This window comes from Bicyclus anynana, chromosome 9 (assembly GCF_947172395.1).
Source record: "Bicyclus anynana chromosome 9, ilBicAnyn1.1, whole genome shotgun sequence".
Lineage (NCBI taxonomy): Eukaryota > Metazoa > Arthropoda > Insecta > Lepidoptera > Nymphalidae > Bicyclus > Bicyclus anynana.
The window spans coordinates 16,546,996-16,619,084 of record NC_069091.1 but is presented as its reverse complement, the minus strand read 5'-3'; the positions used below and the strand labels follow the sequence as shown (position 1 = coordinate 16,619,084).

Below are 72,089 nucleotides of genomic sequence, written 5' to 3'. Positions count from 1 at the left end.
TGATTATACTTCCCAAGCCAATTACGCTTTTATGAATGCGAAACTCGCCGATTGATAACAGCCCGGTGCGTTGAGTACGCGCGCACTCGCTATGAGCGGGACAGCAACATATCGCTTAGAACTCGCCGTTCATGCAGATACACACGAGGACATCCAATTCCGGATGAAATCCTATCCTTAGGTTGTTTGGTAACAAAGGTCTTTGTCATTCATTCATATCGTTGCTATTATGCGCAACATTAACTTTTTCAGAATGAATAAATTTTCATTTTTATTTATTTTTTCAACTGTAAAATCATACAGTCAACACCTTGTGAGGATGTTAAATTATTTACAAACTAGCCGTTAATAATACTGGCCGGGATCCACTGCATATCGTTCTTGCTCTCCAAGTCATTAGGTGTAACACCACTAACTTCCCAAATCCCCGGCTACTTTTACTAAAATCCAACAAGAAAGAATGCTCAGTTTTCATAACCCGATCTAGGACTCGAACCCAGGACATAGTAATCTAAAATCTAAAGCCATATAGGCTTAGTCAGAGATATTATAGTTAGAGAATACCAAATTTTCCTGTTTTAATATACGTAAATGATAAGTCGGTTCGTAGATTGGAATGTAAATCAGGTGAGTGTGTAGAAGCTACACGTTGCCATCGATTTCGGTCATTGTTGCCATCTCGCTTTCGTACTCTCTTTTCTCTCTCCAACGTAGCGCGCAGTGCAGACATGGGGTAAACCCGGTACTCGTAGGGTTGACATGAGCGAATAAGAAAACTTAGGACAATTTTTGAGGTCAAATTCTGATCCTAATTTTAAGGAATACGTATCGGATTATAATATTTAAATACCTTTAAGTATTCAGAGTGATTTTCCTGATATATGAATAATATTTATAGGTTTTCGAGAAATCAATTTTTGAAATAACTTTTTTCTTAAACGAAACAAAAACCTACCTTTACCTGTGGAACAATGCTGAAAATCATTCCGCTAGTTTATTCATTTAGATACTAAATTGATCCATTTTCGATTGCAAACAATCTATACTACAGTGCTTCTCGATGTATACGTACTGTTTACCAACAAACTAAAAAAAAATAGGGTATAAATAACTAGTCATTTTACACCTAATAATAATTATATTTAAGAACGTTGTTCATAGATGAATGAATAATAAATTCGATTAATAAACTTAAAACAGTTAAGTATAATAGTTAATATATTTTGAATAACATTTTATGAACAATCAATACATAGTTTAAAATAAATAAATTATGTAATGACATGCGTTTTCTAACTTCATTTCTAATTTATTTGCTGGTAAAAAGTACACATCGGGTAGGGATGTAATATAGTGAAAATCCTACTACATTACTTAGTAAGAATTGGCAAAGCATTTGAAATTGTTCCACAGTTCATTTAGGTATGGACAGTACCTATGAAATTCGGATGCATGGGTACCCTGTTTACGAACCAAGAACTGTCCTATTTTAAGAAAACTTTAGTGCATTTTAATACGAAGCACATGCTATTCTGACATTTCCTACAAACAGGCTTCATCGAATGGAGATACTAATCTATAATTATTTAGATTATGAAATAAATATTCCACGCTGGTAGGCGGTAGTGAAAACTAGGCAGCTATTATCTAAATAATAAATGTACCTCGGTTACCTAGGTAAGCTAGCTGACCCGGCAAATGTTTTACCTTATAAAAAATTTGGGGTGAATCACCCTTATCATTTAGGGTAAGAACAAAAAATAGATGTTGGCAGATTCTTAGATCTACCCTATGTTCAGCCTCATGACAGGCAACCATACCTCAGACCAGAACACAGCAATGGCGCAGCAGAAATTAGGCTGGTGGGAGGCTTCGGCCGTGGCTAGTTACCACCTACCGGCAAAGACGTACCCCCAAGCAATTTAGCGTTCCGATGTGATGTCGTGTAGATACCGAAAGAGGTGTGAATTTTCATCTTCCTCCTAACAAGTTAGCCCGCTTCTATCTTAGACTGCATCATCACTTACCATCAGGTGAGATTGTAGTCAAGGACTAATTAACAGCGTAATATATTTTTTAGTACAAACAAATAAAAAAAAATGTTTGCGACCTCGATGTTGGATTAAGATAAAATTTAAATGCAAAAGTTTTTGTAAAGAAAACAAAATACCTAAGCATGACGGTAGTACATACTTCCTGGAATGAGCTCTGCCACAAGCTCTACTACTGTGATATGGTTTTCGTGATAAAGAGTATAATACGTTTACTATATATATTTACTATTTATTTTAGGACCCGGCACCCGCACGGTGAATTCATGGAATGCTAAGATATTCGTCGCATAATTCACTGCCCAAATATTTAGCCTACTTAGCCTCGTTTAACGTGTACTGCCTGGTCGACCTAGTAGGTATTTAGGTTGGCCTATGTTGGCTTTGGATTAGATAGTCCAGGGTTCGAGTCCTGTTTAGGACTATGAAATACTAAACCTTTTTCTTCTACGAAATTTTCAGTATATACTGTTACATCCCTAAGCCCAGGAGAGGAGGATATTAGTTGTCAGAATGCTGACCAAATATGGATTGGCAAACTTTACACACGTTTAAAAAAATTCTCTGGTATGGTTTCCTCACGATGTTTTTCCTTCACCGTTTGAGACACATGATATATAATTTCTTAAAAAGCACACAACTGAAAAGTTGGAGGTGCGTGCCTCGGACCGGATTCGAACCGACGCCCTCCGAATCGAAGACAGAAGTCATATCCACTGGGCTATCAAGTATTACGCTATTAGCTATAGCGTAAAATAGACTGATTGTGATGAATATAATATAAGCAATATAGGAAATCTGAAAGCAATCGTAACTGCAGGAAATAGGAAGCATTGAGGGGTCAATGACCCGAGCCTCTGAAAACCCTGCAGCGTGGCGTGCCTGCTTTATTTGCTTGCATCGGTTCGCTCCATTCACGCCACTTTCAGTAACCACCAGCATGTCTATTCATTATTAAGACGTTAAATAACATAATTACATAGTAATAATTATGTTGTTTAATGTCTTTATAAATAACTGAATTATTCATGCACTTTATAACTAGCTGACGTCGCGCGGTTTCACCCGCGTGGTTCCCGTTCCCGTAGGAATACGGAAACAGTATATAGCCTATAGCCTTCCTCAATAAATGGGCTATCTAACACTGAAAGAATTTTTCAATTCGGACCAGTAGTTCCTAAGATTTAGTTCATTTATAATATGTATAGTTGACGCCGCGGGGTTTTACCCGCGTGGTTACCATTTCCGTAGGAATACGGGGATAGTAGCCTGTAGCCTTCCTCAATAAATGGGCTATCTAACACTGAAAGAATTTTTCAAATCGAATCAGTATTTACTGGGATTAGCGCGTTCAAGCAAACATATAAACTCTTCACCTTTATAATATTAGTAGGTACTACGTACTATTTAGATATATATTACTTAATCAGTAAGTAAATATAACACGTCCTATCCAAAAATCAAATCTATTTTGAGTAAGTTTATAAAATAATAATTGGTTTTGCGTTGTAGCGGATCAAAACCAATTATTATTATAAGAACTTACACAATAGATTTGATTTTTGTCCTATCTACTACTATCTTAGGCATCTTTTTATTCAAGCATTTTAGATACGTAAATAAAGCCTCTCAGTAAGTAGACTTTACTTTACCTGTTCCGAAGGTAGTTTCTCCCGAGAAGCAATTTGTTACAATTTAAAAATAATTATCTTGTTTGCTGTGCAGTATTCACACGTACATAGGACATTCTTACTTGTACCTAAGTAATTTTTTTACGATTATTGTTAATTCAGAAAACTATGACCTAATTTTAACAGAGGTACGAGGTACTGATACCGATTTAAATCTGACAGCCGACAAGTGCGACATGCCAAAGCCTTGGCGGTCGATGGTGGGAACTTAATGTGCTCAGAGTCACTATCAGAGTCAGTACTTAATGAGCAGACCCGTAGAAGAACCAAAGTTGCCGGCATAACTTAACGAATCGCAAAGCTTATGTCGCAAACCCAATGCTCTCCATAGCACGGGGAGGTAGCAATACCAACTCAACTCCAGGCTGAGAATTTATACCGAAAATTTCTTAGAAGAAAAAAAACTCATTTGCTATCCCATCCCAGGACTTCGATGCTATAAAGAAACCACTGCATACACCGGTAGTTAAAAAGATTAACGTGGCATTATTGGTGGTAATAAAAACTAATCTTTACCTATCATCTAATCCATTACCAGTTGTGACCTTGACTATAGAACGGTTCAAAGTCTTGTTTGTGAGTTGAATTAATGTAATGTATTGACTCATCGAAGAGTTGACACTGTATTCATAGGTACCTATATATTTTGTAATTACAGCTAATTGCTTCGCTAAACTAGAAACCAAGCATCCCTGTTTATAGATTGTCTATGAAATTTCATCGAAAACCTTGAAACAGCGATGTTTGATCTTCATCATCATCTTTAACAGCCGATGGACGTCCATTGCTGGACTTCCAAACAAAACAGCCTTTGAGCTCCTAGCATCTAGCGGCTAACTACAACGCGCTTACTGTCCTTTTAGTGGGGTGTCGACCAATACGGCGCTTTCCTGTACGGGGTCGCCTTTCCAGCACCTTTGGACCCCAACGTCCACCGGCACTTCGAACTATATGTCCTGCCTATTGCCACTAGCTTCAGGACTCGCTGAGCTATGTCGGTGACTTGATTCTTCTATGGATCTCCTCTCTAGATGCTTGATCATGTGGCTCAAATTTCATCGATAACCTTAAAACAGGGATGCTTGCTTGCTAGCGGCATCTATCAAGCCACACAGAAAAATAAAATACGCTGTGCTCTTAGCTGTGTAAAGGCGGAATAGTGATAGATTTTCACTTAACATCAGATGGGCATTCCGTCAATGATTATTGATAACTAAAAAACCTTCAAAATGCCCACCGTCATTTTTAGTGACATGACAGTTTTAGTTTTTTAGATTTCTCCAGAATCCAGTTTATGAGGAAATTACCATTTCAAACAAAATTTGTCATGGTGCCTTTTCGCCGAATTCGGAAACTCCTCTTAGCTCTTTTTTCATCTTTATTAAAGAAGACGATGACGTGCACCCTTCTTATAAATTTAAAAACAGTATACACAAACATTACTCGTAAGTATTCGAGACTTAGGTAGTGATGGAATTTTGTATCTCAAGTAATCTAAATCTACGTCTTGTTCAAGTTACTTCATTAATCTCATATTTTATGAAAATTTAATATTTTAAAGCAAGAGCTTGAACATAACAAACAATCTCGCTCTCACATAATCGCGCAATAAAGGCATCACCTTGATTAAAATAAATTGGTCTCGCTTCCACACTGAGCTAAGTTAATGACTTAAGTTTCAAGGTTATGTCTTTGTCGCTTGGGACCAATCCGGCACGTGGTGAGTTTTAGGAGTAAAAGGATCCATAAACATAATAAGAACATGGCAAATAAAATTACACAGCAACACTTCATAAAAACTTGCCAGGAAAATTTTTACAGTGTAGGTATTTTTAAGGAAAATACGCATAATTAGGATGTGACTGTAATTACACCGGGAACGACACAATATATGTAGTCTAGAACACAGCAATGCAGCGTGGCGGCAGAAATAAGCATGGATGTAGTACTTCCCTGGACAAGCTCTATCAGAAAGAAACTACTACTTTACCTAAGCAGACCCACTCTAAAAAATGAATTTACTAACTTTTTCTCCAACTAGACGAAAGGTGTACATAGACGATGACGTATAATCATTAAACAGGGATCCAGATGGGAAATATGGGGCTATCTTTATAGCAAAGCATAGTGAGAGCCTAGTGGACCTCTGCCTCCGATTCCGGAGGGTGTGGGTTCGAATCCGAATTCAGTTGTGTGCATTTTAAGAAATTAAATATCACGTGTCTCAAACGGTGAAGGAAAAACATCGTAATCAAACCGGCATACCAGAGAATTTTCTTAATTCTCTGCGTATGTAAAGTCTGCCAATTCGCATTGGGCCAGCGTGGTGGACTAACCCCTGTCATTCTGAGAGGAGACTCGAGCTCAGTAGTGAGTCGAATATGGGTTGATAATGATAATGATGATGATGATGATGATGATGATGACAGATATAGTTGGTAAAAGGTAGGTATTGTCTGAGGCAAATAGTGCTCTCTGCTTTTATACAATAACCTCGCTGAGATATATTTTGTTCACAGCGAGCCGTATGCCTTGTGGTAGAGCGGACTAGAAGTTTGGCGAGATTTATTATAATTAGGTACTCGTACCTAAGGTAAGGTTTATCCTGAAAATATGAATTTCAAACTCGGTCATTTACACTTCGTTACGTAAGTAGGTTTTAGACATGCGGGAATACGTATACCACTTTGAAAAGTAAAAAGTGTTTTAAATGTTGATGACTCCTGAATAAAATTTCATATAGATACAAGCGATATGGAACCGTATTCCAAAATTAATAAATGATATTTCTGTGTAGCAGGTAGCCATGTATCCTTGTACAAATTACCCCAGCCGCATAAGCAAACATTCTCTGAAAGCGGTAAAAAATATTTAGATTATGAACTAAATATATCAGAGAAAAATAAACTTTAGACGTGCGGGTTTAAATGAAAATCTAAACAATCGTATATGAGAAGCACCCTATTCTTCTTTGCCAAAGTTAAGTTTGTCTGTCCATCATGTGAATCGCGAGAGCTGTGCCATGCACTTTATTAGTTTTTAGTCAAGTTATTTAAATATTTTCTTTGTAAGGAACCCTTGACTTGATTTTCAAAAGGCGTTTGATCGCTTGTTTTGTAACTACTTCTTAAAATCACAATATATGTTAGTTACTTAATCTTTGATCTCTAGGATTTTGCTTTTTTTTGGAAGTTGTGTTTTCATCAAGTAGGCACAATTACGTGAGGATGTATATTAACTAGGGATGTGATAGCCCAGTGGATATGACCTCTGCCTCTGATTCCGGAGGGTGTGGGTTCGAATCCGGTCGGCGCATGCACCTCCAACTTTTCAGTTGTGTGCATTTTAAGAAATTAAATATCACGTGTCTCAATCGGTGAAGGAAAACATCGTGAGGAAACCTGCATACCAGAGAATTATCTTAATTCTCTGCGTGTGTGAAGTCTGCCAATCCGCATTGGGCCAGCGTGGTGGACTATTGGCCTAACCCCTCTCATTCTGAGAGGAGACTCGAGCTCAGCAGTGAGCCGAATATGGGTTGATGACGTATATTAGCTATTTTTAATAAGGTAGGTTAAGTTAGGTAGGTAAGGTAGTTAAGAAAAAAAATTCAACGAAATATTTCAGACATCAGCAATTTTGATTTTGTCGAAGGTCTTTTCGTTTCAGCACTATTGAGTCCACCAATTTTTCTAAAGATTTTTAACACAATAATTGTTAATCCGTTTTCTTATTTTTTGTTGTTTTTTACTTGAAGGCAGTGGCTTGCACTTTATAGATGCAAAAAAGCACTGCCTGCCCTAACAGTAGTACAGTGTAGTCACAGTGCACAACTATGTTTGACCCAGAATACATAGGACAAGGAATTTTCCAATTTTTACTTATGGTGCATACCCTAGTCATAAACCTTATGCACGCCACTGCTTCAACGGTCCCTTTTCCTCATGCTCATGACAAAGAATTCCAACTCTCAATTCGGTTCACGAGTTCAGATTGTTAATTGAAAGGCCCACGACAGACTCATTAGTATGCGGCGCACAAATTGCGTTTCAATTGGCGTTCGTTAACATGTTTAACATCAGTTAGCGAGCAATGAGTCCAATTGATACGCAGCTGGGCGAGGAATGCTCCCACTTGTTCGCTACCCCACTTACTGAGTACGTATAGGTATTGGCACTTGCGTTCAAGTCATAGATGCAGAGATGCACTGCCTACCCGAAGGACTCTTTACGAAACTGGACTGAGGAAGGAATTTGCTATTGTTTGAATAGTGCATAGTGCATACCCTAGTAAAAATCCTTGTGCACGCCACTGGGTATTGGTAGGCGGCTAACTGTTCTGAAGAGATACATCTTATAATTGGATAAGTGTGAAAAAGGAGAGTACAATAATTCAAAATTCTTTTATTGAGCTTGAAAAAAAATCTATACAAATATAGGATGAAATGGCAATTGCGTTAAAATCTTTAAAAGATTGCGTGTTACAACTGCCAGATCTGTTAAGACTGCCAATTGAATGGAGACCGACCATTTTTCAAACATTGATTGACCTAGATTTTGATGAATAAACCGTTACAATGTCAAAATTGGTGTAATCTATTAAATAAACACCTACCTTGTTCTGGCGGTGAAACGAGCTATACTCGGAGTATCTCTGCGTGATCGAATCAGAAATGAGGAGATCCGCAGAAAAACCAAAGTCAACATAGCTCAACGAGTCGCGAAGCTGAAGTGGCAATGGGCGGAACACATGGCTTGAAGACTCGATGGACATTGTCCCAAGGTGCTGGAATAGCGACCCCGCACTAGAAAGCGCAGTGTTGGTCGACCCAATCAAGTCAATCAAGTATTGACGACATCAAGCGAGTCGCAGGGATCCGCTGGATGCATGATTTTAGAAGTATATATATAAAAAGCCTATGTCCTGCACTGGACGTCCATTGGCTGATATGATGATGATGTCTATTAGTTTTGGAATGCTTTGATATCAGTTTGATAGACAGTTGCATAATCAAGCATTATGAAACGCACAAGTTGAACAAAAAGACAAAACACACATTTCAAGAAATATTAAAACTGTGAACTCAATCAATCAATCTCCTAGACTTTTATAGTCTAGGAGAGTGATTGACGTAAAAGAGTATAAATATGAAAATATTACATAAAATACTCTGTAGGTGGCTCAGTAGCCCTACAACCGCTTGTATAGATCGAGTTTCCATTGGCTCTACGAAATCTAAAATAATATTATAAACTCAGCGACCAAGACCTAGAGCTACGAGCATTTCGATGATGAAAAATGTAGAAATATTTTGCCTATAAAGCTACATTATTAGCGAGTAATTGTATCCCCGTAACTACACGGCTGAAACCGCGGGAAGATTTTGAACCGACTTTTTTTTTACAAGTTAGCCCTTGACTACAATCTCACCTGATGATGCAGTCTTATGGAAGCAGGCTAACTTGTTAGAAGGAGGATGAAGATCCACATTCGTTTCGGTTTCTACACGACATCGTACTGGAACGCTAAATCGCTAGGCGACTAACTTAGGGATACTACACTAATCTATATGAAGGAGATGCCAAGCCAATTATGTAAAAACACACACACGGGAATCATCTCGGACCGGCATATATAGTGGAAAAGTGCCCTAATACATACTTTAATAATATGTTTAAAATAGGTTGACGACCACTTCGGTGCAGTTGCACTGAGATTGCACTTAAGCAGCACTTAACTCTTTCGTAATATTGTACTGTGCTATCGAATTGATAGCTATCTAGTCTAGTATCTATTGATACTTTCAAGATTGTAATAAATCTAAGTAAGCTACTTATTATGGCCTATACAAGGCCTATGTCCAGCAGTGGATATCGATCGGCTGGTAATCCCCTAGAGGGTTACCCAACCCCTATGTTGGGTTACCCAACCCCTATGTTGGCATCTATAGCTTGGCAACTTAATTCGTACCACTCCCGATGATACGCGCGGGCCGGGAGGCGTGTAGCGATTAATGAAAACCCCACGACTGATGCACCTCACTTCCCCGCACGCACGATTTCCCGCGCAATCTTTTCCCCCGTCGCCCGCATATCATGGGAGTGTCATCAACAAACTTGCAAGACTTTAGCTCTGAACTTCGTAATCCTCAGCCAAACAAAATTATCCACAAACCAGCTAGTACCAACGAGGAACTAATAACAGGATATTCCTTACCGAAGCAAAAAGTACTGGTAGGTACGTGCCTATTGATGTACGTACATAAAACTCTCAGAGATTACTAGATGCAGATTACAAGTAACAAGGCTTGTTGCCTTGTAAAATCTGAACCGAAATAAAATACTGACCTAATTGTAATAACAGGAAAAAGATAAAGCGAATAATTAATTATTTTAGTACTGGTACTTGTATTTATCTATTAAAACGCAATGTTAGCTACTGACGATCAAGTAATCTCACATGCCTGCACAAAAAAATGTCGGTACAATATTTGTTCTAGGTGTAGTACCTACCCCTCCCGCACCCCCAAGAGTTCGTCTGTACGTAAACAGGTTTTCATGCAAAAGTTTCCCACATAAGTTCACAGTTTAGTGAATTCACGGTGCGAGTGTAGAGCGCGCTTTAGAACGTAATATCAGCCCTTTGAGTATTTAGACTATGGACCTGTTTCGCACCGAAATTCACCAATAAAGGTCTGTCGTTCTTTGAGAGGGACGAGGTAAACTCGGACATCGAAAATATATAACACCATTAAATATATTCTGTGTCCATACACTACACACAACTAGAAGTTTGACTCGCAATACACTCACTAACAAACACATCGCTTAGACTATCCACACCAAAATATATAGAATATTCGATTTTTTGCTGTTCAGTCAAAAGAATCGATTATTTTTAGAAATTGTTTTTATTACAAATTTGACAAAATTAAGATAGAAATACTTGATAAATGAAATGTTAGTCCATCTTTTACTAACCACAAGTTTTTGGCCCTTTTTTATGCCATTCAACTACACAAACCGGCATTTTTAGAGAATTCTTTACACGGCGAAAACGATTACAACAATGAAACATCGATTCTATAGCTACAGTTTTTATAAACGCGTTAGATCATTGATTCTTGATCTTTGCCAGACGGGTAATGTCTAGCGAGCCAGGTCCCTAATCTAAATAGTCAAATATATAAGTTTGTAGATGGACGTTGGGATTTTAAGTTACGGAAATGGCGATTGGCTACCCCGCACCATTAATTTATGACGTTGATTATATTGATGGCAATAAACATTGTTTTATTGATGATAAAGTGTATTTTGCAGTGATAATTATGTTGTCGTAGTGATGACGTCAAAATTGCGTAGAAGTTTTCTTTACGTCATTTTTCATTAGTTGTTTACTATTGAGTATACAACTAAACTGAGAGTATGTTGGCAATGTACAATAATATTTTGAACACGCCTACGCAATTATTGATAAGTTTTAGACAAATTGACGCAAGATCACAAGCACAAATACCCCCTTAACCAGGGGCGTAGCTATCGCCGGATCAATTATATGGGGCCCGGACTACAGAGGCCCCTTACGAATGAAAGCAAAAATTAGCAAAATGTACAATCTCACTTAATCTGGTGCTTTTCGAAAAAAAAAACGTATAAAATACTACTTAAAGAGTTTCACTTCAGAAATTACAAACGTCAATCTTTTGTTTTTCCTAAAAATTTTATTGAATTAATAAAAAAATAAGCATTTTCTTTGTGTATTTCAATGTTCCAATACTCGAACAACAAAAATTGGTCTTCAAATGTTTGTTGTAAACATCATGTGTACAACAAACATTTGAGGACCAATTTTACTTTGTGGAGAAAGAGGGGTAACTCAAAAACTAAGAGATTTTTCGGGATTTGCCGCTCGTCTATTGGCCCCCCCAACTAATTTGATACAGGGCAAGCTACGCCACAGCTCTTATTATTAGATCATCATTATCAGCTTACCTACTAATGAACCAGGTCTCCATCCTAATAGGGGATAAATGGAGCAGCTTAGACCACGCTACTCTACCTATAGCGGATTGGCGTGCTTAGATTTATAATGTTTTCGAATATTTAACGATTACTATCAGATGTTAATGATATTGGCTGTGACCGACGTCATTACGTGCTCTCGAAAGCATGGGGATGTAACAACAACTTCTCAATTCCGAGCTAAAAGTTGTACTGAAAATTTCTAGAAAGAAAATCTCGGTGTTTCATAGAATAGTTTGAAGCCACAACTATTAGACCAACGAGAAAGTTAAACATTAACTTTTTGATACTATAAATATAATGGGGGAAGTTGGTTATGTCTACCTAAATCCTCTCAGTGAACAAATAAAACCTCGTAAATATTAGCAACAAACAGTGTATAAAAATGTGTGTTATTTAAATAAAAACCCGTTATCAACGTTGTGACACATAATTATCGCGTGTCCTATATACCTACATACTGGCCAGTGACCAGCCTTCGACAATGAACTTTAACCACTCAACACTAGCGGACGCCCGCGATTACTTCCACGTAAAATTTGTTTATATTCCCATACAAATAATTCTGATTTTGATGAATCAAAACGAATGCGCAGTCGACATGGCACTACCTGCCTGTTAGTCATCACAAGTCCTGTAAGTCACAGGAAGTCGCTGATTCGATGACCTAGGACTTTAACCCAGGTCCTCGTGATCTGAAGTCACAAAGACTAGTTAGGTTCCGTGGGTAGTAAACCCACCACCTCCCATGCCCCCCGACCTCACAGTAATTCAGGGCGAATCATGGGGAGGGGGCGAGCCCGGTATTCGCTCTTTGCATTTTTCCAGGGCCGTCCATTACTCCCTACAAGTTATTCACTGGCCATCCTTGTCCGAAGTCCCGCAAGTTCTCGCTAGGATCGTAGTACAAGACCAAAGGCGAGCGCCCATTTCACCCACTGCCTAGCTACGCTACTGAGCCCAAAGTTATAGGTGGTTATAGTGTTGATCAGTATTACACCATGAATTTGGTATTAAGTATTAAGTAAACCAGCATGCTTTAGAGAACACGTTAAGCCGTCATTTACCTTTTTATGTGTTTCTTAAAATATTATTAATATGAAATGATCGTTCCAGAGTCAAATATAATAATTAGATAATATTTTTTGTTTAGACCATACATACCTAGTATTCTTTAAACGTAACTAAGTTTTCTCGATCCAAGCTTCATTCCACACAAACTAAAATTGATATCTAGGAACATCCGTCTAGGCTCTACAGTCACACGTATCTAATAACATCCCTCTTTATTATATAAAAAATATTTTCAAAGAACAAAGGAGTTTAAAAAACACAGTTTATTCATGTCGAGCCAGGCGTTGTTTGTACATGAAACAATGTGACTCACACAACAAAGGATCGGAACATTGAGTGAGTTGCAACCGCAAGCGAATTTCAAGAGTGCCCTCATTACAAAGCCTTATCATAATTATCTGCCTACGGTCGTGGGCCCTTCCTTCCATCTTCTGTAGCATTGATTCCCAAAGTGGTCTAGTCCACGGGATACTCGATTGGGATCTACACAAATAGAGGTCTACGAAATTGTATTTGCTTTCTTAATAGTTTTATAGCAAACTAGCTGACGCCGCGCGGTTTCACCCGCGTGGTTCCCGTTCCCGTAGGAATACGGGGATTATTTATAGCCTATAGCCTTTCTCGATAAATGGGCTATCTAACACTGAAAGAATTCAAATCGAACCAGTAGTCCTGAGATTACCGTGTTCAATCAAACAAACAAACTCTTTAGCTTTATAATATAAATATTATAAAGCTAATAGCATATGTATAGATTATGATATGTATATATTATAAGCTAGAGAGCATATGTATAGATAGGGACTTTTCTATATGAAATGAGTGTGATTTGTTTCCTTGTTCTGTACGTAGATATCAAAAAATATAATTAAATAGTATATAAAAACCCGACCACTTTATGATTGGCCAGCTTTACTTTTTTGAAATCCACTCATAGCACAGTTAATTAACTTATTCAATTTTCACTCTTTTTTATTCAAAAACTGTTAATTCGTGGTGGCTGTTGGTTTAGCCGCAACGCAAATAGTTAGATCTAATCTTCACATTTTTTTGTCGGTTTTTGGGTAAAAATTTAGTAGTCCACCGGTCTATGATGAAAAAAGTTTGGGAACCTCTGACCTAAAGCAATGGTTCCTAACCTTTTTAATTTTGACACTCTTACGAGTTAAGTAGCTATACAAGCCTCAATAGATCAATACTCCACGGCTCAATGGGCCGCACTCAAATCCGAGCGATCGGCTATCATCCCATGCGTTAGAACTTGCCGATTCTTAGAACAAGCTTGTCGCTTAGAAAGGAGTATAATACCTTCTTTTTTAAACAAAAAAAAACGATATTTGCAATATTTTTTAAATAAGAATTCCCACTTCCCTCTCGAAACGAGGATATAGCACTACCGTTTCTTAAAATTCTTAACCCAAAACCGGGATAAGAATTTTACTGAGAATTTTTTTAGAATGAAAGATTCAAAATCCGACCCAAGACTCGAATCCAAGATCTCGTGATCCGAAGCCATATAGAACTAATTACTGGGGCGAAGAGACAGTTTGCGTCTTAATTTAAATAAATTATGAACCTACGCACTTTCCTAACCGTAGTAGTATTAGAAACTACTATGACGGAAATGCAAAATATTTACTGAGTGTCATAGATAGCGGATGTGATCGCACTCAGTACGTCACAATAGAGCTGACTCACTGGCTCTGGTTCTCTTTTGGTCTAAGTTACGAACTCTTAGCGTGTCAAGTAAGATATCCGCAAAAATATATATTTTGTTAGTTTGTAGTTATGCTTAATTACATTGTTATTGGCTGATAGAAGGCTTCAGCCGCGGTTAGTTACCACCCTACCGACAAAGACGTACCGCCAAGCGATTTAGCGTTCCGCTACGATGTCGTGTAGAAACCAAAAGAGATGTGGATTGTCATCCTTCTCCTAACAAATTAGTCCGCTTCCATCTTAGACTGCATCATCACTTACCATCGGGTGAGATTGTAGCCAAGGGCTAATTTGTAAATGATAAAAAAAAGAAATAATAATAATGGTAGGTATTGATGAAAAATACTTGGCTGAGTTTGTAGTGCGCTGAATTTCAGACTGGCTACGTGTATTACTTCGAATCTCTTGAGTTTTTATTTTAAGCTCAATATTAAATCTTTATTACTCTCATCATTATCAGCCCATATTCGGCTCATTGCTGCACTCGAGTCTCCTTTTACAATGAGAGGGGTTAGGCCAATAGTCCACCGCGCTGGTCCAATGCGCATGGGCATTGACTTCACACACGCAGAGAATTAAGAAAATTCTCTGGTATGTAGGTTTCCTCACGATGTTTTCCTTCACCGTTTGAGACACGTGATATTTAATTTCTTAAAATGCACAAAACTAAAAAGTTGGAAGTGCATGCCCCGATCGGATTCGAACCCATGAACTCCGGAATCGGAGGCAGAGATCATAAATTCATTGGGCTATCACAGCTCTATCACGGCTTTATTAGTTATTGCTCTACAGTAATGTAATCATCACAGAATAAAATCTTTTTGACGTTGTATTATTAATGGGTATCTCGTTGATATGTAAATTGTAGATAAATGCATAGAAAATACACACGTAGATTGTCGATAACAAATGATAAATCATGTAGATTAAATCTATACTTACTTATATTACAAATGGGAGTGAGAGTTTGTTTGTTGTATTTTCTCCAAAGCCACTGGACCGATTTTTTTAACCAATGGAAACTACATTAACAGTGAGAAACATAGGCTACATTTTATCCCCGTATTTCAACGGGAACAAAAACTATGCGAGTGAAACCGCGTAGCCTCTGCTACTTAAACTGATATTTTAAAGAGATAAGATTTTATTGATTATTATTATTTGTTGGCTGAGTTTGTTGGTTATGAATATGTTATGAATCTACTGGACTGATTTTAAAATTTTTTCTACCAATGGAAAACAACATTATCAGCGAGTATTATGGGTTGTAACTTATATCACTCTATTTCCGGTCCGGGAATGGGAAATATGGGTGTAAGACACTAAGTACGGTGGTGTAGAAGAAAAATGAGTCACAATCTATAAATAAATAAATGAATTGGTGTTCGTTAGTCTCGCTAAAACTCGAGAACGGCTGAATGGATTTATTTTATCTTGATCTTGATATGTTCGTGGAGGTATAGTGAAGGTTTAAAAGATGAGAGAAATTAGAAAAATTGCCGGGAAAAGCAAAAAGTGTAGGGGTAGGTTAGGGGTAGAGTAGTGTAGAGTAGGGATAGGGAAGAAGTACACATAAGTCAAAGCGAAGCTTGACCGGGCCCGTTAGTCGCTTATATTTTACACCACGCTCAGTTCGTACGGTACAAGCGGGGTCGTTGTCGGTGCGTTCTCGGTGCACGCGCACCGGGCCGGAGTACGGCCGAGTGCGGCTTGCGACAGACGCGGTACATTGTGCTTGAAACAATTGATTGACTAACATCTAACAGGATAAGCAATGGCGATCTGTTTTGACGACATCACTAGCGCAGTTTTTTTAACGTCCTACTACTTTGTCGTAATAAATCAAATATTATAAAATTGAATTGAGCCGTAATAGCCCAGTTTAAGACACTTTATCCACTGGGATAAAGTGTCTTAAACGGTGAAGTAAAAACATCGTGAGGAAACCTGCATACCAGAGAATTTTCTTAATTATCTGCGTGTGTGGGCCAGCGTGGTGGACAATTGGCCTGATCCCTTTCATTCTGAGAGGAGACTCGAACTCAGCAGTGAGCCGAGTATGGGTTGATAATGATGATGATGATGATGATAAAATTGAAGTGTCTGTCTATGACTTGAACTATGATTTCTCAATACTTAGCCTGTAATAGTTATTTACTCAAAACTAACCATCAAAATCGAACTGTTTCTTTTATTTTCTCTGTCTGTCTGTTTCCTCGGGCTAATCTAAAACTGCTGAACCTATTTTAGTGGGACTTTCACTGTAGAAAGAGGACGTTACTGAGCAACATATAGACTATTTACTATTTAGGGTTTGTGAAAAACTGAATTTCAGGCAGACAAAGTTGCAGACATACGCTAGTACTTAGTAAGGAAGATATTGATTATAGCTTACCAACTTCGTTCGTAACACTCCCGATGTTTTGCGTGGGCCGAGGGGGCGTGTAGCGATGAATGAAAAACCAGCAGTCTTTACCCCTGTCGCCCGCATATCATAGGAGTGTTTCTCAACGAACTTGCTAGACTATACAACCCGTTTTTCAAAAATCATGACTATTTTACGAGAGTGTCTGTGTGTTTGTATACATATATGTAGCTCTGGAATAACTTTAAAACTGCTAAACCGATTTGGATGAAAAAGGCAGCATTTAAAAAGACTTCACCAAACTTAATTTTCATAATTATTTCAAAAAACACTTGATCCAATTCGAACCAGTAGATTTTCAGAAATGTTTAGTGCGAGGCCGAAGACAACGGCTCGCTTCGCTCACGCCTGGCTACGCTGGTAATGTAATTTCGTTGAAACCATGTTATGTGATCACAAAGACATCTGATAGTTGTTCTTAATGAGTTTAACATTGTCACCCTACGCCCGCCAACCCGCATTGGTCAGTGTGGTGAGCCTCAGCTACATACCCCTGTCTTTTAAGGAGGGAGGCCTGGCCTTGTTAGTAGTGGGTTATGAAAATAGGCTGTTAATGATACTACATAATCGATAGTTGATCACCCCAAAAAATTACAACTCACTGGCTCATTGAATCTGGAAATAGTTCAAAATTTCATATATCTGGGTTCCAATATAACAAAAACAATCATGTGAGATGGAAATTCGCAGGAGGATTAGGATGACTGAAAGTGTCATGTCTCTACTGCATAAGATTTGGAAAGACAGGAACATCTATTTAAACACCAAAATGCGCCTTGTCCGGACTCTAATCTTTCCAATATTCACATATGCAGCTGAGACATGGACTATCAAATCAGCTGATCGGCATCGCATAGACGCCTTCGAGATCTGGTGCTGGCGAAGAATTAAAATGTATTTCGTGGACAGCGCATAGAATCAATGCAGTCAGGAGATGTTGAAACAACTCAACATCTCGAAAAGACTTTCCACCACCTGTCTTCAGAGGATCCTCGAGTACTTCGGTCACATTGTCAGGAGAGAAGGACATAACTCAGAGAAACTTGTTATCACTGACAAAGTGGAACGGAAGAGACTTCGAGGACGTAGCCCGATGCGTTGGTCAGATCAGATCCGCACCACTCTCGATATAAAAGTACAAAGTCGCGAAAAGCCGAGTCGCAAGGCGTGACATCGTGCGGAAAAAAGTCGTGAATATGTGGTAGGGGTCACGACCCTCAGCAATAAGGAACACGACGCGGAGAGAGATACCTACTACATACAAAATCATTAAGGAAGTTACCATGTCAGTCAGATCAGTCAGAGGTAGGTACCTGAGAGGGGTGGCACAGAGAGAGTATGGCCCCTTGGACTCGGGCAGCCTGATTGCACGTATGCTGTCCAGCGAAGGCAAATGGCAGCTATACGGAATGCTCCGGAATATATTGATGAGAAGCGAAGAAATAGAAAAGAAAGAGAAATAATTTAGAGGCAGTTAGCACGATTTAATGCCAGTTCCGTCTTAATTCTAAGAAGAACCTACCTAAGAAGAGCCGTGATAGCCCAGTGGATATGACCTCTGCCTCCGATTCCGGAGGCTGTGGGTTCGAATCCGGTCCAGGGCATGCACCTCCAACTTTTCAGTTGTGTGAAATTAAATATCACGTGTCTCAGTCGGTGAAGGAAAAACATCGTGAGGAAACCTGCATACCAGAGAATTTTCTATATTGGGTTTATCTTGTTTCTAGGTTAATGTTAATTAGTTGATTCAGTTGTAACTTTACAAAGTGTGTCTAGATGGCGAATTTAAAAAATATGAGCTTGTTTATTGAAACTCCCACTTACTGATCAAAATAAATAGCAATAGCACAAATTAATAATCTTACTTTTACAAAATAAGCAGATAACGAACATAACGATAGTGAATAAAGTCTAAATATATATAATTAATAATACATAGAATTATAATATTTCCTTTTATTTATTAATCAAATAGTAGTTTTCGTTACTTCGATTTTCGATTTTTAAATTATTGAAATAACCCGCCTATTTTATTTCCTCATGCAATAAATACGTTCAGTTTAAGCAAAAAATATACCTCTATAATTTTTTTTTTTTTAATTATTAAGACAAAAAATAATAAAATCAAGTATGTAGATGTTTATAAAATAAGAAAAAGTATTTTAAATTAAAACAAGCGTCGAATAACTTTATTTTATTTATACTCCAGGTTAATATCAGTCTTTGTAAATACTCCATGTAATCTTTATTGTGTTGGCAATATGACGATTGGTACAACTGTTAAAGTGTTGCTACCTGTAGTATATTTCCCAATATAAAGGGACCCAAGCTTTCCCATAAATGACACCACGTAAAGTTTCATCTACTTATCTGTGTAATTAAATATTGTAACCTATTTTTTTAAAACGTTTAGTTTAATAAAGATCGAAAGCCAATCAATACCTGTTTTACTTATTGAGTATAAAGTTTTTCGCTAGAACAAATTCCTAAACGCTGGAAAAATAACTGTTATTAGTTTAAATTTTTTAGTTCGATTACTTATAATAATAGTTTTGAAGGAATAAAAAAAATGGTTCTTTGAGTAAATGTTGTTTTAAAATATATGAATGAGGAGTAGCTAAATAAATTTCATCTTCCCATCGGGAGTTTCAAAACATGTGTACTTGTGGCAACATTTTAAAAAAGAAAGTGAAGTGAAAGAAATGAATTTACGAGAATAGGTCGCAAGTCGCATAGATTTTTGGTTGATTTCCTTTTCACTTTACTTTAATATTTTCTATTATATCTAATAAACTAACGTTTATTTGTGTTCCTGCTTACGTTTTGATTCATCGGACTTGGCACCGTGCAACGTAAAACGGGATAAGTACGAGAGTGAACAGCATCTTATTGATTTTCTTTCCTTGCATATGCTTTCAACCAACGCGAGCTGAAGTTCATATTACGTGTGACGGGTCTATGATCTTATTAGAGATTTAACTGTTTTGATACTTCAAAATTAACCTCAGTGATATTTTCCCGTAATCGGTAAAAACATTTTAGCGAAAATGATGGCCAATTCACTCGATGCCGTAAACGCAAATCAGCCTACTCAAAATGGTAGTAAGGTTCAACCGTGCAATAATGAATCGAAGACTAATTTAATAGTAAATTATTTGCCCCAAACGATGACCCAGGAGGAGATTCGGTCTCTATTCTCGAGCGTGGGCGAAGTCGAAAGCTGCAAGTTAATACGAGACAAAGTGACCGTGTTCCCCGACCACATCCTCAACGGCCAGAGCTTGGGGTACGCGTTCGTAAACTACCACAAGACAGAAGACGCCGAGAAAGCGGTCAACACACTCAATGGGCTCAGATTACAAAATAAAATCATCAAAGTATCTTACGCCCGCCCCAGCTCGGACGCCATCAAAGGTGCCAACCTCTACGTGTCCGGTCTCCCGAAGCACATGACACAGCAGGATTTGGAGAAGCTCTTCAGCCCGTACGGCTCGATAATCAGTTCGCGCATCTTACACGAGAACATGAATGTCGGGCACCTGCTGCAAGGCGGCATGGAGGAGCAGGGTCTGCAGGGCCCTTCGAGAGGCGTCGCGTTCATTCGGTACGACCAGCGGATCGAGGCGGAGACGGCCATACGTGAGTTGAACGGCACTATACCGCCCGGCGGCACCGGACCCATGACTGTCAAGTGTGCTAACAACCCGAGCAACCAGAACAAAGCACTTCCTTCACTTGCGACCTATTTAGCTGCTCCACCCACAGTGCGTCGTTTTCTAGGGCCAGCTGGTAAGGCACTGCTTGCTATTAACAAAGGTCTCCAGAGATACTCACCGTTGGCGGATCCTATGGTGCAGGGTGCTGCCCTCGGGGGCTCAGGTTGGTGCATTTTTGTTTACAACATCGGGGCTGATACAGAAGAGAGTATTCTTTGGCAACTGTTTGGCCCCTTCGGAGCCGTCCAGAGCGTTAAAATCATAAGAGATCCCACCACCAATAAATGCAAGGGTTATGGTTTTGTGACCATGACAAACTATGACGAGGCTGTGGTGGCTATTCAATCACTGAATGGCTACCAACTCAACGGACAAGTGCTGCAGGTCAGCTTCAAAACCAACAAAAGTAAATCCTAAACTCTTCAAACTCTAGTCAATAAATTGTAGTTAATGCAAAATGTTGATCATTACCCTGTCATGGTTTGTCATCAGATGAAATAATCACAGTATTGACTATGACAGTGATGCAAATCATGACATGACACCAATTTTTACCCAGTGTTCATGACTAAAGTACAAACAACATCTCATCACAGGATAAATTAACATCACAACAAAACTCAAATGTATAATGACACAAATTGAATTAGTTTCATAACTGACTTCTTTATCTTGTCTATTAAGCTAGGCATTCTCAGACAATTTAATTATAAGTCCATAATTTACTGAATGGGCTTTTATAATGTATAAAGGATGTATTGGTGAGATTAGGCCCAATATTATGAACATCTGTGGACAGAATCATTTAAGTATAGCTGAAAACTGCTTGTATGTTTCATCAGCTTGTATTATGTTATACATTTTGATGATGTAAGTGACATAGCATAAAATGACAGGGTATTTATTATAACTAAACATGTTTTTATTTGTAAAGTATCAACCATCAATTAGAAATTAATCATTGTGAACAATATTCAGAATTTATATTGTTTTCTTTTTTTTTACCCTGACAAAAAAATTCGATAAAATTAAAAATATTTTATTCTAGTCCATAGAATTTTTTTTAAAGTGGGCCAAATCAAATTTCTATTTTGCCAATCTCCTTTAATAGTTTGCCAATCTCTTTTTATACAAATAATACAGTTGATTAACTAGGTCATAATGTGCCAGCATTTATATTACCTAACTTTGTAAAAGGGGTGTCAATATTTAGTCTGATACTAATCATCCATGTTAAATGTCCTAATTATAGGTAAAAAAATATTAATAGTTTAAAAATAAGATCGTATTTTGTATTAATAATGACTATTTGGTACAGGCAACATAGGAGTACAGACTTTACAAAGAAAATTAATGTGAAGCATTCAATAATTAAATAAAATATAATCCAAGATAATATAATATAGTTAAATGTATTTAATTAATTTTTAATTATAACACCATTTACAGTCTGTAATTCTATCTTTATATAATAATACATTTTACTTGAATCCAGTGACAACATTCAAGTAATAATATACCTAATGCTATATTGCCAATCATGTAATCTTAGAAAAAAGAAATGGCAATGAATCTGTATTTTTTTGTTACACAAAGTACTATGTTATTATTAGTAATAAATTATGTCCCACTGATGATAGATCATTACCACAGAATAAAATAATATATTCTATTTATTTTTACATTGACTTTCAGTGCAATATTAAAATTTTACTATAAGTAAAAATATAAAGAAAAAATATATTAAAAATACCAGTGCAATTAATACATCTATTTATTCATGAAACATAGTAACCCAGCAATAATAAATTTTTATATATTATATTTCTTTATTGTACACTGAATGTGTTTGTAGTCTACCAAAGATGAATGTGACTGATTTAAAACACTAGTAAACATTTTCATAATTGCATTATAATTTCCCTAGATACATTTCTGTACAATCAATAACGATCTATCATTACTAACTGACGACTTATTAATGATATAATCAGGAGCTTGACTCATGCACAAAATCATAATTAAGTTGTATGAAAATTGTTATCTTAGAGCCATGTAATATATTCTATGTAATTAAAATATAAATTGCAATCTTTTATTTACAAAAATTACCATCTATGGTTAGAATATTATTTGAATAATCAAATCAGGAACCTATAAATCTCAAATCAAAATCATTATGTTTAAGGACCATGACGTAAAAATATATTTGATCAACATTTTAATAAATGAAAATTAATGAAGTTTTGGAATCTTTGATATGATGCATTCTATTTGCGCATACACAATTTATAAGGTAACGGTAGGAGTCAAGTTAAAAATTATTTGGAGGTGATCATCTCAAATATTTGCTTCAAGCAATATCTTATTTGTTTAAATTTTGTGAGGACTTCTAGATATTAGCAATTTCTGAATAAAGAAACAGCTATTTCTAATGTCTACCTAATTCACATGCTTTTGTAGTGTATTGATGCAGAGCATTACAACTTGGCAATTGACTGATGACATTTTGAGAAATTGACATGCGATTATCTTTAACAATTTGACATTAATGATATTGTCTCTCTAATTCATTTTGATTGTATAATCACTATTTATTACTACATTTAAGTAATGTATAATTAATAATTTATTATCGTATTAGTGAATAGTACTAGTTATTATATAGATTTCTTTTGATGTTATAATTAATATATTGTATTAGTGTAAGTTCAAAATTAGTTCAGTATACATTAATCTGTAATTCAACCTTTATACCCTTACTCCTTGGAGATTCCCTCTGAGGCTTTCTCTTATGTATCTAACACGAATATACATGTTTAGTAGTTTGATGTCTACATAGCTAAATTATTTCTAGATAAACAATAAACGCATATCATTGAAAAGAACTGTTGAGGTCAGAAACTCTCATATTAAATGAATGGGGCTTAAAATGCATTTCGTATTAAGTATTTTATAATTTCTAATGTTTAGCATTCATCAGTTATGTTGCCGATTCTGATTGTCTTGCCATGGTTATGTAATTTTAATTCAATATATTAATTAGCTTAAAACATAAATATTCATACAGTTATTACATATTTAGTCACTATGACCTATTATTATGTTTGTGAATAATTGACAGACTTATTGAATTTAAATTGATTGTGTGAACAAATAAAAACAAATAAACTAACAAGCAATATAACTGATGTGTGTTTAAAAGGATTATACTGATAAGGATAAATGTTTCATTAAGATTAAATAATAATTATTATTTATTTAAAGTACTTAAATTCATTGAACTAGTCAGTTATAATTTTGCGCAACGTTAAATCTTTAAGTACATTAAGTATTTAAAATAATAAAAGAACTGTGTTCTGTAATTTAAATCATAGTTTAGGATTTGGTTTAAAATTATGTTGGTGTGGTGTTTAATTGTAAGTAATGAAAAAAAAAATTATGAAGCACACATAAAAGTAACAATAACATATGGTGTGTACATAACTAGTCACAAATACATATAATTTTATGTGTATCTCGCAATAGTTTTTGCTTTTAATGTTTTGGGCGGTAGTTTACTACACTATTAATTTAAAAGGTATTAAAATAAAGAAAGAAAATTATTTATTATTTTTACTTGGCCAGTAAAACTTAACACAATAAAAAAAAAACGCACTGACCAACTAAAGGTCTCCCACTTAGCAGAAAGCTGCAGGTAGCTGCAGAGATAGCTTTCAGTGGCAGCCATTTGAAAAATAAAATCAATATTCATTTATTTCAAGTACATTAGAAGTACATATAAAGTACAAGCACTGTTAAAACTTGTTGAGCCGTGATAGCCCAGTGGATATGACCTCTGCCTCCGATTCCGGAGGGTGTGGGTTCGAATCCGGTCCGGGGCATGCACCTCCAACTTTTCAGTTGTGTGCATTTTAAGAAATTAAATATTACGTGTCTCAATCGGTGAAGGAAAACATCGTGAGGAAACCTGCATACCAGAGAATTATCTTAATTCTCTGCGTGTGTGAAGTCTGCCAATTCGCATTGGGCCAGCGTGGTGGACTATTGGCCTAACCCCTCTCATTCTGAGAGGAGACTCGAGCTCAGCAGTGAGCCGAATATGGGTTGATGTCGACTGTTAAAACATGAAGGTTGACTATTTATAATGACTACCAGCTGTTCTGCTGAGAAGACCTGGTAAGAAACTCGACAGTTGCTCTTTTAAAAAATCATATAATTTGAAAATGGTATTATTAAAATAACTACGATTATTCTTTCATACATAATGCATACATTTTTAATTGATTATTTTTATTTTTTATTATCATTTTATTAATTCTTGATTTTAAACATTTTAATCTTATGCTGATGACATTGAAAACCTATCAAAATTTGACCAATTGCTCTATACTGACAGCGCATAATCGGTTTTTATGTGCTGCTGTGAATTAGATGGAGAGGTCATAAATTCATAAACATTATTGAGTTACTTTAAGAAATATAGTATATTCAATGTACAGATATAGCCTGTTATGGTTTATATTAGCCATAGATAGAAGTAATAGTGATATAATACAAGTGTCATTATTGTTATTTGATTGTATCCAAATATCTCCACATTTCTAAGGAAAGCTGGTTTCTGTACAACTGATTTAGCATCATTTTTTATCATTAAAAATGAAACTCTTGAAAAATCATAAAAATGCCATATTGGTAATTCTGTGACACCTCAATTAAATATGCTCTCGAATTTAACCAACCTAAGAAATTATAATATTTAACTCGAATAATGTAGGTATATAGAACCTCAATTTATATCAATCTTGAATAAAAAATAAATATTAATGTGATGCTCAAACTAAAATAAAAATATCGTCCAAAATATTATAAGCAACGAATTGAAAATAGCATAGTTAGTGTTGTGTTGTCCCTGACTTGAAATCTACATGCTTATAAAAACGAATGATCAAGCACAGTTAAAGAAAGTTCACGCCAATGTTTTTTGCAGTCATCAACATTTCTGCTTTAAGGAATTAGCCATTTTTATGAAAGTGCTGGCCACATTTGTTGAAATGGCTGAAACCCAAGTGGAAAATGTATGGCAAACACACCTGTCCCATAATTTTATTGTTTTGCTCTTAGTTTTTCGTGCTATTTATTTGTGTTTTAGTATAATATCAGTTTACGACTAACATTATTCAATTTTAAGTGTTTATTTATCTCTTACATTTAATAGCTTTTGTTTAATTTTTTTTTTCTGGGCAGGTTTGGGTATCGTAAGGTTTGGCCTAGGACGTAGGTAGCATTGTAAGACAGAGTACAAAATCGCCGACAAAATGTTTTGAATGTTTGGCTTACAATACATTAATCTTGAAAATGTCAACGAATGTAATCTGAGTAGGGCATAATGATATAGACATTAAATATCGACATTAGCAATAATGTACTAATAATAATCTTTTATTTTAAACACCCTCTCATTTCAAGAGTCAAGATCTTAAACTCTACCAACTCTTAACATTTGGTAATAGGTACCCTAATAAAAACTTAACTGTGATTTTGACATTAATTTAATATTCTCTATGTATTGTGAAATCATCTCTCTAAAAAATAGAATTAACCATTTAGTAATTAACTAATGGTTAGTTCTTTTTTCCAGTCAAATTATTAAGACTGAGTTAATTTTGAAATCAACATTCATTCCGCCTACAATGAGTTCTAGATTGGCAAAACAATGTTTTACCTAATCCTGATTTCTGGATAAATACTTTTTACTGAACTTTAGTAGATACCTTGTTCTGGCGATTTTATCGATCGATCGGCCAAATGTACGCACGTGTTGATCACAAGTTTCTGTCAGAATTATAACGATTTCTGAGAATTTATTTGCAGGCAGAAGAACCATAGGAAGTGATTTCTATTATGTACAGCAGAAATCGATTGTTTGTAAAATATCAAAAATCAAAATGTAGCTTTAGAAGAAGAACAAAACCGATTTTCAATATTCTTGTCTGTGAGTGCTAGAGCTACTGATCGGATTTCTATTAAGTAGGTACATTAAAAGAAGTCTGGAAACATATACCTACTTATGTAAGCTCTGTTTTATCAAGATGAGATTGTTAAAAAAAATACAACAGAATTTCATACGAACAGAGTCGTTGGTGTCTGCTAGTATTTGGTAAAATATTTTTACGATCCTATTTGATTTTTAAGATAAATCGAATAGGAAAATGAGTAATACTCCGTCGGCCACTTTTGTTGGGGAACAGTGTAGCGAAGGGTGAATGTAGCCATGTCACCCCAATTTGAGGTCAACGAACCCAGTCTACGCTGCAATAGATAGAGGGTTGTCCAAATTGTAGATTTGGGTTTTTTGACCCACGCCAGACCTCGTGTAGATAAAAGTAGGTCAAATTTTGCATTAAAATATACCATGTGCAGCTTTAATTTCGTAAAATTAAAAAGTTTTGTTTATTTTCGTACATATGACGAAATGAGGGTGCAGTTTTCTAATACATTATGCATTACGTATAATTATGCATTCGAATGTTGACTTAAAACTGCATACATTTTGCTATAGTCTTTTGACTTGTTTTAAGTAGTGCTTTCTAGCGCACTATCAAAAGCTGAATGAAGGAAACCTTCGACGAATAGAGCTCGACGTGAATAGTGAAGCTGAATGGGGACGACGAAGCGAGTTTTCTGACGTAGGTAAGTAGGTATGTATATACAAAAATCACAGTAGGTACTTACTTACCTACCTAGGTAGGTAGACTACCTGCTTCTATTTTCATTCTAACCCTTTTCTAAATCTGGCAGGCGCTTAATAATTATTTTTGTTCCAGTGTTTTGGTATTCATACAAAGTAATATAACTCACAACACCATGTTACTTATATTATTAACTAGCGGACGCCCGCGACTTCGTCCGCGTGAAAGGCGATGTAAACTTTCAACTACCCCTACCCTATTTTATCCTACTCCTACGCTACCCTATCCTACCCATTAGGGCTGCACACGCGACGGTAGCTTAAAAAATGGAGTAACTTCTCCTGTTTTCCCAACATTTCTCTTTACTGCTCTGCTGCTATTGATTGTAACGTGATGAAAAGTATACAATAACCTGACCAGGAGCATGAAGAACAAGAGTACCAAGTTTCGTTAAAATCCGTCGAGTAGTTTTTGTTTCTTTATCGAATATACAAACACGAAAATTTTAGTGATTGCATTTTTGGCATAATCATTCCCTGATAAGTTATTATTATTAGAGTTATTTTGGAAATATAAAATAACTACGAAGGCTATAAAAGGCCTTTTTTATTTTTTTAAACCACCGATATATAGGAGCCTCGCGAAGTGGGACTCCGTCGACGTATCTGAGCGAAAAGATTCGAAAACTATTCATTATGGCGTTAAAATATTATGTTTAATTATTATTATGGCATAAATTAATTGTTTCATAAAGTCTATGTCTTATGTCATAAATCTATGTCTATTATGGCTTTTATAAATGTTGTGTCTAATAAATGGTATGGTAAATAAAATTATGAAAATCAATACTTGTGACACTCGTATCAAGGCGTCTAAGTTTCGGGCAAACAAAAGTACCTATGTCTTATGTCTCTAATGGCAAACAAAACCATTCGGCCAAATAAAATTAATATTAATCAATTAAAAGTAGGTACTCTTACTTTTCTTTAGTCATTGTGAATAGTTTTTAAAATATTGAAAATTACTGATGCGACGCTTCATGTCATACTAATTCGACAATGTACCTATTAGCTTTTGAATTTGTATTTGGAACGGCTACGATATCGTCGTGTTCCGTGCCCTTTATCTGCTTATTATTCTTTAATTTGTCCTCATAACTAATTTGCTCGTTGGTAAAAAGTCATCATCATCATCATTAACCGATATTCAGCTCACTACTGAGCTCAAATCTCCTCTCAGAATGAGAGGGGTTAGGCTAATATTCCACCACGCTGACCCAATGCGGATTGGCAGACTTCACACACGCAGAGAATTAAGAAAATTATCTGGTATGCAGGTTTCCTCACGATGTTTTCCTTCACCGTTTGAGACACGCGATATTTAAATTTTTAAAATGCACACAACTGAAAATTTGTAGGTGCATGTCCCGGACCGGATTCGACCCCACACCCTCCGGAATTGGAGGCAGAGGTCATATCACAGCTCACGGCTGGTAAAAAGTGCACACTAATAATTATACAATTGTTAATCGAATTAAAAAAAATAACAATTGCAAATTATAACCATTTAGCTATAATATGCGATTATTGGCAGAAATCGAACCACAACCTCTGGGTGATGAGTGATGAGTCCGGCCTCTTTAAATACCGTTGAGCTATTGCGGCTCTAAATATGTGTAACATTACCTCCTTCTGACGCAGTCGGGTAAAAAAGTTGTCTATTCACGTGGAGGAATAAAAAAAATTACGTGGAGGGAATTTAAATTGTCTATTTACTTTTCTATCTATGTTATTGAATGACAGGGATGTAACTTTTTGTTATTATTTGACACTGACAGCTTCCGTACTGACAGTGACAATTCATAAAATAAAACTGCCTTTATAAAGGGTTTTTGTTTTTATTTCTATTTCATATTCATAGTGTAAATAATGTTAACTGGTAAATTAGTTATTAGTTTCTACAGAAAAAGAAAAATAAGTTTTAAAGTATACAATGTACTAAATTTTGTCTAATTTGACTTCATAACCTACGAGTAGATTGAGATATTTCGATCATCACAGGTGACTACTTGAATAGTAATTATGGAATCTTTATCAAAACAAGAGCTAATTGCCACAATAACTAAGCAAGCTGACCAAATCAAGCGATATGAAGGACGCTTACGAGGTAATACACTTCTCATATTCTAATAATTTAATAGGATTACGAGTTTACTGAACATTAGTTACCATATTGCCTACTTGTGACTTGCGTAAAAAAATGTTTCCGTTTCTTTCAGACGTGGTTGCAGCATACAAAGGCCTTGTTAAAGAGAAAGAGGCTTTAGAATTAAGTTTGAAGGCTTTAAATAAAACTGAAACCACTGATAATGGTAAGTTTACCAACAAAATTATCATTTGCCATCTTACTGTCACCATCTCATTTCCCCTGCACATACCTCTCCACTATGACAAATAAATTATTGTAATCAATAATACTCAGTCCCTTGTAATAGTTGTAAAAAATAGTATAAACAAACTTAAATTTCAAATGAAGTAGAACTGTGCTATATAAATTGATAATAGAAAATCTATCCCTGTTATCAGCTACCCCTATTAGTTATCGCAATTTGGATTTTTTTATAGAATAAGTTGTGTGTCTAATCAAGATTATTCTATTATGATATATTAAAATAATAAACTGGTTGGCCGTGGCTGGTTACTACCCTAACAGCAAAGACATACCACAGAGCAATTTAGCATTCCAGTATGATGTTATGTAGAAACCAAAAGGGGTGTTGATTTTCATCCTCCTCTTACCAAGTTACCACACTTCCATCTTAGATTGCATCATCGTCAAAAAATGTGAGATTGTAGTCAAGGGCTAACTTGTAAATCATAAAAATAGTTACTCAGCAAGTTAGGCTGATAGTAATTGATATAAGCCTCATTAACTCTCAAGTTGAGGAGTTAATCAACCAAGAGGTCATGGTTTCTGTCCTCTTCCACAGGATAGTCGTACTCCAAACACAGTCTGTACAAATTATCAGAGAAGTTGGGACTTATTCTTTTTTTTGGTGTAGCAGCCCTACAGGTCTTCATGCAGTCCTTGCAACTTCCAGGCTCATGATAAACCTCACTAGATGAAGGTTATGTTTATGTATTAGTCAAAAGTCAATATTCATTTATTTCAATTAGGCTAGTTTACAAGTACTTTCAAAAGGTCAGGTATTAATATTATAAGATAATGGTGATAATAATTAGTCGAAACCTTAAAATTAACCAATGGGTTCCAAATGCTATTAGTAGGCAATATTGGTAATATTTTAGAGGTATGGTTGTATAAAAAAATATATTTTCTAGATCTTGGACTACTTAGGTAAGACTTTTTTCAAAACTCACAAAGTATATAATTGTGTTAATTTTTAAACCTCTTTGCTAAATTATATTAGTATCTTGTTAACCCAAATATGTTTTTGAGAAAGTTATCAAATATTTTTAATCAATTCAATAAGAAAGTCGCATTATTAGTAAATGAGTTCAAATATTTATGAATTGAAGTTGAATTAACATTTTAATGGCATTCTTAGAATTATTCATGACTATTACCACATAAATTGTTCAACATGATTCAAAAGGAAGGTTTCTTTTCGGAATTTGTTTCTAGTATTCCCAATCTGCATTTAGTTCCAGATCTGTAACCAAAATTGTTGTGAGAGTTGTTGATATGTGCTGGGGGATATTCATTAAGAGTCAGTGCTATGAGTAATTTGGTTATTCCTGGGTTCAAATGTCCAGCTCGAGTACTGGTTTTGTTTCAGATGTGAATTGAAGTGGTAGCCTAGGGGATATGACCTCTGCCTCCGATTCCGGAAGGTGTGGGATCAAATTTGATCTGGGGCATGCACCTCCAACTTTTCAGTTGTGTGCATTTTAAGAAATGAAATGTCTCAAATGGTGAAGGACCAACATCGTGAGGAAACTGGCATACCAGAGAATTTTCTTAGTTCCCTGCATGTGTGAAGTCTGTCAATCCACATTGGGCCAGCGCCCAGCATGGTGGACTATTGGCCTAACCCCTCTCTTTCTGAGGGGAGACTCGATCTTAGCAGTGACCAAATATGGGTTGATAATGATGATGATTGGAGTGAATGAAATTTATTGCCTCACTAGCTCAACAGTAAAGGAACCAGACTTATTACTGAGAAGTTATGGTTTGATCCCTACTCACTGGAATATTGTGTACTCACTCCTTACTTTTCCGACTAGTTGGAAAAGACTGGAAAATTTTATTGGTTAAATGTAAAAGATAGGAGTCGCTTCTTATATCTTTGAATCAGATCCCGCGCATCACTCTTTACTATTCATTTACACAAGCAGCAACTGCTACCGACGACCGCCGTTGACTGCCGCCGAGACGTCGGCGACTGCAGTCTCTGCTTGTGTAAATGACCCCTTATTATAGGAATTGTAATGGATTTCTTCATTTGTAAAATCACAGCAAGGGCAATAGTGTGCCTGACTATATTTTGCATTCTCTGTAGGATATTAAGGCTAAAGTCACATAATATATTACTCCAGAACTGAGTGCTATAGGTTGGAGGTGCTTGTGCATATTAGCAGGTTGTTGATTGTAAATTTTTCTGTCTGGTTGTATGTTAGCTTTACACAACGAATCCATTGAATTAATTTGGATGAAATTTGGTATAGAGATGTATTGGACCTTGAAGCAGAATATAGGCTGCTTTTTATGCCGAAAACATCGGGATTTTGTAAAAACACACAATTTCATTGTGTTGTTGTGGGCTAGTAAAATATATCAGACAGTGAAATTCAAAGAAATGCATGTGTTAATGAAATTGTTTGTCACAATTTCAGCCTCGGAGGATTCAGTTGCTGCCCTCACGCTGTCCCTCTCCACTTTGTCAGAGGAGAAGGCTCGGATGGAGGAAGCCTTTCAATCTGACAAAAAAGTTACAAGAGAAAAGGTAATATAGTTTTGTTTTAAATTCATCCATATCCATTCTAATATTATAAATGCGAAAGTGAGTCTGTGTCTAAATGAAATAGATACAATTTGGTATACCTAGAGATAAATTGGACCTTGCAGTAGTACATAGATAATTTTAATCATGGAAATATCCATGATTCCCGCTGGATTTGTAAAATAAATGAAATTCTTCACACAAACAAAATCATGGGCATCTGCTTCTAAATAATATTTGCCACTATAGTCCTTGGGACTGGAACAAAATTCACTAGCAGACGCCGCGAGGTTTCACCTGCGTGGTTTCCGTTTCCGTAGGAATACAGGAATAAAATATAGTCTATAACACTCGGCGATAGTGTAGCTTCCCAAAAGTGAAACAATTTTTCAAATCGTTTTAGTAGTTACTAAGCTTATTCTATGCAAATAAACAAACAATCAAAACTTTCCTCTTTAAAATTATAGTACAGATGACTACTATTCAAACATTGGGCATATGATGCTTATAATAACTATGCTAGCTGCCTCTTTGGACTAGTAGATTGCCTATGTAGCTCATGACCTACTTAGCTATTCTACTTCTAAGATATTTTCACTAGAAATTAACATGTGTAGTGTTACATTTCTGTACCTCAGAGAGCATATTTAAGCACTATCACAACATCTGACTGCCCTATTAAAATTACCACCTTAATTATCCCGCACATTGAAGCAGCATACTTGGTTCCAGCTCTTTTGCCCTGTTGTGGGTCAATGAAATAAGCGTAAGGTTTTTAACAAGGGTATGCACAATAAGTAAAATATTGGAAAATTCCTTGTCAGACTATGCATTTTGTGGTCCAACATAGATTTGTATTGAGCCCTTAGGGTAGGCATTTTTACGTCTATGAAGTGCACATCACTGGGTAATAATGATGATGATTTATACATCTACATGTCTACGACATCTGTTTCAGTATGAAAACATGATATCACAAATGCGTGAAGAAACCAAAACCCTCGTACAGCAGCATCTAGCAGAGGTTGGGAACCTGAAGGCTAAGATATCATATGAGATCCAGGAGAGAGAGAAAGAGAGAGCCGATCACACAGCTATGTTGAAGTGAGTTGAACAACACAGTACGGTATTTTTACAAAGCTCTATAACCGATGAACACGATTACAACTACAAAACATACTATACAATACTATAGATTTGATTTTATCTGTAAAATCAAATGGAAAAACTGTGAATTGATATTTAAACAAGTGCCAATTTAAATTCTTTTAATACTTCACAGGGAATTACATATGAAATTGAACAAAGAGAGGAAAAGCAAGGAAAAGCTCGAAGACAAAGCTGTACACAGCAGCGAAGCACAAGGTAAATGTTTATTATTTAAATTTCCTTGGAAATAGAAACACGATAAGTCCAGGATCCGAGGAAAATTTTCACAATTGACTAGACGACGCTCTGTGGTTTTTACCCGCCGAGAATAAAATCTCACCTATGATACTCACAAATAACCTAGTTTTCACCGGTTATAGAATTTTTAAAATTTAAAATCGGTCTAGTAGATCCAGAGATTACAACCACAAACTCACAAACTTTACCTCTATAAAAAATGAGTATGGATTTTCTACTACCAAGCTAATTTTCTGTGAGTGGCTTCTTATTAATTAGAGCAGTCATGGCGTGCGCAAGTTTGTCATCGTCTGGCAAGTTCGTTGATAATACTCCCATGGCATGCGGGCGACGGGCGGAAACACTGCGTGGGTGTGAAATCGTGCGTGCGGGGAAGTGACGTGCATCAGTCGTGGGTTTTTCACTCATCGCTATACGCCCCCCGCCCCGCGCGCAGCATCGGGAGTGTTACGAACGAAGTTGCCAAGCTATAATTAGGGTGGGCCTAAGCACTGTACATACAGATTATACAAAAGGAGTCAGAAATAAGGAGTCATCAGGGTAAGCAGTGCATCTATGCAGTACACGTCACTGGATAAAACACTCAACATATTGTTTACGAAAATTCTCGGTTCTGGTAGCTAAGAGGCAATTATATGTATCTTATAAAGCTGTTAAATTATATAATTACTAACAAGCGCTCTGCGATTTCACCCGCGTAGTTCCCTTTCCCGTAAGAATAAAGGGATAAAATATAGCCTATAGCACCCGGGGATAGTGTAGCTTCCCAACAGTGAAAGAATTTTTCAAATTGGTTCAGTCATTTCAGTCTTGTAATCTTTCAGTATATCGCAAACAGACAGACGTAGTTGAGGAAAAATTTATTTAACTGTTAATGTTTATGTGTATAGATTAAAAGTTAGCACTAACCAGCTATATTTTTTTCTGTTGCTTAATTAATAATTATATAATTTAATTTGTATTCAGCTTCTCAGGCGGAACTAGAGAAGCGAGTGCGCGACCTGAACTCTTCTCTAGAAGCTTCTCAGCGAAGGCTGCACAGAGCGGAGGCGCGCACAGTGGAGACGCCGGCGCTGCTGGTGCGCCTGCAGCAACAGCTGGCTCTGCTGGAGCAGTCGCACTCCATCGCTATACGAGAGGTCAGTGCAATGCTTCACTTCCTGCTAGTGAGTAGTTAGATATGAACTTTTCTCTAGAGGCTTCTCAGCGAAGGCTGCACAGAACTGGCACTATTAGAGCAGCACTCCATTGCTATACGAGATATCAGTGCAATACATACCTTATTTGTCGCTAGTACTAAGTAATTAAATAATATGGCTACGAAACCTGCACAACCCAACTCATCAATAAGCTGCAAGTGTCCACAAAGTGTGCTTGCGAAATACATATTTTTGTATATTCAACATCTTTTGGCCTACAACAATCTCCAATTTTGAGCTCTGGAGTCTCGCTAATGAACAGGGCTATAAAAATAAAATAAGCCTTTACTACTGTTGGTTGATTACATTTACATAATTCGTAATTAATTAGCAAACATCAGCTTGTCCTTCGATATAGGCCTCCCCTATCAATTTCCACTTTTCTCTGTCCCTCGCCATTGTCATCCATTCAGGACCGGCGACCTTCTTGAAGTTATCTTTGCAATGTTTCACATGTCTTCCTTTATTCCTCTTGCCAAAGAAAGGGGTTAGGGCACTGGATAGGGCATCTCTTATGCCGATCATCGGTGTTGCATAGGAGTCCTTCCAGTGGTATCCTAGTGCGGGCAGAAGATGTGATAGGCCAAAGGCAACCCACCACTTCCCAGAATCGTGGGTGGGTGAGCCGGTACTTGATCATCGCGTGTTCCTGGGCCGCCTTCTTGTCTCTCTACAAATTATTTTTCAAAGAGTGCAGGCCGCGATAGATCCGCCAGGTGTTAAAGGACTCAAAGATGCAGAAGAGAAATACTAAGTAAAGCTTCACAGCGAAGGCTGCTGGCTCTGGTCGAGCACTCCTTTGCTATACGAAAGGCCAGTGCAATTCATGAGGAAATCTGAATACCTGAGAATTTTCCTAATTCTCCATGTGTGTAAAGTATACCAATACGGATTGGGCCAGCTTGGTAGACTATTAGTCTAAACATTCTGTGAGGAGATTCGTGTTCAATAGGGAGCCAAATATGGGTTGTTAATGATGAAGGATGATGATGATGACCTAGTAGAGGTATCCCGATATTTAGTTATCCTGTTCTTTTACATTTTAGGAACAAATAAAAGCGAAGCGCGCCGAAGAGTCCGCTCGTAAAGTGTGCGCGCGCCAGGAGGAGAGGGTCGCGCTGTTGGAGGGCAAGCTGGCGGAGCTGTCACTCACCATCGGCGAGTACGACCTGCGCCGGCGCCGCGACCAGGCGCTCATCCAGCAGCTGCGCGACTCGCTCAGCGGCCGTCTGCTGGACAAGATCGGCGGCGGGGGGAACGGTGAGCGATTGTGTTACTGTACTGTACTGTACTGTACTGCTGGAGGGCGTACTCACCTACTCTTACCTTACCCCTCCCTACCCAACCCCTACCCTACTACCCCTACCCTTACCCTACTACCCTACCTCTACCCTACACTACGTTTGGTAAAATTCCGGCGGCTTTTCTTAGAAGTCGCCCGTATCAAAATTCTTTATTAATAAATAAAACGCTGTGCTATGAATTACAATACCGATTTAGCTTACTGTTTAAAATATTAAAAAAATATGTATGACGTATTTTCAGAGGAAACCCAAAAAAGTGAGACTGACAATGAAAAGTTGGCCGACAGTGAATATTTACACACACTTATAGACAAAATACACATTTTGAAAAAGGAACTGATCGCGGAAAATGACAAATTAGGCCACCCAGTCGATATGTCCACAGTTTTCAAATTAGATGGTTATGAAAATATACATACAAAATGTAAACAAGAGATTGAGTGTTTAAAAATGGAGTTTGAGAATTATAAAATACAGAACGCGAGAGTAAGAGAGAGTGGTGAGGAGGTGGAGAGTGAAATGGAAGATCTGAAGAGCGAGGTAGCGATGCTGAAGGAGAAGATGGAGACTTATGTGCTCATGTTGGAAGAAGAGAAACAGGATAAGGCTGATTCCCTGAGATTGCATGAAGAGGTGAGATTGATGAATTTTAGAGTTCCGTAGCCAAAGTTTACAACGGCAACGGTATAATGTATACTTTGTACTCCGACCAATTATAGAAGGACCTGTATCGCACTCATAGTCACGAACAAAATTGTCTGTCATTTTCTGAGGAAAACGAGCTTAGATTTGGTATATATCTTATACTAAACTAGAAGTTTTTGCCCGTTTTTTACACCATTCAACTACACAGAAAGGTATTTTTACGGAGCTCTTTAACCGACGAACACGATTACAACTATTTAACATCGATACTATAGAGACAGTTTTTATAATCGCATTAGATCGTTGATCATATACTTTGACAGAAAAGTAACGTCGAGCGAGGCAGGTCCTATACAATAATTGGTCTGAGACTTTGTAACAATATTATTACAGAAACTGAAAAGCGAAAGGGAGTACCACAAAGAGGTGGTCTCAGACCTGAAGACTCGGATACAGAGCTTGGAGAAGCAGGTGCAGACGCAGAGGGACAGGTACGCGACGCTGCTGGAGGAGACGGACAACTACATTCGCTCCAGGAACGACCGCTCCAGGAAAGTCAGCAGCGAAGAAGGATGGAAGGACGGACATGGGGTGTTGAACGTGAGTTACCCATACCAATTAAATAAGGGTTAAAAGGACGCCCATATTTAGTTAATCCATCCATACAGATTAACTAGGGATTGAAAGGAGATGGACCATTTTTCATACATTTCTAGGTCAAAAATTTGATGAATGAACTGTTGTATCCAAATTAGTGTAATTTATTAAATAATAATATCAGTTTAGTGCTGGTACAAAAATATTCAGAAAATATTTTTTTACAATCAATATTTGTGAATTTTAATTCTTTGGTAATTTTGATTTATTTTAAAATTAGTGGACGCCCGCGACTTTGTTTGCTCTTTGACCTCATAATTCGCAAACTCGCGTCTACATTATGCAATGAAAATCTAAAAATGCAACAAATCATTGAAATAAAACGACACCGACATGTGCATCCTAAGATTTTTCCGCCAAACTCGCCTTTCCTTTTATATATTTATTTATTTATTTTTGACGCTCGATAAAAGAAGGGACTTGTTAGATCTCACATTCTTATACAAATTACTGAGAAACCAGATAGACGCACCAAATCTTCTAAGCAAAATTAACTTTAGGGCACCTAGTAGATACCCTCGCAAAGCTATTACTTTACTTGTACCGCAACGCACTAGAACTGTTTTTGTCGCCTATTCTACTATGCCCAGGCTATGTAAATTATATAACGCACTTAGTCGGTCTATAGATATCCACAAAGACTCACCAAGGACATATCGCAAGTTAGTTTTGCTAGATTTGCTAAACTAATTTTTCTTTTTGTTTTTACCAATTCCATTTTATTTTTAGTATTATATAGTATATTCAAATAGTAGTTGTAAAATGTTTCCTTTTCTTGTTACTGTAAAATGTATTTTTTTTTTCTTATGTAAACTGATTTAATGTAATCGTCAATTTATTTTAATATTACGGAAATGTGCATGCCGTGTTTACCTTCATTTGATTGTGCAGAGCCTTGTGTTTGTGTATTTTTTTAGATTGTATTTGTGTAAATGCTGCGACAGTCACTGGTGGATCAAATAAATAAATAAATAAATAAATATATTTAGAAGATAAGAAGAGAAAAGATTTTACTATCTAAAGTACCAGTAGTAGAAATATAGAAATATAGTGTAGCAGTAGTGAGTATAGTAATAAAAATATTTATAAATGAACTTGCACAAAGTGACATCGTAGTAGTAAGAATATTTATAATGAACTTGCACAAATTGACGCCTGCTCGTATTCATCGCTGCAGGACGTTAGCGCGCCTCCGCACATGCTGCACTACGCGCACGAGCTGGCGCGCAAGGACCTGGACATCACGCAGCTGAGGAGGGAGAAACACATCCTGGAGGGACACTACAGGTTACAATTTGTCAAACTTTCGGCTCCATGAACCCCTGTTAAAATTTCCAAGTGACAGCGATCCCTTTACTAACTAATAACCCCAAGATAATACAAATAATTTGACTGTTGAAGAAAATAAGGTATTTATTTGAATAAAAGGTAACACATAAAGTACCAAAAGAAATGTCTTTGTAATATTAATGTGATGGGTGTGCTTGGTTCTTGTCGCAAATGGATTCAATGTTAGAAGTAATTTTGGACAATTTTAAATTAAATTCTGACTCGGTAGCAATTATCAAGCCACCATTACGTACCCCACTTTGAGAAACCCTGAGTTAAACTATGCGCAGTAACTCATATCTGGGTGTCAACGCGTTACCAGTTTCTAATAGGCTAGTTGACTCATAAAAAATTTAATATAAACAATATTAATTTTGTATAGTGTTAGAGTAAGGGTAATTTTTTATTTCGATTTTATTAAAAAAAATCCGTCTTTTTAACCGAGTTAAAAAAAAGAAGAGGGTTCTCAATTCGACGCGTATGTTTTTTTAAATGTTTGTTACCTTATAAGTTCGTCATTTACTAATCAATTTTGGATATTCTTTTCTTTGAAAAAGTATGCTTCCAGATTTATCCCATTTCATTTCTATGAAAATCGGTTTAGTCATTTTGAGTTAAAATGAAAATAACTGAAATACACATTTGAAGTTGGTTCCATTTTTATGTTAAAAATATTATAGTTCAACTTACTCACCAAGACCTATACGTGTTTGTAATGGCGACCTGTCTGGAGCAGTTACTCGAGCTGTGGTTCTCAATAGAGATCCGGGGTTCGGTTCCCAGCTCGATTTTGTATTTTTTAATTAGTTCAGTTCAGATCTGGTGGTACATGGGTCTTAGGTACCACCCTATTCGCAAAGAAGTACAAGCGATTTGGTATTCATTAAAATTAAATATTTTTTTTAATTTCAGAGATTGTCAGCGAGAGGCAACCATAGAGAAAGAGCGGTTCAAAGAGGTCATAAGAACCCTTAAAGAGGAGATTGACAGGTATTGTTAACTAATCTTACTAATATTATAAACGCTAATGTATTTATGGATGTTTGTTTTTGGAATGGAAATAGATTTTACTCTGGAGTAACACATAGGATACACATACTTTTTATCCCGGAAAAATCCTTGGTTTCCCGAGATTTGCGAAAACTGATGATTTTGATGATATGAATATTTGTTACTCTTTCACGCCTCAACTACTAAACCGAATTAGCTGAAATTTGGTATTAAGATATATTATAGCCTGGATTAACACATAGGCTACTTTTTGACCGGAAAAATCCATGGTTCCCGAGGGATTTGTGAAAAACTAAATTCCACGCGGACGTAGTCGCGGTCGTCCGCTAGTACACTATATTTTAATAAATAAAAATATTAGAATGGATTTAAATTAAAATAATTATTGTTTATGTTTAAATTCCAGATTAAGAAGGATCCAATCCCGAGAAGGCGCCAACCTGGAGTATCTCAAGAACGTAGTGATGGCGTATCTCATGTCGACAGACTACGCCGGCCGCCGGCACATGCTCAACGCTATCGCCGCCGTGCTGCACTTCACTAACAACGAGAGGAAAATGGTCTTTAACACGCTGTGAATAAGGATCATTTTTGCGGTTTCGTCAAAGATTTTATAATATAGATGTGTCACGCCAAAACTGAGGCGAATTAAAGCTGCTAATTGTCTTAATTTCATTGAGTCGTATAGTAAATAACAAAAGTTATAAAATCAAAATTCATTTATTTCAATTAGGCTTTGTCTACAAGCACTTTTGAAAGGTCAAGTTATGTCATAATTTAATTTAAATTAATGGAGGTAATTATAGTCGAAAACTAAAAATTAAAGTTATGGGGGTTCCAAACGCGCCTTTGTCCGAGAAGAGCCCATAACAAACTTAGCCAAGGTTTTTTTTACCACCATTTTACAAAATTATCTACAATATATAAATAAAGAAATACCTAAATGTTATATACAATGTCAAGTTGTGTATTCAGGAGCCGTAAAACTGTATATTATACATGAATATATAATGGAATTAAACACAAAGTAGCTAAATTTGAATCACTTTTTGCGGTGATTTTGTAGGCACGTAACATATCTTTAGTATAAAATATCGGTGGGTTCCATACTAGAAGGGTGTAATTGCACCCTATTACTAAGGCTCCATTATCTGTCGGGCTATATATATCCCATGAACGTGATATTTAGACAGTTGTTTTACAAATGTGAGATGATGTATGTTGCTGCTGTAACAAAAACTAAAAAATGAAATGAATTAAGGGGAATTCCATACAATGTGATTTTTTTGCCGTTTTTTATACCCGCTGTGGATGTTTTTACATATCGAATAGAAGCAGGCGTTAATTGGTCTATTAATTATCATAAACAGTGTAATTTGGTTAATATAAAATCTTTAGTGAAAATTTTGAAAAACTAATTACACAAGACTTGATACTAATAAATAATTTTCGATGTGTGAGTTTATCCCGTCCCCCTCAAAAAACTATTGATGAATGAAAATGTATTGAAAAAAATTATCACACCCAATGTAAACAAAATGTACAAATCCATATGTATTTGGTCTGAGGGCGGAGTTTAAATATCCCTTTCTTTTTTACCAGCGCAACGAAAGAGATAGCGATATTTTCATATTTATTCCGCCGCTATTGGTCTACATTTGTCTTTCTTACGAGATATGTACGATCAGATATGTAGTCTTATCAAATCAATCAATCGATATATTTGTTTGACGACCTCCGTGGCGCAGTGGTATGCGCGGTGGATTTACAAGACGGAGGTCCTGGGTTCGATCCCCGGCTGGGCTGATTGAGATTTTCTTAATTGGTCCTGGTAATCCAGGTCTGGCTGGTGGGAGGCTTCGGCCGTGGCTTGTTACCACCCTACCAGCAAAGACGTACCGCCAAGCGATTTAGCATTCCGGTACGATGTCGTGTAGAAATCGAAAAGGGGTGCCCTGGTTAGCCCGCTTCCATCTTAGACTACATCGTCACTTACCATTAGGTGAGATTGTAGTCAAGGGCTAACTTGTAAAGAATAAAAAAAAAAGACACATGACTGTGTTGTAGGTGTAGGTAATATACAGGTGGTAGGTGACTCTTACTTGCTTAGATATGTTTCTTGATTTTAAGAGCGCGCAGCACTACGGTACGATATGGATAAAATTCGAAGCGCAAGCGAGACGCCGAATTACGACTTTCACGTGAGTGAAAAGCACGGAGCGATTGAGGCGCGACGCAAATTTTATGACGTGAGCGCCAAAACCATTTTTACCTAATTGCAAGTAAATTAAACAACATAACGAAAAACAAAATGGCCGTTCAAGATATATACCTAATTTTCTATACAAAACAAAAATTTAATAAGTTTGCTTTTCCTGATATTGAAAGCAAAATGTGAGCAAAACATTTTGCTTTCAATATTCAATATCAAAGTTTTACAAATTGTGTATTTTGTATAGTCATAACGAAGCTAACACTTTGAAATATCATTTACCCGAATATCAGGCTCCTAACTTTTCCAGAATCTGAGATCCAGAACCATTTGTAACCACCAAATTACATATTGCACACTCTTAAAGCAGTGAATATACTAGTACATAATATTGTTTTTTTATATATAAATTTAATATTTGAAAATAATATTAGGTATCTCAATCTCATATCAATTTCCAGCAACTTTTTAAAGGTTCGTTTGGTAATGCACCAATGCGCTCTTTATTTATTTTGTTAACTTGTGTAATTGTAAACATTCCTTAATATTTATATTTATTAAATACATTATGTATATCAATTTTGTATTTTATTTTAAACCAGCTCTCTTGAAATGTCATTGCTAATTATAAGTAGGTATAGTGTAATTTTAAGAAATTATATATCACGTGTCTTAAACGATGAAGGAAAATATCGTGAAGAAACCTGCATAACAGAGAATTTTCTAATTCTCTGCGTGTGTGAAGTCTGCCAATCCGCATTGGGCCAGCGTGGTGGACTATCCAATATACAGATAGGTGAATATCATTTATAATTCGGATATTCTACTAAACGCAAGTAAGAGTATCTCTGCGTGATCGAATCAGAAATGAGGAGATCCGCAGAAGAACCAAAGTCACCGACATAGCTCAGCGAGTTGCGAAGCTGAAGTGGCAATGGGCGGGGCACATAGTACGAAGAGCCGATGGACGTTGGGGTCCCAAGGTGCTGGAATGGCGACCCCGCACTAGTAAGCGCAGTGTTGGCCGACCCCCACCAGGTGGACTGACGACATCAAGCGAGTCGCAGGGATTCCCTGGATGCAGGTGGCTCAGTATCGTGATATTTGGAAATCCCTACAAAAGGCCTATGTCCTGCAGTGGACGGATCGGCTGATATGATGATGATGATGATGATGATGATGACTAAACGCAAAAACACAAAGTGGCCTGTGCTTTGTTTCCATAGATTTACGAGTCGGTACAAGTAATGTTTGTATCTTACTCCGAGATACATATGTAAATATCACGTGTCATAAACGGCGAAGGAAAAACATCGCGAAGAACCATACCTGAGAAATTTCTTAATTCTTTACGTGATCCGCATTTGGCCAGCGTGGACTATTGGCTTAACCCCTCATTCTGAGAGGAGACTCGTGCTCAGCAGTGAGCCGAATATGGGTTGATAATGATGACTGATCGTTAAAAAGACAAAAATTGGCCAACCCACATTAGAAAAGCGTGCTAATCTTATTCCTCTCTACCATAAGGAGGGAGGCCTGGCCGTTAACATAGACTGATTAAGAATTTAGTACCTAACACAGATTAATCCATAATATACAGATGGAGCGTACGGAATACAACGGTGTCGTAGCCGCTCCAAATACAAAATTCAAAAAGTAATACATTCTCGAGTCAGTACAACCATCGCATCAGTAATATTATTCAATAATAATAATAATAATAAAAGCCTTTTATTCAGACAGTATTACAGTTAAAAATTATTATCTATCTTAATTATTCTATTACTGACATTTTTAACATAAATATTATATTTAATTCCACACACACTTAATTATTTATTTTGCATCAATATCCCTCTGTCTGTCTGTATGCCACTGTTGGCAAAGGCCTCCTCCAACTTTCTCCATTTTTCTCTATCCTGTGCAGTTCTTGTCCATGTACCACCTGCCACGGCTTTGATGACATCGGCCAATACATTCTGGAGTCTGTACAACCATCGCATCAGCAATATTATTCAAGAACATTTAAATATTTTAAAAACTGTTCACAAAAACTAAAGAAATAAGATGCGAGTATTTTTTATTGGTTATTATATTAATTTATAAAAAAATCCACCCTCCCGTTGGGGGGCATTTGAGTTCCCAAGCAACCGGTGGTCAGGGCTCCAGAATGAGGAACCTCCTCACAATACGCGCCGTCTGAAGAATCACTGTCTTCTGTATCCGACTCTTGATCCAACAGTTAAGCGAAAGTTTCTTAAGGTGTTGGTCGAAGCTTTTCGCTATAAGGCCTTTGACTAAAACTAATTAATTATTATTAAATTATTAATTAGTATTAAATTTTGAAATACAAATTATGAAAAAAGTTTGTATATGCGCTTGTCAAGGAGACGCGTAACATTTGTTTTTTTTATGGGTTGGTTGGTTGGCTTAACACGTTACTTGTAAAGACTCACTCTGGCTATTCTATGTAAGTACCTAAGACACATTTTTCCCTGGGTGTAAGCCAATCGATACCGCAACACGTGTCGCGACAATCTTGGCAAGCGACGATTTAATTACACCAGTCTGGCGCACCACAAACATCCTGCAGCCTTTTGGCACACGCGCCTCGTTACGAAAAAACCCATCAAATTGTTCCCTGTAATTGGAAACTAGAATGCGCGGACTACGTGTTTATTAGAATTGTGAATCCTTTTGGTTTTTTGTTGCTGCCATCCCCTAATGTTTCTAGTTCACGGTTTTTACATTATGTAATGACTAGGTAGGTACATTTTTCGCTTTTTAACATGGAATAGCTCATTATATGAAGGACTAGCTGGCGCCGCGCGATTTCAGCTGCGTGGTTCCCGTTCCCGTAATATTATCCCCGTATTCCTACGGGAACGGGAACCACGCGGGTAAAATCATACTTAATCTTAATCACGCGGGTAAAAATATACTTAATCTCTCAAGTCAAATTAAGTACCCACAATCGCCATTCACGTAACCTTCAAAACCAAATTTATTTATTTCAAGTACTTAGGCTTAGTTAATCGTCATAATCATCATCATATCAGCCGATGGACGTCCACTGCAGGACTTAGGCCTTTTGTAGGGACTTCCAAACATCACGAACTGTCGTCGCCATTCCACCTGGTGGAGGGTTGAAACGTCAAGTTTAACTTTTTGTAAATACTCTACCACCGGTTTGAAAGATACGATAAAACTAAGGTAAAGGTAAGGAAGGCAACCCTTCGAAAAACACCGTTAAAATATTTTTTAAGAGAAATTTCAAGAGTCTCTAGCAGAAAGTTGCCACGAAGTTGAGGGTCTAGCGATTGGAAAATACTAATAAATTACATTTTATAAGTACTTTGTTTATTGACTTTTTATACCAAACATCCAAAGCAACCACGATCCAAATTCAATAATTGGCTACCGTACTTACCTATGGTTGGAGAATAGGTTGAGAAACGTTTAGTTTTCCTCATCATCATCATCATTAACAACCGATGGACGTCTGGCCATAGGCCTCTTGGATGGACTTAAAAACGAAACAGTCTGGAGCCGCCAGCATCCACCAGCTCCCCGCGACACGTTTGATGTCCTCGGTCCACCTAGTGGGGGGTCGACCAACATTGCCCTTTCTGGTGCGGGGTCGGCATTCCAGCACCTTGGGACTTTGGTTTTAGTACTAGCTTTCTTAAAATGAGGTAAGCCTTGCTACAGCAATTCGTCGTCATCAACCCATATTCGGCTCACTGCTGAGCTCGAGTCTCCTCTCAGAATGAGAGGGGTTAGGCCAATAGTCCACCACGCTGGCCTAATGCGGATTGGCAGACTTCACACACGCAGAGAATTAAGATAATTCTCTGGTATGCAGGTTTCCTCACGATGTTTTCCTTCACCGATTGAGACACGTGATATTTAATTTCTTAAAATGCACACAACTACTGCTTGCTACAGCAAGCTCAATGTTAATTAAGGGCTTAAGTTCAACTTACAGACCGCTTATTATACAGGGTTGTAACTCCAATAATACCACTAACTTTAGGATCTTGAGGTCTTGAGAAATTTGAACTGAAGATATTACGACGATAAACCGTATCTAATCTAAAATACTAACATTCCTATATCAGGTATTTAGCAGTATAGTTGATTCATTATTTTCAAAGTTCATTAAAATTATGTAACTCTAAATATGCCAAGAAGTCTTAAACTTTTAGCTAACAAAAAGAGAGTTAATAGAGAGAACGATCCTGACGACGACGAACAGTACGGAATGCTGGATGACATTAATCGAGCAGACCGACAACAAAGGGTTAAGACAATCACAATCAATATGATCCCATAAACGATATACCTTCGATAGGCGCGTAGGGTGAATAGTGACTACATACCGGTAGGTACTATTCAAATTATTAATTAAGTATATTATAAGAATATGGAATAATTGATTTATTTAAGTTTTCTCCACGAAATAGCGACGGATCCAAGCGACACTGTCATCCAGATCCGAGTAGGTATCATCACAAAGAGCTCTATTACTGCCAAATATTATTTAAAACTAGCAGCGTCAATGTTCAGTGGCAATCATGATACTAAAAACTGTAAAAGTAAAGGAATAGGCAATATACTCTGAGCCAAGATTAAGAGTCTGTAACGACCTCATTTTATGGCGTATGGACTATGGTCATGGAATACATAATGGTGGATTTGATGGTAGGTTTCAAGTGTACAAACTTACTACCGTCCAACTAAAGCCTCCTTAAAATTAGTTACTTAGGTATGTCTGGCTCTCCTACTACTCATTCACTTACCCACTAAAATGTTTAAGCAATATCGCTAAAGTTTTATCATACCTATCAAGATTTAGACTGAAACATTTGCATGTTACACTACTTTCAATAGTTTATGAAAATCAGATGCCCAACTGAGTGCTCTGAATGCAAACTGCCCATACTGCCCGTCCGGCTTCCGTATTAAGACGTTTTGCGCAGACACGATCGTATCGTTTCTTTCAGTTTTCATTTCGCTTCAGGCAGCCGGCTTTAGTGGTTCATTGTTCAGCTTCGCTAGGCGACTGTATATTAGAGGAGTAATGTACTCGTAAATACAAATTGTAAGTATGTGCTATGAGCATTAACGACGGAAAGTTAAAACAATTTCAATATAATTAATATTTATATTCATTATAGATGTACTAACTAATTAGAGAACGCGCGTAATCTTTTCTGGATAAAGAATCGAGTTCACATGAACTACGCGAAAAGACCCTGACGGAATGGGGAACAGAATGGTCCGCGGGCGGAAAAGGAACGTGGACGAGGGAGCTAATTAAAGATCTAAAAAGCTGGCATCAGAGGAATCATGGAGAGATGGACCGATGGCTCACGCAGGCTCTGAGCGGTCACGGAGTGTTCAACACCTACCTCTTCGCAATAGGGAAATCTCCCTCCGAAAATTGCTACTTCTGTGGAAAAGAGGACACTCCGCGACATGCCATATTCGAATGCCCTGCCTGTGATGATCTGAGAGGGGCGACACATGGGGTAGATGGCCACGTAGACTCCGGCAGCCTGATTGCGTGTATGCTGTCAAGCGAAGGCGAGTGGCAGAAATATGCACAAATGCTCCGGAAAATAATGATAAGAAAGGAAGAAAAGGAAAAAGAGGAGAAAAAGAAATGGGAAATACCCTAGAGGTAGTTAGCACGATGTAATGCCATGCAGTCCCGTGATAACTCTAGCGATATAAAAAAAAAAAAAAAAAGATGTACTTACTTACCATTTCATGACAATAAAAGAAAACGAATGTCATTACTCCATCGCTGGCCAAAATGCATTCAAGATAATGCTAGCTTAAAACTTGCCGATATTGTCTAATAAGTCATGGCAGGAAGTATTATCTAATAGTTATACTATTTTCCATGTGGAAAAAACCATGTGGTTTTACTGATATAGTTTCTAAGTAGGCTAAAATATATATGTGTGTTGCATCGTAAATATAAAAATGACAGTAATAATAATTATTAGAACAATCCCGTCATTAATGTAATGCGCAGCATGGTGCGGGTGTCAGTAGCCTGTTCTTCTTCTTTGTCGTTACGCTCTTGACAGAGTGGTCGTGGTCGTCATTTGGGTGTGGTGGCAAGCCTCACTATCCGTCGCCATTCCTCCCGTAGTGTGGCTCTCCTAGCACATTCATGGAGCGAGCCATGGAGAGCGGTTATTACTTGGTCAGTCCAGCGCATTGGTGACCTGCCACGCGCCTTTGTGCCCTCCACCTTTCCTTGCACCACAAGCTCAGACTAATTAGATAAAGACCTGCCTCATAAGACATTATTTTTCTGTCAAAGTATATGATCAACGATCTTATGAGACTATAAACACTGTCTCTATAGAATCGATGTTTCATAGTTTTCAATCGTGTCCGTCGGTTAAAAACCTCCGTAAATACCTTTTTGTCATGTCTTCGTGTGATATGACCAAAGAAAGTCAGTATGCGACATTGGACTATGGAAGAAAGACGCTGTTTGATGCCCAGTTCTTGGAGGATTGAAATGTTGGATCGGAACTGTGTCCAGAATATGCAAAGCATTCTTCTCCAGCACCACATTTCTAGTAACAGTAGCCTGTATGACGTTTATAATACGTACTATTATCGTGAACTTTCAAAAGTAAAACAAACTGTTACCCGCACCATGCTACAGCGCACGAACTCAAGTAGATATTTTTGCATAGATTAGCGTATAAATCAAACAAAAAACTGGTTTAATTAGCTACTTAAAATATATCTTATAAAAAAACAAACTGTCGTGTTATCCGAATTTGATATTCCCCAGCGGTGCCAGAAGTTGTCGGGACAATGGCGGGATGAATGTACTGTCATCGGTACACGGCCGGTGAAAAATGTACCGCCATTACGCGTCGGCGGCGTCGGCCGTCGGCTGTCGGCCGTCGGCGTCTAGTCGACGTGGTTTCAGTTTGCACTCGACGTTCTCTTCTTAGATTGATTGCTGTAAGCAGTTACAATGTATTACTGTGGGGTATAGGGAAGGTTTATATACTTACCTTATCAAAAGACATTAGTTTTACGTATATTAGGTAGATACAGAAGTCATTTATCATGGGATTTTGTTAACTATGATGAGCCGTCGATGCTCGTGTGTGGTTAGAGGAAATTTGTGTACTTGTAACCTACCTACAAACTTTCCGTTTCAAAAGTTTGAATTTTAGTTATCTTCATCATTAGCCGATAGATTAGTTTTAGCAGACTCAAAAGTGATTACAAAAATAACAAAACTAATGTCGAACAAAGGTTATTAACTTTCCGTTTCACAACATTTGTCAGGACAACTTAATTAACAAATCAAACTGTAACTAAAACAAGACCCAAGAATGGCAGAGAATGACCTTGAGTGAAGTCACGCACTTGCTAACGTTGTGTGTAGGGTTAAAGGATCCTTTGATTGTTAACAAACACTCGCCTTTTCCAATCAAGTCACTCTCCCCGCCTATCCCAAGTAACCCATAAAGAATTACACAACAAGAGATGTGGACGGCTTGAACGCCACGAGCACACTGAAGCCGTCCGAACCGCAACTCGTTGCAACGCGGCGATAACATTAAACAAACATACATACAATATATTTTACATATTAGGCCTTTTGTGACTTCCAAACCCCACGGTTTATTTGTTATTGTTCATACAAAGCTTTGCCTTTTACTGACCGTGCTACAAGCGCGGGGCTTTCGCAACATTTTAGCTACAAATTGAAATAAAAGAATTTAATTTGATGTCCTTTACATTTCCCATCATAATCAACTTTTATGTTTAAGCTTTAGTTGTAATATGGCCAAAATAAACTAAGGATGCTCTGAAGAAGGGTGGATAAAAAAGAAAACCGTAGATGAGACATGAGATCGCAACCAAGTCTTGTTATAGAATAAAAAGAAACCGTCTACGTCGATAGATCTACGAAGACCGTTTCTTACCAGTCAACTAGTACGGAAACAGATCTCCGTACAAGTTGACTGGTAGCTAAAGCATTAAATCATTGTTTTCGCAATCAATCAAGTACACAAAACCTTAAACGACTCTTTCATCGTCGCTGCGGAAGAGTTGGAAAAAATAAAAGTACACAGAGTAAAGTGCGCCACTGTTTCCGTCAGTGGTTCTGTTACAATTACGATTTATTATTTCAGAAAAATAAAAAAGTGTGTGTCAGTTTCGACGCACGAATGGAGTTTACTTCTTCATATCGACTATCTTAGGTTGGGCACAAAAAACGTAACACTGTCATTCGTTCATCGAATTTTACTGCCCATATTTGTGTCATACCGGTGGCTATATATGAAAAACTAGCTGACGCCGCGAGGTTTCACCCGCGTGGTTCTCGTTCCCTTAAGAGCACGGGGATAATATATATCCTATAGCCTTCCTCGATAAATGGGCTATCTAGCACTGAAAGAATTTTTCAAATTGGATCAGTAGTTCCTGAGATTAGCGCGTTCAATCAAACAAACAAACAAACTTTTCAGCTTTATATATTAGTATAGATATAGATAAGGAGTAAACTCCAAAAAGTTAAAATTTTTATTAATACAAAGAGAGAATGCCTATCCCCGGCCCTGGTAAACCCTAACCACTCGGCAATTTAGTAATATCTAAAAAAGCTTGTTAATTCTACTCTAATAATGAAATCATTATTTTATTAAAAAAAAATCTACAATATTTTACGACATTTTTAAATCATCTTTAATTTGTCCCCGGGAAATGGGGACAAGCTAATAGTTGACCAGCCTGAGTTATAAGATTTTGACATCTGATTGGTTTGTTTGTCGTTTTCTTGTTGGGAACAACGAAAAACGTACTACGAGTAAGTGATGTCAGGCTGGCTCAGTTAAAATTAATTCTAAAAGAAATAGCTGCCTTATTCAACAGGAATCCCGTGTTTGCTATGTTAGAGATGAAAAATGTGCTCAAATATAAAATAGGTAGAAGACCAAAATAAGCAACCATTGTACTAAAAATAAGACATCAACGATGAGTAAGCATATAGCGGTAATATTGTGGACAAACACGTAGATAGTAACACGTTAGTGTTCATCAGATAAATATGTTATAACCATCAAGAGTGTGTCCGGCGGTACCCCAAAATTGTGCTGAAAACTTTTGGAAGATCGCCACACGGACAATATGACGATTTACAGCCACGCCGTGACCAGCAAGGTGAGATTTAAATGTGAAATACATGACGCTGGATATCAGATGATATATTGTACAGCTTTGTGTTATTTTGCCAGAAAAGTTAAAGTTGTGAAAGGTAATAATGTGTTTTCCACTTTTATATGTTGGTGGAAATAAAGCATGAAGTTTTTGGCAACAAATTCCGTTGCCGCTAAAAGTTTTTCGTCGAACTAATTTTTGTGTGACGGGTGGGGATACTAACTTTTTTTTTTTTTTTGAGTAAATGTTTATTTCATCTAATATACTCGTATGGGAGTGTATTACTGTTGGAACTCGTCTCGATTTTTGTTGGCAAACTTGAAACTGAAACTGTTTATTTTGTGCAAAAAAGCTATATAATGGGAGTTGAGATATCTTTTGAGAATCGAATCACAAAAGAAGATATATTTTATAGTAATCATATAGTTTTTTTCTTTTTATTACGTATTAGGTAGATTACCTGGTATATATTACAGCTGGACTAATAAGGCAGTTCGCATGATAACTCAAGGCCAGAACATGGATATATAGACTTCCCTCATTTTAGAAAATCCTTCCTCATCTGAGAGATTGTCAGTTTCTGCTCCTACCATGGTAACTATGGAGTTTTGTATCGTGTAACTTTATATGAGCTTTCAAGCATCCAGACCCTTAATTATCTTAATACAGTAGAAAAAGGAAAAAGTGACCTGCCAAAAACTGTTAGAATGGAATGAAAAATACAAGCGATATTCGATGCGGAATAACATTCTGAGAAAGGCGTATATTTTAGTTATCTGTAAGGCTGAATTTCAGTTTTATTAAAACGAAAAAAAAAGGAATTTATTAATTACTTAAATTTGACGTTCGATTTTTTTTTGTTATTTTAAAAATAATAACTCATTTAATAAAAAGCTTTTGTTAAATGTTTTAACACGATTTTATATAAACTTTTATGTAAGATGACCTCCAAGAAGAAGTATTTAGATTTTTAAATAAAATGGACAAATACACATTTATATTATTTTTTATAAAAATAGAGCATCGAAAAAATATAGTAAATTTACAATCCATTAACTCTAATCAAAAAGAGAATTTTGGAAGTCTTGATTTTTTTTTCAGAATTACGCCATTTTCAGCGCAATATTTATATCAATAATTGTTTAGCCAGACTTCTCAGTGTTACAATTTTTCTAGTAAAGTTCATATGGGAGTGTTTAAAATTTACAACATCACTAATAATTTTTGAGTTATAGTCAAAAAGTTGAGGCCCTATTCCAGGATTTCGTTTTTAGGTTATAAAAACTACAATTTTGACTTGCAGAAATTAAAAAAAATACGCCTTCCTCAGAAGTTTACTCCGCGTCAAATGAGCTATTGCTTGTATTTTTCCTCTCATTATAACAAATATTCGCAGGTTTCACACTACCCGACCAGATTACGAGTATAAAACGTATTTTTACATAATGAATTATAGAAAACATAAATTTTATAAATAATGTAAACGTTTACCACATCCGACTGAAAGATGGCTTTACTCGGCAAGATAAAGCCTCCGCAATAAACGTCGCAGAAAGATTTAAAAGTAACAAGCGCAGAGGGATTCGGCCAATTTTTGGCAAGTTTTCCGACACCGGCCAACGTCGACAGGGATTTAATAGAATGCATTTAAGTTTGGCCATTCAAAAAACCAGAAGAGGAAACGCCGTTCATAAGTTTGATCGGGAGCCAAAATAATCCGTACCTGAAAGGTTCGCAATTCACGGTCTTGGCACGGATTCTTAAACTGTCCCGAGTGAGGCTATAATGTATATACTACGGTCGGGCCGCGACTGCTAACGCGATCCCTTACTGCTGGAACTCGTCTCGCATCAAATCAACATACACATACAATATACATACGCCACGCCTCATTCACGTAGGTAGAGACCACGTCATTCTACTTGCTACGAAGGCCTACGATCATTGCATATCTCCCTTGTTCCTTCTATCCTCATCAAATTAAACCCTCCATCCAAATCAAATAGGCTTGTTTCTAGTACTTGTAACAAATAATAATAATCAAGTAGGTCATCCATATGCAGTGGCATGCACAAGGTTTTTAACTAAGGTATGCACTATATAAACAAATTGGAAAATTCCTTCACCAATACAGGTACGTACTGAATCTTCAGGGTTGCGTTTATGCATCTATGCAGTGCACGCCACTGACCATATGATAACAATGAATAAGTATTTAATAATGGATGGATGGACGAATAGATCAATGCTTTTCATGTAATTTCTTAATAAAGTTCCTACGTTTTCTCATTAATTTAAAACTTGTCGGGACCGACTATATGGGGAAAGACCGACGCTAGCAGACAAATACTAGACTTGTTATCTTTTTCAAATATTTCAGTTAAAAGGTCGTTTTAATGAAATTATGCTAGAAAGTCTAGAAAGGAGATTAAGGCTTTTACGCGTTCGTTCGTTTGGTAAAAATAAAAACATTTTACTGACGTAGTTATTAAACCAGTTATTGGTCGTAAAGCGTCGATAGCGAGCCGACGATGCGCTTATTTTATATCAGCTTACACTGGGAGATTAAATTATATTAAAAGTTTGAGCGTTAAAAAGTTTTGCGCTTTTTTGACAATCAAGAAGTAGGGTTATCAATCGATTTTATGGATAATACCTAAGGGGATCTTATAGATATCGTAAGCTGAATTCATAGCTTCACACTTTCTTTTTACTTTTGAAATAAGTCTAGTGAAATAATGTTTAAGTAGATACATATTGATGTGCTTTATCAAAGACACCGTTTTGTTGAACACAATAAAAACCTATAAAAGTAAAATATAAAAATAACTGTGTTATTATAATCCTCTAACTCAAATCATAGCGAATAGCGTTTTGCGTGCTTTTACAGGTTTAGGCGAAATATCTGGCGAGAAAATATAAAAAGATATGGTTTTAAAAATTCGGAGAGATTCACACGTATTGATATTATAATAAAACAAAGATACGCAGTAAATATTGTAGAAGGTAAAATTTATACATAAAATGTGGGGTCGCGTATGAATAGTCATCCTCTTAGTACGAGATTATTCGAAAAATCGAAAAGTATAATGTCACCGCAAAGCTATAACTATATAAAGAAAATCTGCCCAGAAGATGGCTTTAATCGGCAAGATAAAGCCATCTTCTGGGCATTGAATGTTCTTAAATTAAGTGTGGATAATTGCAACAGCTGAATTTCTTGCAAAGTTGTTTGTGTTTAAGCACAGCGCTATTTGGCAACGATATTCTTATAATTCGACAGTGTGAGTTCTGATATCGTCTCTAATTCTCTCTATTTATAGTATTGTTTTGGACAGAGAGATCAAGTCGACTTAAACGATTACGATACTAGACGAAACCACACTGTACTATATAGACAGTGGCGTAGCGTGCCTTGGAGGGGTCCTGTTTCAAAGTTAGTTGGGAGAAAATGTTTGGAAAAGCTAGAAGAAACGAGAATGCTTCCTTAAAATAAATATGACAGTGACATAACCAATGCAGGATGTATCCATTTTTTGGCTGCACGCTCAACTTGTGAAAAAATATATTGCAATTTTTAAATTTTGTCATTTCTGAAGTGAAACTCTATAGATAGTTTTTTCACCTTGTCTAAGAATCAAATTAAGTGACATTGTGGATTATATTTTACCAATTTTAACTTTCACACGTGAGGGGCCCCTGTTGTCCAGGAGGTCCCGTATCATTGATACGGCTGATACGGCGATAGCTACGCCCCTGTATATAGTAACTTATACTGAAGAATTATAAAATAAAGCAATGCTATTCTGAAATAATGTTTTTATAACTTGACAGTATGAGTTTTGAATTCATCTCTATCTAGTACGGTGTAAGAAAGAGATAGAGATAAATTCGATACTCACACCATCGAGCTGTAAAAACATCGTTACAGAATAGCGCTACTGCTATTTGAATTTATGATTACTTGATACTCGACAAGGCTTATCGAAATCGAGAAATAGAGGACCTTACTAAGGGCACTGTACCTTGTAACAGAGTTATATGTTTCATGGAGCAATAAAATCGTGTGTGACTGACAATGTATGCTGATGTTTACTGCCGAGTTCCTGTTTACGACCAAATTACGGAGCCTTCCGTAAACAGAAGCGTCGTTGTATCATATTGTTATTGTATTGAATTAAGATCCTTCTTTAATGTTGACTGTAGTATACAGCCATTGATAATGAACTTCTGTTTATGTCAAGAATTACTAAGCTGTAGTAAAATTTTACTAGGGTAGATTTTATTTGAGCAGAAGGTTCTTCAGTCTTTGTTATTATTATGTATATAAATATGATGATACGCAACAATAGAAGATAGCCGGTGATAAAGAAAGCTTAAAAATCGTCCATATCTGTAAAGCCCAGTTATATATCGCTTTCGCAAAAACAACGGCCAGTAGAAGTATTTATTAAAAGTTCTAAAAAAAAATCAACGACCTCAAGGTTAACTTTTGTCAAGGGTTTCTACACGGACGATGTCGCGGGCGTTTGTTTGCCGCTAATTTGCAATTAAATCTGTGTGAGAATTTTGCAATAACGTGTGATTATCTTACAACATACTCGTAGACAGGTGAGTTGGTTTATGTTGGTAGTGTAGAATTGTTTAATGGTGAGTTGGTTGGTATAATGTTTGCGACACGGACAGTATTCGCGAGTGACTGTTTCTTTGATCAAGTCGCGTCAATTATCCGCGAATACGAATGTTTGGTTACACAAGATGACGAATGGAATATTCGCGTTATTGCGTTGTGTACGGCCGAGGGATAAATGTTTGCGGTGGCGTTAGGTAGCATGGAGCCATGTTTATTTTCGCCATAAAAAGGTTTATGTGTCACGTCCCGCAGATCTCGTTTAGGAAGCGCGAATCGGTAATCGTGCCGAGTGCGTCATAAACAACAATCATATCGCAATGCGTACATTCTCATTTGCGTCCAATGATATTTTTATTTTACTCCACCGTCGGTCACGTCAGGCTATGTTGCTTTGGATAACAAGGTTCGAGTCCTAGGTATGTAATATTGAGCCTTTCTTTTTTCTTCAGAGATGGGAATTTCAGAGATGGGAAGTTTTTTTTTGCTACACAAGCCCGAAGTCTTTAACGAATGTTACATTATTACCCTAAGTTCGCCAAACCACAACGCGATGGGTTTAAGCTCTATGTCCCTTTATAAGGAGACAGGCTTGTAGTTAAAATAGGCCGTGAAATTTTTTAATTTTTTTTTATTCTTTACAAGTTAGCCCTTGACTACAATCTCACCAGATGGTAAGTGATGATGCAGTCTAAGATAACGGGCTAACTTGTTAGGAGGAGGATGAAAATCCACACCCCTTTTCGGTTTCCACACGACATCGTACCGGAACGCTAAATCGCTTGGCGGTACGTCTTGGGTCTCGGTAGGGTGGCTACTAGCCACGGCCGAAGCCTCCTACCAGCCAGACCTGGACCAATTAAGAAAATCTCAATTGACCCAGCCAGGGATCGAACCCAGGACCTCTGGTTTGTAAATCCACCGCGCATACCACTGCGCCACAGAGGCTGTCAAGAGTCTGATCATGATGTCTGGTGATATACTATTTTTTAAATCAGAAATTAAAAGTAGTAACCCTATATTTACCTAGAAAAACGTTTGCGTCAGGAATGTGATTCTTTCTAACACAAAAGTCAGAAAAAAGAAGTATTAAAGAGATAAGTCTGAAGACTTCTCTACCAGACAGACCGACCGGGTTCAAACCAGGGTGTGTACTTAGTATTCTAGCTAATTTAATTCTTTTTTTTTTCGTGTTGAGTAAGTGCCGATGGCTCCATGTGGGACCACTACGGCACACACGTCCGGGTGACGTTAGATATCGGGGACCTCGTCTTCGTCGGCGAAGACGCTGTGGTGCTTGTGATTGTGTTGCCCGGGAAGCATTGTCGGTCATCATGTCATCGTCTGGATTGTAAAGAACGTTTCTAGCTAACCTTTTTGCGTTTTTCAAGATGAAATTTCATACGTGTGCGTTTATTGAGCCCATACATAACAACAGCGTTGAACTGTGAAATATTTCCGCTTCTCGGCAGTAGAACAAGCGAATTATAGAAATGAACAGCTCTCCGTTTCTGCGGCCTAAGCCGATTGTTGAAGGCTTGCGGAAGTGGAACACCTTACTTATTGTTCGCTTTATTTACACTTTACTTACAATTTTTGCTAACTTTTATTTACAACTAGCGGACGCCCGCGACTTCGTCCGCTTGGAATTTAGTTTTTCACAAATCCCTCGGGAACCATGGATTTTTCCGGGATAAAAAGTAGCCTATGTGTTAATCCAGGATACATACATCTTAATACTAAATTTCAGCTAATTCGGTTTAGTAGTCGAGGCGTGAAAGAGTAACAAACATTCATATCATCAAAATCATCAGTTTCCGCAAATCTCGGTAAACTATGGATTTTTTCGGGTTAAAAGTAGCCTATGTGTCAATCCAGAGTAAAATCTATTTCCATTCCAAATTTCAGCCAAATCGTTTCAGTAGTAGCGGCGTTAAAGAGTAACAAACATCCAAACACACATCCAAACATCCAAACAAACTTTCGCGTTTATAATATTAGTAGGATTTCTTTTAACGTCTTGTGTATACTTTTCATTTACATTTTACTTACAATTAAGACTGATCCTTAATAGCTCAACGGTACAGGGGCCGGACTCAGATGTTCATGGGTGTGATCCCCGTCCGCTGGCGGCTGGACTATTGCGGTACCTAGTCTTTCTGAGTAAGCGAAGAGGAACAGGAATATGGGCTATATTTCAAAGATAATATATACTTAATATTAAAAAACTCATTATTTATTTAAAGCGCCGTAGAGGGGTGTTGTGTAGGTTTTGCGTGTAACATCATATGAAAGTTCTTAAATAATATATATTTTATACTAATATTATAAAACTAAAGAGCTTGTTTGTTTGTTAGATTGAACGCGTTAATCTCAGGAACTACTGGTCCGATTTGAAAAATTGTTTCAGTGTTAGATAGCGCATTTATCGAGAAAGGCTATAGGCTATATATTATCCCGGCATTCCTACGGGAAAGAGAACCACGCGGGTGAAATCGCGCGGCGTCAGCTAGTATATACGATAAAAATAAAATAAGTCAATCTGAGTATAACTAATATGACCCAGTGCACTTAGGATCACATAAAAAATCCATAATAATTTTTTAACCACCAACGCTGCAAAAAGTCCAAAAAGGCGTTCTCAAGTTTTACTGGAAAGAGGAAGAGGGAATACAATGCGCCTTTTCATTAAAATCTGTTCATCATGTTCATTGAAGACCATCGCGTGTAAGCAACGTGTCCATGACTATCAGTTGATGGAGTTTCTATGCGGGACACACAGATTAAAGAATAATAGCCAGATAGAGCGCACGGAACACGACGGTGTCGTAGCCGTCTTAAACAAAATTCAAAAGCTAATACATTCCCAAGTCAGTACGACGCGAAGCGTCGCGTCAGTAATTTTCAATATTAGGTATTCAAGAAAAATGGCGTCTTGTGTTTTTAAATATTCATAAAAACTAAAGAATCATAAGATTGAAGTTGAAATGACAAAGGCAAACAATATATTGCGTTGTTTTAGTAGGCCTTGATGTCCGCTATCACCCTGTAAAGTATGTCGAGGTATTTACGGGACACCCTGTATATACATACATTGTACAGTACAAATCGTCGGACACAAAGTCTCGAGTCTGCGTTCATTCTTAAAAGACTTACAATGTAATGTAATTTTTATAGCCAGCTACGGTTTATGATTTTGTTATAGCTGAAAATTACATCCCGTTATTATTTTCCGACTAGTTATAAACCAAAGACGGTATAAAATTCGGGTAAAATTACACTGGCTCTATAAAAAGTTGATTTAATAGATCTTATGCAGTTGTGATTTTTTTTAATACAATACAATCAAGACGAGTGGGGCTTCGGCTTCAGGATGATGCCTCGCCGCCGCGCTCCTACCTTACCGCTGATACCTACCTACAATCTTGTATTGCATAGCTTTACGCAAGATGTTCCACCACAAAATTTGCAATCTATACTAATATTATAAAACTGAAGAGTTTGTTTGTTTGTTTGGTTGAACGTGCTAATCTCAGAAACTACTGGTCCGGTTTGAAAAATTCTTTCAGTGGTAGATAGCCTATTTATTGAGGAAGGTTATATGCTATATATTATCCCCGTATTTCTACGGGAACGGGAACCACGCGGGTGAAACCGCGCGGCGTCAGCTAGTAGCACTATACCTCTCGTGTCGTTAAAGTCTTTTTCAGATAGCATGGGTACGGTGACAGTTGCCTTATGACGTTCATAATACGTACTATTATCGTGAATCACGGCAAACTTTCAATAGTGAAACGAACTGTCACAGTACCCATACTATCTTATCTTAAAAACACTTTAGTAGCATTTCAAAACAAGCATTTTATACTATTGAATGAACAAGTGACATCTAGTTAAACATACCTGAATCCGGGGATTGAACCCACCACACCGCTTATTTATCCCAACAACAATATAAGTAAGTAGCGCTACTTAGATATGGCGGGTACACAGCTGTCACAATAAAATACCTCGCACAGGTAAATGGAAGTGGACAATTAAACATGCTTCATGCTCGCGTGTTGCTACCGACCTTTGCTTCCGGCTTCTGTTAAATGTATTAAGCTTTAGTGTAACACAAGTTCTTTTTAATAATTACCTTTTGTTATAAGACAAGCTAAAGAGCCGTGATAGCCTAGTGGATATGACCTTTGCCTCCGATTGTGTGTGTCCGAGTGTGTGGATTCGAATCCGGTCTGGGGCAAGCATCTCTATTTTTTTTAAAATTAAATATCACGTGTCTCAAACGGTGAAGGAACAACATCGTGAGGAAACCTGCATACCAGAGAATTTTCTCAATTCTCTGCGTGTGTGAAGTCTGCCAATTTATAATATGCGAAGGCTTTAAATCTTGACATTCCACGGGATCTAGATAAATAAAGTCACGTGTATTATGTGAAAGATGAGTAAAAGCACTGGCCATGAGCTAGTCTTATCATCATCATCATTATCAATCCATATTCAGCTCACTACCGAGCTCGAGTCTCCTCTAAAAATAAGAGGGGTTATGCCAAATAGTTCGCCACGCTGGCCCAATGCGGATTGGCAGACTTAACACACGCAGAGAATTAAGACAGTTCTCTATTTTCCTCAAGATGTTTTTCCTTCACCGTTTGAAACACGTGATATTTAATTTCTTAAAATGCACATAACTGAAAAGTTGGAGGTGCATGCCCTTGACCGGATTCAACCCTTTAACCTCCGGAGGCGGAGGTCATATCCACTGGGGCTATCACAGCTCATATACGGAATCTTAATAATAAGCTTGGCGGTAGAACCACTGTTAGTTTTAACGTTTTCTGTACTGTGGGCAGGAAAATGCCAGTCAGGTGACAAGCCACTACGAACTCCCCAGGCCTTAGGTAATTTTGAAACATAAATTAACCAGAGCTGGGAATCAAGTCTAGGATTTCTCTATTGTAAAGCATTAACCACAGCGCCAGAGGGTCGTCGATATGAGACCCTTATCAACCTTATTTTCTGATTGGAAGTAAGACATCAAATATCGTTTTAAGTGCTCGTTTAGCGGGCTCGGTATTTGCGGAGGCATAACCACCCTGCGAGGGGTTGGGTCTGGGTAATCATAAAAAATGTTATTAAACCGGTTATTGGTCGTAAACCCGAGCGAGACCGGCGTTACAGGGTTTTTGTATCAGCTTATGTGCTAAGAGATTAAAATGTTTGGTGCCTAGTAATTGTATTACAATTTCATCATCATGATCATCATCATCAAATTTTTAATGGTCTACTGTATAGGCCAGGCCTTTTAGGAGCAATTGGAGGTTAAGCCCACCACTCTGCTGAAAGAGACAACGGTTATAGTAAGAGATTTGAAGACCTCCGTGGCGCAGTGGACTTACAAGACGGAGGTCCTGGACTGTACCGATTGAAGTCTTAATTTGTCCAGGTCTGGCTGGTGGAAGGCTTCGGCCATGGTTAGTTACGACAAAGACGCACCGCCAAGCAATTTAGCGTTCCGGTACGATGTCGTGTAGAAACCGAATGGGGTTTGGATTTTCATTCTTTTCCTAACAAGTTAGCCCGCTTCCATCTTAGATTGCATCATCACTAACCATCAGGTTAGATTGTAGTCAAGGGCATTGTAAACAATAAAAAAAAGATTCGGCATAAGAAATATATACCTTCATCTTATTTGGGATAAGAAATAATTAATGATAGAAAATATTCACATTGACGCAATGCAAATAGTTTGCCTAGTGATATTGCGGTTAATCAGTATTAAATTATTAATTTTTTTTTAATTGAAATTTTAATGAATTAATTCAATCTATTTTTCCTTATCTTGTGGGAAACCAACACAGGTGTTAACAATAATAAAGTAATATAATATAACAGCCTTTATACAGTTGGTTGGTGGTTGGCAAAGCAGGGACATTACTAGTTAAGTTCAACTAATTAAATTTATTTTTGTTTATAGATTCATCTCACTAAGACTTGTTTTTACGTAAACGCAGACAATACATTCAGGATCACATTATAGGACAAAGAATAATATATTTAATTTAAACGCGAATAAAAGGGGTTATTACTCTTTGAAATTTATTCTTATTAGCCATTACTATCGCGTAGCCGGCTACGGGCCAACTTTAATTAAATATAGCCGTTAAAAATATTTATAACATTTACGCCGGCTTTTGCATTTTTATGGGATTTTGAGAGGACGTCCTTTACCCACCTCGGCGCCCAATAAGAATACCGGCTTAATTAAAAGGTGTTTTAAATTTTATAATTAACTTCGTACAGTTGAGTCTTTTTAAAAAGTCGTATTTGCATTCGTTGTCACTTCAATAGTGAAAATGCAAAGTGCAGGTTAAACGTACGTAGGTACGTACTTTTTATATGTTTAAGTTACGCTTTAATATGGGTTGGCGCCCTTAGGGTGATTTTGTTACTATTTACCGATCACTTATCATCATTATCATTAACAATCCATATTCGGCTCACTGCTGACCTCGAGTCTCCTCTCAGGATGAGAGTTAGTCCACCACGCTAGCCCAATGCGGATTGGCAGACTTCACACACGCAGAGAATTAAGAAAATTCTCTGGAGTGCAGGTTTCCTCACGATGTTTTTCCTTCACCGTTTGAGACATGTGATATTTAATTTCTTAAAAAAATGCACACAACTGAAAAGTTGGAGGTGCATGCCCCGGACCGGATTCGAACTCACACCCTCCGGAATCAATGGACCTTTTTATTTTGTAAAGAGCCGTGATAGGCTTTTTACAGAATTAAAAGGGGAAAATAAAAATGTAATGATTAGAGTTTTCATTCGTTAAGGTCTAATGAGGCGAGTAATTTGATAGCCATTAGGTAAAGTCCACTCGCCTTTTACCACGGCACGATTTATTATATTTTTGCTGCGCTTGGTAAATTGGACAGTCCTAACAAAAACAATGAGGTTTTCAAAGTCAAAATTTCCTTGATATTTACTAGCTGAATCTGTATCCATCTGATGTTGTAAATGCGAAAGCGAATGTGTTTGCTCGATTAATACGCTTATACGGTTAAACCACTTGAGTCTTTACAAGCAGTGTGGTAAAGCCGGTGAAACCCATGAAAAAAAAAACGTCACGCGTCTCTTTGGCATTTACAAACTGTATTTATAATATGTATTTCAAAATTACACACTAACAACAATTACGTAAATTGATATAATAAGCAATAATTATCCATAAAAAAATACTCCATCTAACTTCATTAGTTTTTGTGAATAGTTTTTAAAATAATTAAAAACATAAGACTCCAGTTTTCTTAAATAATATTCAAAATTACTGATACAACGCTTCGGGTCGTACTGACTCGAGATTGTATTCGTTTTTTACGACACCGTCGTGTCTCGTGCGCTCTATCTGCCTTTTATTCGTTAATCTGTGGTTTCCACCCACACTTTGATCAGTTGGTTGCCCTTAATTACTTATAAGAGAGTTGGTTAACTTATCGTCAAGTAAAAAACCCCACCGCAAACATGCCAAGTCCTGAACAATTTCCAAAACAAAACTATTCAACAGTCCGTGCACCCGCTTATTCCTATGTCGGTGAATGTGTTCTGGTGAGATTGCGGTCGTTTGGCGGAAGCTTTGCCAAATGGTTTCATTTTGTTGAAGTTGGTAAATTGTTTTAATCTTCCTATGAATGGTATGGTTATAATGAATTAGAAATGCTGCACTAATAGGTATAGTTTTGTTGTTTCTCTAAAGTACATACATCACCGTGCTCATTGCAAGGCACTGTTTACGTTATACGTTATCAACCCATACTCGGCTCATTACTGAGCTCGAGTTTCTTCTCAGAATAAATGGGGTTAGGCCAATAGTCCACCACGCTGGCCCAATGCGGATTGGCAAACTTGCACGTTTCCTTATGATGTTTTCTCATGATGTTAACCTTTAACCCTACACACAACGTTCACAAATGCGTGATTTCACTCAAAGTCATTCTCTGGCAGTCTAGGGTCTTATTTTGGTTACAGTTTGATTTGTTAATTAAGTTGTCCAAAAAATGTTGTGATTCATAACCTTTGTTCGACATTAGTTTTCTTATTTTTGTAATCAACTCTGAGTCTGCAAAAAATCGATTTTAAAGTGCATCTAAACTAGGCATTGGATTGGATTTCAACCCAACACATTTAGCCGATAGAAACTTGACCCCCTCTTTAACATGATTGTTTTTTGTGGGATGTATACAAATTCACAAACATTTAACTCTCTATAATACTGTATAGATTACATAGATGTCGTGTTTTATTTTTTTTAATGTTGTTATTCAGTTGGTACGCTTGTTTGTTACGTAAAGTCTCGCGCGGGATTGCCGCTCTCATCCGGAAAGCCTTGCCAAATAGTTTTATACACCGTTTTGTAGATAATCTCCGCATTTTAAGGAGCTAAATTACTTGGCAATGATACGCGATGGAAATCTATATGCTGGTTTATTTTAATGAATAATTTAAATAACCTTAAAGTCTTGTGGCAGTGGGCTATGCCCGCCACAGGTAGATGTAGGTAGGTAAAATGAAACTCTAAGTTATAGTTCAGGGTTCAGACTTTACTTTTTCAAACTCGCCTTACACCGTCAAGTAACTTATAACAAGCAGTCACTGGCCTGAACGTAGGTAGTAGTCTGGTTCCCGCTCCAGGGTCCGTAAGTATTAGGCCTCGGCGTGCGCTGGTGAAGGAAGACCAGATGGATGGAAGATGAAGAAGGCGATGAAGGCGAAGACGGCGCAGAAGGCGTAGAAGGCGTAGAAGGCGAGAACCCCAGCGGGTTTCCCTAGGTTTCGAGCCCAGGAGGCCAACACCAACCAAAGTTAATTATTTACTTGGCACTAACGTAACGTCACAACGTTCGGTACCTGACGCAGGTATAAGAATGCCTCGCACTTTATGTGTAAATCGTATTTACTGTGCGCGAGTGCGTTCAGTTATTATAAATAGGTATCTAGCGCGCGGACCCATAGGCTCAGTGCAAACCACTGCCTTATTTTATAGTTATAGCGTTACAGTCTGTTTCTTTTTATACAGCTCATCATGCCCAAAAAATGATTAGTTTATTTATCAAGAACTTTAAACTTTACATGTCATATAGTCAGGGATTCGTATAACATTTTGTACAACTGATTACTATCAAGTTAATTTTTCATGAGTAGCTTCATATCCATGAGACGATCGACTTTTTTATTTAAGAAAATTGTTGATTCTGGTAACTAACTGAGTTACCAGGAAATGGAAATTTCTGAGCGTCGGAACGAGATAACGTACCATGCAATTTGTAGGACATAGTGGCTGTTAAGTTGAATAACTATTTTAATCAACAGTAAAAAAACATCTAGTTTTGATAAACTATCCTCCTCCCAACTTGTATCAATAACGAGATTTTTCGTTTTCGAAATTTTCTAAGTTCAGAGTGCCTAGTGCGAGAATCCCTAAGGACTCGAAGCAGCGCCATCTAGTGGCACTACTGCACAACTGTTTCAATTCCTTAGAAATTCACGTTTACGTTTACGCGACACAGTAGGAAAACATTTAAAACTCCCACTAGGCACTCAGGACTTAGACAATGTCGAAAACGAAAAAGAGCTGATTTTTGACTTGAAAAAATATTTTTTTTTTATTTGCACTAGGGCCCTTGGTTACCTAGCTAAAGCTTTGCCACTGTACGATGAAAAGAAAGAGTTAATAAAAACAATTACACAGAAATACAACAGTTTCCCCAAACGAGGCTTTGACGAAACGATTTGGCAACAACGCCGAATAATCTCAGACAACACATTCCGCGTTGAGCACCAAACGCAACACAAACTGAATTAAAACACCGCGCGTGTGCAAACGACGTTGTACAAAACTTTAACTTGCTCACACAGTTCGATAATTATGCAAATATGTGCAAATATTGAATTGGTGCGAATGCAAATACTACACACTCTTCACAAAACAAAACGTAGCATTAGTTTTCTTTGACTTTAAGTTTGAGGATCATCACCATCCTGAGCCGCCTGCATCCAGCGAATCCCTGCGACTCGCTTAATGTCGTCAGTCCACCTGGTGGGTAGGTAGACCCCCCACCAGGTGGACTGACGACATTAAGCGAGTGTGCTTTCTAGTGCGGGGTCGCCATTCCAGCACCTTGGGACCCCAACGTCCATCAATCAATCAATCAATCAAAAATCATTTATTTCAAGTAGGCTCAGTTTACAAGCACTTTTGACACGTCAGTTGACTATTTGTAAAGATTCTACCACCGGTTCGGAAGGCAGGTTCTGCTGAGAAGATACCGGCAAGAAACTCAACAGTTGCTCTTTTGAAAAAGTCATACAGTATTATAATTTACAATTAATAACAATTACTGTTTACATTTCTTATAGTTTTACTTTCTGTGTGAAGGTGGAAGCTGATCCAACGGCCTCCAAGCATCTTTATCATTAAGGAACTCATCAATGTTGTAGTACCCTCGACTAAGTAAATGTTTTTTAACACATTGCTTAAAGCTATGCATTGGCAGGTCCATCACAGTCTTGGGGATCTTATTATAGAAGAGTACACCCAAACCTACAAAAGATTTTTTTACTCTTTGGAGACGATATGCAGAAATGCAGAATTTTCGAACTATGTACCCACTTCAGCTACGCGACACGTTATAGTTTGAGGGTACGGCGTTCAAACTCGGTATGTATCTACGAGTATAAGCGCAGCTAATGTGTGTTTTAATAACCCAGTGGTATTACTTATGTTTTTTCAACTATATAGTTGGTAGTGGTTAGGAACCATGGCTTAACATGCTCTCCGAGGCACAGGTACATTCTCAACTTTCCAACTCCAGGCTAAGAATACTACTGAAATACTGAGAATTTCTTGGTAGAAAGAAAAGCTCAATACCTACCTATTATATGGTTATAAGTGTAATTATACGGTTAATTAATTATAATTATACGTCATCAACATTATCATTACCAGTCTGTATTCGTCCACTGCTGGACAAGTGTAGATTATGGTTATAAATAGTAGAGGTTCCATTTAATTATCCGATAATCTGGCAAGTTACTGTCCTTGTGTGACCTTCTTTTATTCGATGACGAGTTGTTACTTACATACCTACGTTGTTACATACCTACATTTAGCCACATAAACTACAGCGATAAACGAGATTGACTCCTCAAAGCTTTCTATATTGCATACTTTGACGATCGACTAGCTAAGGCGTAAAAGTGTAACAAACAAATTCTCATCTACATTTATAATGTTATTAGGATTTAAAAGTAAAGTATGGCGTCAACATGTAACGTGAATTATAAAACAATTTGTCGTGAAAAAAATAGCAATATCGTGCACTAAAAGCTCGCTGTATATCACATTTTACAAATATACACCTGTTCCAATCCCGAGCTGCTATTAAAAGCTTTCCAGTACAAAGTATTGAGCAGTAAATTTTTATAACAATAAAGCGAACAGCAATTGGAGAGCTGCGACCGAGCTAGTCGCAGCGCCGAACGCCCAAAAACTGCCACTTTACAGCAATTCCGTTAATAGCAGTTTAAACTTCAACAAATACTTCGCAGCATTACGTTTTATATGGGCGGTGGTGTATTTTGAAACCGTTCGATACGGCGCGACGACGGAAATAGGTTTCATTGAAAAAAACTTTGCAGTAATGGGTTTCGTCGCATGTACTACAAGCGATCACTTATAGTTAAAGGAAATAAACGCCAGTTATAAATAATACGTCATTAGTTTTTTTTTTAATTTTAATGCTACGTTTTATAGCCGTGGTCGCAAAGCAACCGATGGTATTTTAATTTCTTTGAAATCGATAAAAATCGTGTTTTCTATGAAAAAAATATAGCAATTAAGAACACTAATGTAACAAAATATCTGAAAACAACTAGCTATAACTTATTATACTTTATGTATAGATATATAGACACATTTTATGTTTAATAAACTTTCAGAATCATTGACAAAATGTAAGTCACGTTTCAGTTAATCAATTAATTAATTCAGGTGTAATGCATACCAAGCATTACATTGCAAATCGTAATGTAATCTACTAAATTTTCATGCAAATCATGTTTGTTATTATTGAAATAATTTATCAATATACAAATATACAAATTATAATTATACTTAATTTTTTTTACAATTTTTCAGCTGTGAGAATTTCTCATTACTTTTTGCTTCGGTTAATCCCGTATAAGAAATAGAGATTAATATTTTCAAGCTACAATAAATTACCATCTGATATCAAAGAAGCTAAATCTATGTTTATTTACAAAAAGAAATTAAAATTTTATTTATTGAATAACATGTCATTGTAACACATGCCGCATCCAGTAAGCTATAATCTTTGTTTTATTAAAACTAGTCAAGTATACTACGTAAGAAGCCGGTTACAAACATGTAATTTAAAATCTACCCGCATTCTTTTTTTTCTTTTTTTTAGCAATTATTTCTTTTGATTTATTGTATGTAGGATTTAAGTCTAATTAGTATGTACACACGTGAATAATTACCTTAGTGAGTTAATTGTATTTCTCATATAAGCGAATTTTATGTAATTCTTTTGAGAAAATAAAGATCTTAAACCACAAGTTTGGGCGAGATTAAAAAACATTAATTCGTTTTTATTTACAAGAAAAGCAATAAACAACATAAAAAATCAACAGAACAGCATCTACATAAGGTGTGAAAACACAATTTTGCACCAAACCAATACGATTTTAGACCCGAAATACACGCGATTGAAGCCAAAACTATTGTATTGATGAAACTTCAATACTATAGTTTTGGCGTGACATCTCGCGAAGTATGTAGTGACACCGCAATACTCCCCAGACGTCGCGGAATGCTCGGCTCGCACTCGCAAGTTCCGCACGCTAAGTTCTCGTGACAAGCTAACTCGGTAACGCTGTGCAACTTGCACTACAATCGCGACACTTGTAACGTGTTGGTGCTAAGTTTCGCAACTTATCAAAATTAAAAGACTCGAAACTATTTGTGCATTAATAATAAAGATGTGTGTTTGAAACATATGTAATTTTGAATGTTGCAGACAAGTAAATTGTCTTGAGATAAGATTGATGCCATTAGATTGTATTAGACTGCCCCAAAAAGCAAACATCTTGGCATTCGTGGTTAGTGACAAACTAACTCAGCGTTATTAGTGCTATAGCATTTTTTTAAATTTTAAACTATTGCAGCTAATCAAACTAAAAGCTTCGAAATTAGTCGGGAATAGTTAGATTAAATATGTGACTTAACGCCGCATTTTATCGATAAAACGTCTGTGAAATAATTCGTTGATACAATAATTATCATCAGACATAGGTGAGAGCTTGGTTTGCTTTCTCAGCAATTTTGTGCGCTTTGGTCTCGTGTCAAGTTAATGAACTCAGTTAGTCAGCTAGTTGCACAGGAGCTGTGTCATTTGTAACTTATTTTGACTACGTTTCCAATTAAGTTATAGCTAATGGATCAAAAATAGTCAAACATACTCAGCATGTGTTGCAGCTACGTAATCAATAACGTAGTGTAACGAAAACACCAATGTACATCGCGAGAAATTATAATAAAAATGGTTCTAAGCGAATTCAACCCCAAACGTTGCAAACGCTTTACGCACGCTAACTTCTCGTGACAAGCTAACTCAGCGTAAGTTGCACTACAGCCGCGACACTTGTAACGCGTTCGAGCAGAGTTTGGGGGCTTATGCAGGTTTATTATTAACTAGACGGGTTCGCGGCTCCGCGCGTCTTAGCGCGGCTTAACGGAAGCGGGCTAAGTTTGCGTGCGGTGTGCATAATTCGCGAATACGTTAAGGATTAATAATATGGAACGCGAAATTGATATGGAAGACGCCTTCCATACTTGAAATCGCCTTCCTTACTTTTAAATACATTTTTTCCTGTGACTAATCTGAAGACAGCCTCGTTGGTCCATTTGTAAGCTAACGTGGCTTAGAGTTATGAGTTCCTATCTTGAGTCATAGCTCGGCCTATGAAATATTGAACTTTATTTTTCTTCCAAAATTTTTTTTTTCTTTTTTTTTTTAATTTTTTACAAGTTAGCCCTTGACTACAAGCTCACTTGATGGTAAGTGATGATACAGTGTAAGCTGGAAGCGGGCTACCTTGTTTATGACGGAGAGCACGTCAAGCAGTGGGTCCGATGATTTTCATTAAATTATCTCAATAAAATACTTTATATTATGCCGCAAGATTTTCTTAGTATATATTTGTAAATTGAATGTTACTGTTCATTAGAATATAAGTGAGAGTTGGACTAACACACAGATACATAATTAAAAAGACAACTAAATTGAGGGCGTCTGAATATATAATTTATTTTCACACATCCAAACTTTTCTCATCACATATTACAGGACATTGAAATTCAACAAACAAGTTTCAGCAGTAACAACTCATTAAATTCTAGACCAAGTAATAATTATGAGTGGAATTTTCGAAGGCGTTATAATGAGTTGACTGAAGCAATTCCCAAAGAAGCGTTAATAGCTCTACATCTTACGTTGCACTTCCCAATATCGCTTAGTCACGCACCGTCGATAAATTACAAGCGAAAAGAAGCAAGCGAAGCGAGAAAACTTATCAGGTGAGCGCGTCATTATGAGCGAACTTCAGAACGAGCGAATTCGATATTCAAATTGTTTTCCAATTCCGCTTATACTTCTTGAATATGGATTAATTAAAGCAATTAGAATTTCTATGGAATTAATTAGTTGACGATTGTTTCAGTTCCAGTATTTAAAAGTTTTCGGTTAGTTACCAATATAATATGAATTTCTAAATTTTGTAGCCTGTAGTAAGTTTAAGTAGACTTTAGCCACCTTTCTACCTGCATCGACTAATCGTATGACTTCGATACGATACACTATAGAAACCAATAATAAATAGGCGTTTTATCATTCATCATTACCAGTTGACGGACATCCACTGATGGACTTCCACTGATGGACTTCCACTGCCGGAACTCTTGTAAGGACTCCCAAACACTGCGTGGAATCCTATACTTAAGGTTTACCAAGATCACGGTCTCGAGCTGCCAGCATCCAACGGCTCCCTGTAATTCGTATGATGTCATCGGTCCACTTACGGCCTTCGTGCTTCGGCTTCGGCCGTGGCTAGTTACCACCCTGCCAGCAAAGACGTATTGTCAAGCGATTAAGCATACCGTTACAATGTCGAGTACAAACCGAAAGGGGTGTTGATTTTCATCCTGCTCCTAAAAAGCTAGCCTGCATCCATGTTAGATTGCTTCATCACTTACCATCAGGGGAGTCAAGGGCTATTTGTAAAGAAAAAACCTAGTAGTCAATCAACCAGATTTCTCCCAGTTCAGATCGGATAGGGTACATAGACCCGATGATCTATCTTTTTATGAAGAAGATTACTTAGTTAGTTCACGTGGTTAGTTTTTGCGAAGATGATACATTGTTCCCTAAAACTAATAGTGTAATAAAAAAAAAAACTGCCCAGGTAGGTAGGTAATATAAAGCTCAGTTTTATATTACACGGATACCTACCTACCGATAAATTTCGTCTCCCAGGCAGTTCCACAGCCCGTAACAGTATATTATATCATACACTTTCGATACGCTCCCATTTATTCACAGTCGCGAAATACCGATAAAGTACGAACACAATTTGAATATCTAAATTGGTCACCCCGAAGTTCCCTCATTACCTCACCTGATAACTTTGGCCCGCCTTTGGGTTATTTTCTCGCGTAATTTATCGCCGATGCGTGACTAGGCGGCATTGGAAGCACTAAGATAAAAACATTACTTACCTACTGAAACTTTTAGGATCTAACTTAATAAAACTGCCAGATGTTGGTTAATTACATAATCTCAAGGTAAAGTAATGACTTGCCCATGTGAGCATTGTAATGACCAACTAATCGACTAATTGTATTTTTCTACTGCCATTTCTTATTCTATATCACAAAGCTTCAGGTTGTTTGGTAATGTTCATTACCACACGAGTAAATTTAAACAATGATTATTTTGTATTTTTAAATAGTCCCATGGCACTGGCTATAAAAATTCAGGCTTCCTTATAAG

General features: G+C 37.0%; 2 protein-coding genes across 2 annotated transcripts; both read left to right on the top strand.

The window, feature by feature from the left end:
• The first annotated feature begins 19,653 nt into the window (after positions 1–19,653).
• On the top strand, positions 19,654–26,135 carry LOC112043663 (ELAV-like protein 1). Its single transcript, XM_024079175.2, has one exon. It carries the CDS (start codon positions 20,029–20,031, stop codon positions 21,112–21,114), a length of 1,086 nt encoding a protein of 361 aa, XP_023934943.1. The 5' UTR covers positions 19,654–20,028; the 3' UTR covers positions 21,115–26,135.
• A 3,091-nt stretch (positions 26,136–29,226) lies between these two features.
• Positions 29,227–42,695, top strand: LOC112043662 (GRIP and coiled-coil domain-containing protein 1). The gene is made up of 12 exons (XM_052883370.1): positions 29,227–29,555; positions 29,668–29,760; positions 32,246–32,355; positions 33,311–33,456; positions 33,635–33,717; positions 34,726–34,898; positions 36,005–36,218; positions 36,504–36,895; positions 37,301–37,507; positions 38,742–38,851; positions 39,806–39,883; positions 40,311–42,695. The coding sequence occupies exons 1-12, from the start codon at positions 29,471–29,473 to the stop codon at positions 40,480–40,482; spliced, it is 1,863 nt and encodes a 620-aa protein (XP_052739330.1). The 5' UTR covers positions 29,227–29,470; the 3' UTR covers positions 40,483–42,695.
• The last annotated feature ends 29,394 nt before the right edge of the window (positions 42,696–72,089 follow it).

Excerpts from the sequence above, each read along its gene's own strand:
- LOC112043663 (XM_024079175.2), top strand. The coding sequence starts at position 20,029 with ATGATGGCCAATTCACTCGATGCCGTAAACGCAAATCAGCCTACTCAA.
- LOC112043662 (XM_052883370.1), top strand. The coding sequence starts at position 29,471 with ATGGAATCTTTATCAAAACAAGAGCTAATTGCCACAATAACTAAGCAA. Across the intron at positions 29,761-32,245 it reads AACTGAAACCACTGATAATG|CCTCGGAGGATTCAGTTGCT; the intron begins GTAAGTTTACCA and ends TCACAATTTCAG. Across the intron at positions 36,219-36,503 it reads GATCGGCGGCGGGGGGAACG|AGGAAACCCAAAAAAGTGAG; the intron begins GTGAGCGATTGT and ends ACGTATTTTCAG.